Source organism: Oryx dammah, unplaced genomic scaffold, assembly GCF_014754425.2.
Source record: "Oryx dammah isolate SB20612 unplaced genomic scaffold, SCBI_Odam_1.1 HiC_scaffold_10, whole genome shotgun sequence".
Lineage (NCBI taxonomy): Eukaryota > Metazoa > Chordata > Mammalia > Artiodactyla > Bovidae > Oryx > Oryx dammah.
The window spans coordinates 36,363,357-36,431,294 of NW_024070194.1; the positions used below are offsets into that span (position 1 = coordinate 36,363,357).

The 67,938-nt window shown below is 41.5% G+C and overlaps 2 protein-coding genes and 1 long non-coding RNA gene across 4 annotated transcripts; 1 reads left to right on the forward strand and 2 right to left on the reverse strand.

The window, feature by feature from the left end:
• Positions 1–5,179: 5,179 nt before the first annotated feature.
• On the reverse strand, positions 5,180–9,526 carry PRND (prion like protein doppel). The gene is made up of 2 exons (XM_040247926.1): positions 9,464–9,526; positions 5,180–7,781 (listed from the first exon to the last, which is right to left on the reverse strand). The coding sequence occupies exon 2, from the start codon at positions 7,768–7,770 to the stop codon at positions 7,234–7,236; it is 537 nt and encodes a 178-aa protein (XP_040103860.1). The 5' UTR covers positions 7,771–7,781; positions 9,464–9,526; the 3' UTR covers positions 5,180–7,233.
• A 22,149-nt stretch (positions 9,527–31,675) lies between these two features.
• Positions 31,676–52,269, reverse strand: LOC120868932 (prion protein). Of its 2 annotated transcripts, XM_040247920.1 has the most exons (3): positions 52,162–52,269; positions 49,625–49,722; positions 31,676–35,698 (listed from the first exon to the last, which is right to left on the reverse strand). In XM_040247920.1, exon 3 carries the CDS (start codon positions 35,686–35,688, stop codon positions 34,918–34,920), a length of 771 nt encoding a protein of 256 aa, XP_040103854.1. In that variant the 5' UTR covers positions 35,689–35,698; positions 49,625–49,722; positions 52,162–52,269; the 3' UTR covers positions 31,676–34,917. The 2 variants fall into 2 exon arrangements, with proteins under 2 accessions (XP_040103854.1, XP_040103855.1); XM_040247921.1 differs by lacking the exon at positions 49,625–49,722 and having other exon boundaries at positions 52,162–52,257.
• LOC120868938 lies at positions 51,695–57,243 on the forward strand. The gene is made up of 2 exons (XR_005722347.1): positions 51,695–52,223; positions 57,129–57,243. It is a non-coding gene; the product is annotated as an uncharacterized LOC120868938 (long non-coding RNA).
• Positions 57,244–67,938: the final 10,695 nt, after the last annotated feature.

The window sequence follows — 67,938 nt, forward strand, 5'->3', positions numbered from 1 at the left end:
GTGGTGCTGGAGAAAACTCTGAGAGTCTCTTGGACAGCAAGGAGATCAAATAAGTCAATCTTAAAAGAAATCAACACTGAATATTCATTGGAAGGACTAACGCTGAAGCTAAAGCTCCAATACTTTGGCCACATGATGTGAAGAGCCAACTCATTGGAAAAGACCCTGATGCTGGGAAAGACTGAGGGCAGAAGAGGATGAGATAGTTAGAGAGCATCACCGACTCAATGGACATGAATTCAAACAAACTCCAGGAGATAGTGAGGTACAGGGAAACCTGGTGTGCTGCAGTCCATGGGGTTGCAGAGTTAGACATGTCTTAGCAACTGAAAAATAACAAAATGGTTCACAGAACTCAGAAAAACATTTTACTTGCTAGTTAACAGTTTATTACAAAACAATATGACTCAAAAACAGCCAGACGGAAGAGATGTGTAGGACAAGGGATGGGGAAGAGTGTGGAGTGTTCATGCCCCTCTAAGTGCATCACAGTCTTTACATCTCCACATGCTCACTACTGGGAAGCTCCAAACCCACCCTTTGGGGTTTTTATGGAGGATTCATTACATAGGGAATGTTGGTTAAATTACTGGCATTTGGTCATTAATTCAACCTCCAGCGCCCTCCTCTCCCCAGAAATTAGGGGTTGGGACTGAAAGCTCCAAACCTTAATTCATGGTTGTTCCCCCTGGCAACCAGTCCCCATCCTTGGGTGCTCTCCAAAAGTCACTACATTAATATAAATCCAGTAGTTGTAGAAAGGCACTTGTCATTAATATCAAGACACCTTTGTGGCTTTCAAGTGATTTTAGGAACTAGGGGAAAGGACCAAGTGTTATGAAAAAATTGTTCTAATCCCATTGGAAATTTTTCTAGTCACTTAGGAAGTTCCAATGTTTTAGGGATCTGTGAACAAGTAACCATGGATGAAGACCAAATATATATGAGAAATGTATTTGGTCATCTGAATGACCAAAATGTGACCAAATATATTCATACAAAAGAGGCAACAGGCCCCAAATGTACTAAGCGCGTGTCACTAAATTGAGATTTAATACCTAAATTGATTACAATTTCAACCTCTCCCCAGAGTGGAATCTTAAGCCAGTCAATCTGGAATTACTTGGTGAAGTGAAGTGAAAGTCGCTCAGTCATGTCTGACTCTTTGCGACCCCATGGACTATACAGTCCAAGGCATTCTCCAGGCCAGAATACTGGAGTGGATAGCTTTTTCCTTCTCCAGGGGATCTTCCCACCCCAGGGGTCAAACCCAGGTCTCCCACATTGCAGGTGGATTCTTTACCAGCTGAGTCACCAGGAAAGTCCAAGAATACTGGAGTGGGTAGCCTATCCCTTCTCCAGCGGATCTTCCTGACCCAGGAATCGAACCAGGGTCTCCTGCATTGCAGGTGGTTTCTTTACCAGCTGAGCTATCAGGGAAGCACCAGGAATTACCTAGTAAGGACTAGTAATATAATCTGCCTGTTAGGCTCCTGCTGTCCCTTAAAGGAAGGCAGCCTTGCCACAAACAGTCCATTCTTTGCTGGTTACTTCCTTTTTCCACCCCCCTTCTGTCTATAGAAGTCTTCCATGGAGAAGGAAATGGCAACCCACTCCAGTGTTCTTGCCTGGGAAATCCTACGGACCGAGGAGCTTGACAGGCTACAGTCCATAGTGTCGCAAAGAGTCAGACACAACCTAGCAACTAAACAAGTCACTGTATAAAAACTTTATATATTAAAAAATAAAAAAATGTAAAAGTCTTTCATTTTGTACAGGTCTTTGGAGCTCCTTTCTATCTGCTAGCTTGGATACTGCCTGATTCAAATTGATTTTTGCTCAAATAAACTAAAAATTTTAAACATACTTCAGTTTATCTTTTAATAATATATTTCTTATAAATCACAGCACTGCAGATGTTATAAAGCTCTATCATTTTGTTCTTGAGTGGCAAATAAACTTGAGTCAAAACAGCCAGTTAAAAAAATTAGAAACCTGAATTATGGATTTGGAATTCAAGGAGAAATTCAAGTGTTCAAGGAGAACACAACTACAGGTCCTACCTAACCAGGACCATTTCCTGGGTCCCTTCCCTCTGCTTAGTCCTTGAACATCTCTTTCCTTGGTGTTGAACCTTGTTTATTGAGCCTAGAGCCTTGTTGGATGCTGATGTCACCTCTGATGAGCCTTATGTGAGTAATTTTTCCTGTGGATAGTGTCAACTGAAAAAAAAAATGTATAACATGAAAGTTGTGAGTCAATGGCACCCTACTCCAGTACTCTTGCCTGGAAAATCCCATGGACGGAGGAGCCTGGTAGGCTGCAGTCCATGGGGTCACAAAGAGTAGGACACGACTGAGAGACTTCACTTTCACTTTTCACTTTCATGCATTGGAGAAGGAAATGGCAACCCACTCCAGTGTTCTTGCCTGGAGAATCCCAGGGACGGGGGAGCCTGGTGGGCTCCCATCTATGGGGTCGCACAGAGTCGGACACGATTGAAGCAACTTAGCAGCAGCAGCAGCAGGGCAAAATGAGGACTACAGCCTAGGAGACAGCATCTCAGAGAGCTCTGAGGAACTGCTCCAAAGACATAGTGGGGGAGGTCGGTATATACGTGAACTGGTGAATGTATGCCGTCAAGCACATGTCTTGGCAGAAGTTTGCTGCTAGTCATGAGGAGCAGATGTCACTGTTAATTATTTTAGAACTTTTCTAGATATGAGGAGATGGAAGAATTGGGGCTCATAAAATCTTCTGAAAATATCTAACTATTTGAAGGCCTGTTCCACCAGTTTCTCCCAGAGCGTAGAGTGTCTCATTCCTGATCTCCCCTCTGAACTCCTTTCAGTGTGTGTTGAAGATCAGCGACTGCAGTGGCTAGAGAGTTAATCCTTGTAGAGGTAGATGGCAAGTGACAATTTTTAGCTAACAGCAGTTCCCCTGCCCCCGCCCCAAATCTTTCACCCTCATACCTCCATCTATTCAAGGACACCAGCTGTGTTAGGTCCTCTGGTCCTGATTTGTTTCCAGCTTCCTCAAGTTCCTTTCTGGCCTTCTGCCAACTTCCCTGTACAATTTAAGGCCAAGCTTATTGGAGTTAAAACAATTTGTATTGTTTAAGAATGCAATGCTTTCCTACAAAAAGATGTGGAAATTCCAAGGGAAGATCAGGGAGGGATGTGTGGGTGTTGAGTGGATGAATGAAGATAAGAAATTCACATGGAAGCATCTTGGGGATTCAGGGACATTTAGATATTGGAGGATAACCTTTTTCTGGGTGGTCAGCTTTGGCCTGGATGCAGCTGCCAGGAAGATCCTTTTGGGAGTGGGGTGGTCAGCCTGAGGCCTCTCGCGGGTCCAGATGAAGGCTCCCATTTGCCAAGGGAAAGAGCTGAGTCTGTTTTTCTGGAGCAGGTTTTTGATGAGATTGGCTAAGAGATGTCAAAGATATATCATCTTATTTACATTTTGTCTGTTTTTCCCAGTAGCATAGGAGTTTGGCTCCCTTCTCTTCTACCTGTGAGGCTGGGTGCCCAACTGAAACAGGGACTTCTATGGGCAGTGAGGATAAGATAAGGACAAGCCCTCTGCTGTGCCTGACTGCATGACCTTCGGGCAGAAAAAGTGGACATGCAGCCAATGACCTGAGCTAGGGTTATCAGAGGCCTGCTCTTCAACTGAGCAGCACCTGAGCTTTCAGTTGGGGAAATGAAAAAGCCATCGTGCCACATCTGTGTAAGTTTTCTTGACTACTCGCCTGGCATATGTAGTCTGCCCATGTGTTATCACTACCTGCATATAGGCACATGGACCCCACTGTCAGCATTTCAAGTTGAGGCGCTGGCAGACTCCAGAGTGTGCCACATAGCAACATGTGGGTATTAATATCTTAGGGCATCCTTGTCCAGCCATATACAGCACATGAGGAAAAGATAGAGTTGAAAGGTGTGACCAAACTGAAAGTGCAAAGTTAAGGCCAGGGGTACACTTCCCAAAGTCAGTCATTTATCAGAAAGCTTGAGGTAGAGAGTAGGGGCAACTCAAGCCAAACTCATGGCCACTATCTGGGACAAACCTCATTAGGACCAGAGGGTGGGGTTTCTCAACATTGCCAGTCATATCCTAAGCCAGGTGGGGTGTGAGGGCTGCGGGAAGATGCTGATCATCTGCCCAGACAGCTCAGAGGAAAGGAGAAGCATGGGCTATTTACACTGTGTGCTTGATTTCTGCTTCTTTTGATTTTTACAACCTGGAGAACATTCTTGCTGGGATGCAGATATTTTTGTTTCTTATTTTACTGAAGATCAATAAAAAGGCTAAGACCAAACATCACACTGTGCTTCTTCTGCCAGTTAGGGAGTGTGGAGTTGTGCAAACAAACCACTCTCTGAGCAGAAGCCCCCACACATTCCAGCTTTCCAGATGTTTTGGGCCACAGACTAGGTGTAGGATGGAAACTGCTAACAGTTTTACAATTTTCAAATAGTCTTTATACTCATAAATTAGTTGGAAAGCTTTAGGTGTGTTGTATGCAAAGTAGTAAAGATGCTCAAGCACCATTTGGAGAAAAGGCAGTTGCTGTAACTTAAATGACATAGAGACTTTTAAAGTTAGCACAGTATACTGCAGGGGGTAGAATGAGAACTGCTCCAGCTATTTAGGAACATAATCTAGTCATTTCTAGAAAAATTTAAATTGCACGTAGCTTTGTTCTGGAAATGCTGCATGTATAAATCTACTCCACAGAAATAAAAGTAACAGATTGCAAAGTTGTCTGTACATTGATGTTTATTATTTGCAGTGGCAAAAAACCAAAGACAACCTGAAGGTCCATCAACAAGGAAATGATTAAATCAATCAGGGTCTAGTCCATAGACCCTATAGAATATCATGCCACATCCTAAAGGACAAGTTAACTAACTAGGTGGCTGTTGCACTAGGGTGAAGGTGATAACACAGTGAGACAAACTGCAGAAGAATAAATGTGGGTTGTATGATTACAGTATTTTTTTAATATAAATTGATTTATTTTAATTGGAGGTTAATTACTTCAATACTGTACTGGTTCTGCCATACATCAGCATGAATCTGCCACAGGTATACATGTGTTTCCCACCCTGAACCCCCCTCCCTCCCCCCTCCCCATACCACCCCTCCAGATTACAGCATTTTTAAAAAGTGATCAAACAAAAAATTATCTGAGCACAATGAAGCATGGAGGCTACATCTCAGGCAGGAAGGAGAGTGGGTTGGGGAAGGCAGCGGGAGGCAAGAACCCCTAAATCATAGAAAAATGAAAAAAGCATAGAACAAAGTTGAGCAAAAATTTAGAATATATATGATCACTTAAATTATTATTGCAAATATGTACATTTGTATATGCAAATGGTAAGGACCAGGAGGTTATAGGGCAAAATGAGAACACTGACAATCAGATGCTGGAACTGTGGGCAATGTTTGGTTTTGGATTTCTGTTGTAATTTTAGTGCCATTTTTACAATAAACATATTTTAAAAATGAATGCTTAGAAGAGACAAGAAATCAATGGTTGGTGAAATTATTCACTTTTAAAATGACTCCATCAAGAATAATTCAGAAATCCTTCACAATGTCTTATACATAGTAGGCACTTGACCAACCTTTGTTAAAGTGAAAAACTAGACTCACAAAGCCTTGACTGGATCTCATAATTCATAAACATGAGCAAGGCTATTCAAATAAATATGGAATCAATTTAAAGTTCCAATAATAAATTTGACATTTGAATCACTATATACCAATTCGCTACACACCCACTTAAATCTGGTTTCTGGAACTATTAATGAAATAAGGAAAGACACTGGCTTTCTATGTAAAAAGCTTTCAACTGTATCCTTGAGAAGAACACTGATTAGCAGTGGAAGTTCAGAACAAGAGGTACCATTATCAACACTCACATTTTAAAATACTTTGGATAAAATAATCTGACAATGCACATTTTTTCACCCATACAGACAATTGATAATACTCAGCAACTTTTATCACCAAATATGGTTCAACAACTCCTGAGGGTGGGGGCTGGGTACTCTGAGCATATCCTCAGAGAGCCTCTGGGGGCATCTTTTAGAGTATTAGATTCATTATTTTTATTTAAACTGTATTGATATTTTGTAATATAAATATAGTTTAACTAATGATAATTCTTAATTATGGCATGTATGAATTCATTAATTGATCTTCTTAAATATATATTTTATTTTTAACCTTTCTACTGAGGAATTGTGTTTTTGAAGCTGTAAGTGGTTCATGGAAATGATGGCCCCTCACCAAAGTAGCAGTAAAAGAATGACCAGAAATTGTATGGACCATCTGTATAAAGGGAATATATTTAAAGATGCTTGTATGCATGTATACCTAAAAACGTGCACACAGGGTTGGAGGAACATTAGAAAGGAAATTTATCATTTAGAAATAGTTTCTTAAATACATTAACTACTTCAGAGATGCGAGTAGCAAATACTTATACTTCTTGTGAAAAAACATCTTTGTGCCATAGATCTAGACTACTCCAGGAATCAAGCTGGTAATACTTCCTTACTAGGCAATATGGACATTTGTCTAGATTTTATTTATATTTTAGCTTAATTCCTTTATTATATCTTACTTTAATTAAACTGATTAACTTCCATGTAATAAGTTATCAAAAACGTGGCCATCAGCATCAGTCATTTCGTATTTCCGAAAGTAGAACTGTACAGAGCAGGAATCTGGGTTAGATAAGCCAGGGTTGAATTATGGCTGGTACTTTCTAACTACTTTACTATTTTACTTCTTGGAGCCTCAATTTTCTCATCTATACCAAGAGAATAACACTTATTACACCTACCTCTGAGAGTTGTCAGGAAGCATTGTGAAGTGCTTGGTATGGTCCCTGGCACATTCTTTTATCTGCTTACCACACATTTATTGCATAATATGGTGGGCCAGATGCTACACCAGAGTTGAGAATGCAATGATGAACAAGCCAACTTTAGGTAGAGCCTGGAGAGGATTGATACCCACACATTTATCAAATATAATCAAACACCTGAGTGAATACTTGGGCGTGCTATTTAAAGCGCTAAAGAATCAATCACACTGTTCTTTGGTACCTTCAGAACATGTGGGGTTTGGGGTTAGAGGAGAACTGGAATAACTTGCTTATGGTTTGCTTGCCTATTGATCTCTGTGGCTGCCAACCTGCCTGCAAGCTTATTTCACAATAAACCAAATGAAAACCAGCAGGCAGAGCATCATGGGCTGGTCCAGAGTGACCTGAAGTCCTGCTCCCCTTTCCAACCAGAAGTCACAGTGCTTGATGGAGCAGAGCTCCTTGATCAGCTGCCACAGGACCCGCTGGTAAAGCTCGTTGTCTTGTTTCTCACGGGACAGTTCCTCTTGATTTGCCACCTGGGTGGCATTAATGCAACTGGTGACAAAACTTTCCTTGGTGACATTGGCCTCGGAGCAGCCGTTGTAATGGATGCCGTCAGGAAACTGCCAATAGTTGGCCTCATAGTACCTATTGCCCTCCACTCCAAAGTCGATATCCAGCTTTCGGCCTTGCTTGATGAAGGCCCCTGGGCGGATTTCCGCAGTGCGGGCCTCCGTGACCTGGGAGGTACTTGGCAAGACCTTCCGGTTCCACTTGATTCTGTGCTTTATGCCTCTCGCCTTGACTGAGGAGAGTTGGCTAAAGAGCAGGACACAGACAATGGCCAACCAGCATCCACCCAGATGTTTCCTCATTGTGTCGGAATCTGCAACAGAAAAGCAGTTAACTTCCTCAGTGGAGTTCTGAGTCTCCCATGTCCCCTCTTGTGTGTAGGAAACTCTTTGAGAGGAATGTCATTCTTGCACCTTTTACATTTTTCCTGAAACATAACTGTTTTCCCAGGCTTGGTCTGCATACGGTTAAGTCAAAACCAAGTTTCTTGCTCTGGCCTGGAATTACACCATTCAGGATGGTGATCTTGGTTTTCTCAGACAGATCAGAAGTTGCAACAGGCAATTTGATTATTCATGGATATCTTTTCTAATCACATCCTGGGGAGAGTGGGGTCCCACCCTCCTCCCTCAACCAGCTTCTTATTGCACGTACCATGCCAGCTGCTGACATTGCCTAACTTAATTCTCACATGGGGTAGGTACGTTATTATCCTCACTTTATAATTGTATTGGGTTTCAGAAGTTAAGTAATTTTCCTGAGGCCACACAACAGCAGAGAATGGGGGGCAGATTTGAATCCAGCTCTGTGATGCTTTTCCCAGGTACCCAAGGGCCATGTCCCATTACCCTTTTGAGCTGCTGAAGGGGATGGTGCTTTTGAGTCACTGGGCATGAGGTTAAGTGAATAGCAGCTCTGATGGCCTCTCAGTTAAGTGAACAGCAGAGCCTGTGAAGAATTTCAGAGGAAATGAAATAAGAGGAAGAACAAGAGGGCTTGGGGAAGCACCAAGAGTCAGGCTGGCCCCAAGACATCTGAAAGACTGCTGATGACCTCAGGAAATATCCCTCCTCCTTAAGGCCCCCAGTCTGGTAGTTAGTCACAACTGGTTCCTGAAACTACAATAGCTATTGTGGAACTCCATCTCTTAAGGTCAAATATTCTGGACATTCAGCACCTGGACCTTTGTCCATGTGGATCAGGAATACACAGAGAGTTACAATAGCAGAGCCTGCTTAGACCGTCTTCTAGGAGATTTCCTGAGTTCACCAGTGCCAGAGCTGAAGGAGGTTGAAAAGTTTATCTTGCTTAGGCCCTAATATACCCTCCCTGCAGTATTCCTTAAAATGATTAGTACTTCTTTGTTCAAAATATTCAACTCTAGTGTGACACAGCTTCTTATGCAGAAAAATAGGCAAAATGCAACCTAACTGCATGTACATCCACACTTCTCTGGACTCCTGCAAAGAGGCCTCTGCTGACCTCTCTTTACATGCAGACATCACCTAGTCACTGTCCCAGGGTGGGCATGAGTGTGCCAGGCAGCAGCCTGAGCACCTAGCCTTCCAGCATCCCATTCATCATTGCCCACCAATCACAGTGAGCTCAGACAAGCTTTCTCCAAAGAGATCCAAGAGATCCATACCCCTTGGTAGGAGAAGCTTTAAATAAGAATAATTGCATAAATTATGCATGCATCAAATTAAAAAATAAAAGCATAGAGACCCTGAGAAATAAATTAGTCTTCAGAGGCAAAGGCTTAAAAACAAAAGAAAATCCTAACCAGCCAAACGTTAAGCTAGCATTTTATTATAGCACCAAAACATAGACAGGAACCCCAGTGATGTTTGAATCTTCTCTCAAGTGTCCCCAGATTTGGGACCCATCCCAGGAGGTGAGATTCAAGAAATCACTGCATGGTTTGCAGTGGTATTAAAAATGAACAGCCCTGGCCACAGAAATGGTTATCACACATAAACTCTCCTCCCCACATACCTTAGGATCTCTCTGATGCACCTCGGGAGCCACGGGCACACTGTCCTCTTGTGCACCTTCTGCACATACTCCTGGACCTGCCTAGCTATGTAGGAGCTGCAGGGGGAGGTGCATTCCTGCTGCTTTCCAAATATGGGAGCCTTTCCCTCCTGGCAGGACCAATCAGGGGTTCCCAAGTACTTCTTTGCCTTGAGACAGATGGACTCTTTCATTACTCTTTACTAATAAACACCAATAAACACCATGTGAAGAACTTGGTAAAGTCCAGAAAGACTTGAGAGGTGACTTTTATTTATATTATTTATTAAAAATATTTTAAACTTACTATTTCTGTTTGATTAAGGAGGATATAAATGAACAGCTAGATGAAGAGGTACACAGGGCATGTCTAGAAGGTTTCCAAGCACAAGAGTGTGGAAGCACATTCCCGTGGAGTGTGGGGTACATCACTCTTCCTGAATGTGAATTCACTGACCTGGAAGCTCTTTGAAACCCATGCCAGAATCGGGTGACAAATCAAATATTATAATGAAAGATGTTCCTCTCACCCCTATCACTCAGGAAGTTACAGGGTTTTGGAAGCTCTGTGCCAGGAACTGGGGATGAAGATCAAATATATATTTCTTACTATATCAAAATGTCACAGCTGTATAGATAAGTGGCTGTATCTGTTCAAGGAGTCTGGTTAGGGCTATTTTAAGACTGATATTTGGAGAGGTGACTTTTAGATTGAAAAGAAAAAATGTTAGAAGGAAAATGCTTTTCCTTCAATATTTATAAGAAGGTGTTTTATTTATTTAATTTTTAATTTTATTTATTTTATTTTTTAACACCAAAAACATTTTATATTGGGGTATTATGTTATTACCATATGTCCCGTAATTATTAGTTACGTTATTAACAATGTTCTGTAACTTTGAGCAGAGTTCCATGTGCTATACAATAGCCCTTTGTTGTTTATCTATTTTAAATATAGCAGTGTGTACATGACCTTCCCAAAGTCCCTAATATCCCTTCCCCCCAGCAACCATAAGTTTCTAAGTCTGTGAGTCTATAACAGGGCGCTTTAAACAAGCCTTGTTGGTTATGCATACTGTCCTTCTCCTAAAGACCAGTTTCAGAAGCCAAGAGGCCTTTGCTAGGCAGCCTCTGTGGGAAGGATCAGGTTGGGAAGTGGGTGAGAAACCCATTGAACCTCATGACCCACAGCCTGGACCTACAGGGAATGAGGAAGCTTCTTCAGAGTAGCTTCCTTGGAAAGTAGGGCTAATGTTGGGTGGAAGACAAATGAGAGCACTTGCCAGAACTTTGGGTTGCTGCTGGTGCTGCTAAGTCACTTCAGTCGTGTCCAGCTCTGTGCGACCCCATGGACTGCAGCCCACCAGGCTCTTCCGCCCATGGGATTTTCCAGGCAAGAGTACTGGGGTGGGGTGCCATTGCCTTCTCCGCTTTGGGTTGCTAGGAATGGTTAAACCAATGAATTATTCCAAAGGCCAATGAGGTGAATATTTATAGAAACCCAAGGGACAGAGACAAAGGAAGATGAAACCCACACTGTTCAAAGATGGTGTGGGTTGAGAGTGGGTTTCCTCAGAGTGCCTCTCTCCAGTGGTGCCCAAGCCTAGTGGGTATAGACCTGGAAGATCTGCCTCATGTGGTACAATGGGCTGTGCATGGTAATCAGGTGAACACACAGAAGGGACTTACTTAAGTGTTCCTGTTAAAATCATTACTGCAACACCAAATCAAAAGTGACTTCTGGAGGTGAAACCGGAATGAGATTTACCTGTAAACAGAATACCATTTTCACCCTGAATATGACCCTATCAATGGTCCCCCAAATTCACTTCAAAGCCCTTTTTTGAACCATATTAAGTGGTTTCTTCTGGAATGACCAGCAGATGATGCCAGAAGAGTTTACAAAGACATTTCACCTTGGAGGTGGGAAACCCCAAATCAAATGCTGTCCCTGCAGGGCTTCTGTGCTAGGTGGATTTTTGGCCTCCACATGGACCTTTCTTTCCTCTCTGCCTCTGCCTTTAAATTTTATTCATTTTTCCTCTCTTAAAAAAGAAACTTTCATTTTCTTTCTAGAATCATAGATATTTTGGTTTTGTGGACATATGCACACACACACACACATTATCAGTAGTGGAAAATTAGTATAAACTATTTGTGAAATGCAGAAGAGAGGAAGAAAAAGACTTAATATTTCACTATCCAGAGACAAATGCCAGTACATGTTTGTTCAACATAATAGATGCTTAGGGTAATAATTAGGTTTGGGATGTTTAGAGCTGGAAAGGACTCAGAATCCTCTAGTCCAGCTCCTTCAAACTATAATGTCATGGGGCCCAGATAGTCCCAAGGTCACCCACCCAGGAGGCTGTGTTGCCCCTGCAGGCCCATTGCCCTGTTCTGAACTCCGTGTTCTGTCCACCCTGCCTGTCCCCATTTGTCGCAACCACCTCCAGGGCCCCTCCCCTCCAGGCCTTCCCCTTCTTTCTTTTCCCTTTCAGAGGAGGACTTTGCCCAGAGGGTTGTGGGAGGTTGGTTTAGAGCTGATGAGGCTGCAGATTCCTCTTGTCAGTGAACAAAAGGCTGTTCTTGGAGGCACAGAGGAGTGTAGAGGGCTGTGAAACGTTTGAGATGATTGGAGGAGCCCTGGAAGCTACAAATGAAGCAAGAAAACTGTTAACCAGATACAGAGAGTGCAGAACTGCTCTGATCCTGCCCCACACCCAGCTGATGAACAAACAGCCAAGGAATTAGTGAGAGAACATTTGTTTCTTCAAATGAGCTGAAAGGCCAGGGCTGGGTGAATGGTGTCTTCCAGGCTTGAAAATTATAGTAAGACAACAATAGAATTTTGATCATATTTGAGAAAACTGGGAGAATGAGACTGATTCCACCGAGTTGGGTGCTCCATGACACAAAGACTGTGATGTATTTCTCTCCAACATTGTTGTCAGCCAAAATCTGGCCTTTCTCTGCCCACCAAAGCTGAATAAAAAATGTGGAGACAGAGTTTGAAGGTAATAGAAAGTTGACTTTAATTCCCAGCCAGTGGTGAGGGAAACACAGTAGGCTCATGCCTCAAGACTTTGCTCCCCACTCCATGAGGGGTCTAGGGGCTTATACAAGATGAGGGATCGCAGTCAGGAGTCAATGATGAGGAACAAAGGTGTTAGGATCTTGCCAAAAATAGTCATAGGCTGGCAGCAATAACCCAGTAATTGAGTCTGGCAGCTCTGCGGCTCTGTGGCCTTCCTTCTCATATGTAACTACATGGGTAAAGGAGTGTTATAAGGGTAAGCAAAGGATAATAAGTGCGAAATGTAATTCCTGCAGAATTAGGGGGCTGAAAACAAACTTAGTTGCAGACATGCATAGTTAGGAGCAGTTAAAATTAAAAAGAAACTAGGAATGTTCAGGTCTGCTCAATGTTCTGTTTACCTTTTTTGTTCTCAGGAAAGGGAAAGAAAAAACTCTTTCCTCTTTTTCCTTTTCACTGAAACAATACGAATAATAAAAAATTATGTGGATTTTAAAAAAAAAGCAAAACAGGGAAAGCCTGAGTTTTAGAATGCATGAAGGGATTATTATTATATCAATTCTATGTTTGTTAGATCTTGGACCTTTTTGAAAACATTCAGAAATAAATAAACTGATCATTAAGATAGAAGATGCCATGGCAAAATCACTGTATACAGAAAGGTTAATGTGTGGGAAGATTACCCACCATATCTTGGCTTCTTGAAATTTATCAAGTGTCTGTTATGTGGGAGAGCATAGAGATGAATAAGGCAGCTAAAGTAGCTCATGACCTAATGATAAAAAATGTGTTTTGGAAACAAATACTTATTAGATAGCTGTGTAGTTGTCTACACAGCCATACTCAATTTTTTCTTTTTATTGAAGTCTACTATACACACAGGGGCTTCCCTGGTAGCTTAACTGGTAAAGAATCCACCTGCAGTGCAGAAGACCCTGGTTCGATTCCTGGGTCGGAAAGATCCACTGGAGCAGGGATAGACTACCCACTCCAGTATTCTTGGGCTTCCTTGGTGACTCAGCTGGTAAAGAATCCACCTGCAGTATGGGAGACCTGGGTTTGATCCCTGGGTTGGGATGATCTCCTGGAGAAGGGAACGGCTACCCACTGCAGTGTTCTGGCCTGGAGAATTCCATGGATTATATAGTCCATGGGGTCATAAAGAGTCAGACACATCTGAGCAACTTTCACTTTCAGTTTAATACACATAGAAAGCCGAACATATCCTAAGTATACAACATTGTATATTCTTACAAACTGAATCCACCCATGTAATGAGCACCAAGATTAATGCATGACAAAGTCCAAAGCCTTTTATCTTCCCATCCGGTCACTGCCCCTTCCCTATACTGACCACTGTGCTGACTCTTTATACCACAGATTAATTTTGCCTGCTTTTGTACTTCATATAAGCAGAATTATTGCAAAGAGTTGGAGGTGACTCAGCACACATGAGGTGAAAAACATGCTCATAAGTAGGAAAATAGGAAACTACTGAAGTACTGAAAATAGGGAACTACTGAAGGGGTAACTGCATGAACTCTGTGTTTTAAGTTGATCCAGAAAGGACTGGAGTATGAAGGCAGATGGGCTTTAGGAAGCATTGCTACAAACAAAGCTAGTGCAGGTGATGGAATTCCAGCTGAGCTATTTCAAATCCTAAAAGACAATACTGTCAAAGTGCTGCACTCAATATGTCAGCAAATTTAGAAAGCTCAGCAGGCCACAGGACTGGAAAAGGTCAGTTTTCATTTCAAAGCCAAAGAAGGGCAATGCTAAAGAATGTTCAAACTACCTTACAGCTGCAGTCATTTCACATGCTAGGAAGGTTATGCTAAAAAACCTGCAAGCTAGGCTTCAGCAGTACGTGAACTGAGAACTTCAAGAAGTACAAGCTGGGCTTATAAAAGGCAGAGGAACCAGAGATCAAATTGTGGGCACTCATTGGATCATAGAGAAAGCAAGGAAATTCCAGAAAAACATCTACTTCTGCTTCACTGACCACACTAAAGACTTTGACTGTGTGGGTCACAACAAACTGTGGACAATTCTTAAAGAGATAGGAGTACTAGATTACCTTACCTGTCTTCTGATAAACCTGTATACAGGTCAAGAAGCAACAGTTAGAACAAGACATGGAACAACTGACTGGTTCCAAATTGGGAAAGGAGTACGACAAGGCAATGTATTGTCACCCTGCTTAATTAACTTCTACGCAGAGTACATCATGCGAAATACCAGGCTGGATGAAGCACAAGCTAGAATCAAGATTGCCAGGAGAAATATCAACAACCCCAGATATGCTGATGATACCACTCTAATGAAGAAAGTGAAGAGCCTCTTGATGAGGAAGAGGAGAGTGAAAAAGTGGCTTGAAACTCAACATTCAAAAAACTAAAAGCATGGCATCCGGTCCATCACTTCACGGCAAATAGAAGGGGAAAATGTGGAAGAAGTGACACATTTTATTTTCTTGGCTTCCCAAAATCCCTGCAGATAGTGACTGCAGACATGAAATTAAAAAGTGCTTGCTCTTTGGAAGAAAAGCTGTGACCAACCTAGACAGCATAGTAAAAAGCAGAGACATCACTTTACTGGCAAAGGTCTGTATAGTCAAAGCTATGGTTTTTTCAGTAGTCATGTATAGATGTGACAGTTTGACCATAAAGAAGGTTGAGTACTGAAGAATTGATGCTTTTGAATTGTGGTGCTGGAGAAGACTCATTGATCCCCACCAACTAGGGCTTATCAAACATTGCTTGGTGCTGTTGGAATCACAGACTTTATACAAATCTTACAAATCTCTCATCTGAAACACAAAAAGATTTGTATTCAATTCTATGATTCCAACAGTGTCAAGTAATGTTATAGTCCATGGGGCCACAAAAGGGTCAGATATGACTTAGCTACTAAACAACAAAACAAGCTAAGCTCTAAATGCAGCTTTCAGTGCATGGGCATGTGTTAACATGTTAATTACTGGCCTGTTAGAAATACTAGTGAAGGATTTACTAATATGAAGGCAACTAACAAAGGCTGAACAACAGAACATTTCCAAGTAGGAAAAGGAGTATGTCAAGGCTGTATATTGTTACCCTGCTTACTTAACTTATATGCAGAGTACATCATGAGAAACACTGGGCTGGAAGAAGCACAAGCTGGAATCAAGACTGCTGGGAGAAATATCAATAACCTCAGATATGCAGATGACACCACCCTTATGGCAGAAAGTGAAGAGGAACTAAAAAGCCTCTTGATGAAAGTGAAAGAGCAGAGTGAAAAAAGTTGGCTTAAAGTCCAACATTCAGAAAAGTAAGATCACGGTATCTGGTCCCATCACTTCATGGGAAATAGATGGGGAAACAGTGGAAACAGTGTCAGATTTTATTTTTGGAGGCTCCCAAATCACTGCAGACGATGACTACAGCCATGAAATTAAAAGATGCTTACTCCTGGGAAGGAAAGTTATGACCAACCTAGATAGCATATTGAAAAGCAGAAACATTACTTTGCCAAAAAAGGTCCGTCTAGTCAAGGCTATGGTTTTTCCAGTGGTCATGTGTGGATGTGAGAGTTGGACTGTGAAGAAAGCTGAGCGCAGAAGAACTGATGCTTTTGAACTGTGGTGTTGGAGAAGACTCTTGAGAGTCCCTTGGACGGCAAGGAGATCCAACCAGTCCATTCTAAAGGAGATCAGTCCTGGGTGTTCATTGGAAGGACTGATGCTAAAGCTGCAACTCCAATACTTTGGCCTCCTGATGCGAAGAGTTGACTTATTGGAAAAGACCCTGATGCTGGGAGGGATTGGGGGCAGGAGGAGAAGGGGACAACGGAGGATGAGATGGCTGGATGGCATCACCAACTCGATGGATATGAGTTTGAGTGAACTCCGGGAGTTGTTGATGGACAGGGATTCATGGGACTGCAGAGTCGGACACGACTGAGTGACTGAACTGAACTGAACTGAACTGAACAAAGGCTGAAGAGGTTGGTTCTAGAGGCTGGATCTGTGATGGCCTTCAGCCAGGAGAAAATCGAAGCACCATAAGGACAATTCATATTCGGTGGGGAAACTGGTGGTGAAGCTGAAGAGCCAAACAAATTAACCATGCAGGGAAAGGTCACCTGATGTTAGTGGCTTTATTGGGATGAGATTCACCAGCAGGTGGGAATGCTTTTCCAACACTGTGAACAAAGGCTTTTATTGAAGCACAACATGCATATGGAAAAATGTACGTTCCATAAGTGCAGAGTTCAATAAATTTTCACAAAGTAAACAACCTTATGTAGCCTGCAGAATATTCTAAACCCTTACACCCACACCCGCCCACCCATCCAACAGTATGCTGTCCTGACTTCTAATGCTCAAGCTAGTTTCACCTGCTTTTGTATTCTGCACAAATGGAAACCTGCAATAAGTGCTCTTTTATTGCTGGCTTTTTTGCTCATCATTATGTTTGTGAGATTCATCAGTGTTGTTGCCTGGAAGTGTAATTTTTCAGTTCTCATTCCTGTATGATATATGGTTATATGAGTAGATCACAGTTTATCTCTTCACCTCTTGATGGATATTTGGGTTGATTCTTGCTTGGACCTATTATAAATGCAGGTGCTTTGAAAATTCTTATGTACATCTCTTGGTGAACATAGCTCTCATTCCTGAGGCAAAACCCTCAGGGGCAGAGAGGCTTGGTCATCAGATACATGTCTTTCAGCTTTAGTTTTTACTAAAACTGCAGCTAGGCAGTTTTCCAAAGTTGTTCAACAAATTTATATACATCTGCATGAGAGGTCTCCAAGGTTCCTCATGTCTCTGCTGCATGCTGGCCCCACTGTACAGGAGACTTCTTTTAATTCTTCCCACCATTGTGGGAATGGTGCTCAATGGAGAAGTTTGCTGCATTGTTTAAATAAACAATAACAACAGCTTGGTAAATAATAGCAGAGTTAAGAACAAAGTATAAAGGTTAGGGGAGATTAGGCCTAACTTTGTCTTGCTAGTTGCAGGGGTTCTTAAATTGGCAAGGAGCAGTCTATGGATAGAATTTGGAAGATACATGAACTTGGGAAAACTATCACATCTTTATTTCCACTAACCTCTACCTGAAATGCAGACTTTCCTCCATGAAAAATGCAGGTAGCAGAAACAGTATCATTAGTTATACCTGTGACCATAACCAACTAGAATCACAGACGTTTTCAGGTCACATTACAGGAAGGGCGACCAACTGTCCCAGTTTGCTAGGGAGTGAGAAGGTTCCTAGGACATGGGATTTTTCAGTGCTAAAACGAGAAGTATGAGGCAAACCAGAACAAGTTGATCACCCTGATTCCAGGTTTAGCAAATCTCAAAATATCATCTATACTTACACTTATCACTTGAGGTCATTAGGCCTGCTAATAGATCTTATTTAGTGACTTTATAGATATTTACATTTAATCAGTGTAAAAATGTTTTGATAACTCTATTTCAGCATAATTGGTTTCCTGTATAACCTCTATATTTTATGAATTTAAAAACATTATTCTGAGTAAGGTCCATAGGCTTCATCAGACTCACAAAGAGGTCTGGCTGGGAAAGACATTTCAGCTCGGTCTTGATGTATAAACAGGAGTTTGTCAGATAGAGAGGGGGCAAGGAAGACATTCGAGGTGGAGGGAACAACATAAGAAAAGAAACAGAAGGCTTCCCTGGTGGCTCAGTGGCAAAGAGTCCACCAGCCAGTATAGGAGACACGGGGTCAATCCCGATCTTGAGGATCCTACATGCTCTGGAGCACTTAAGTCCACAACTACTTTGCCTGTGCTCTAAAGCCCGGGAGCTGCACTACTGAGACCATGTGCCTCAGCTACGGAACCCTGCTGAGCCCTAGAACTTGCGCTCTGCAACAAGAGAAGCCACTGCAAGGAGAAGCCCCTGCACTGCAACTAGAAGTATCCTCCTGCTCTCCACAATTATAGAGACAAGCCTGCACAGTCACAAATAAATTAAAATAAAAAATATTTTAAAGGAAAAGGAAGGGCAGCATCTTAGGAGTGCCTCTAAGGTACAATAAGGTAAGAATTCATGATGTGTTTGAATACAGTTTTTAACATTAGGCTTGAGGAACTGACGGTAGTTGGTTGTGATTGGTAATATTTGTAATCCACAAAACAGCCCCTTGGCTCAGTTTATATGATGCTAGGTACCAGGCAAGGGTTATCAGAGTATAGAGGAAGTGGTGATCATTTTGGTGGAGGTCTGCAGAGATAACTGCTTAGAAGGAAAACAATGAGACTAGTTTGGGGAAGGCAGTGAGGATGGGCAAGATAGTGTCTTATTTTAGGTGTGCTTATGACACCACCCTTATGGCAGAAAGTGAAGAAGAACTAAAAAGCCTCTTGATGAACGTGAAAGAGGAGAGTGAAAAAGTTGGCTTAAAGCTCAACATTCAGAAAACGAAGATCATGGCATCCGGTCCTATCACTTCATGGCAAATGGATGGAGAAACAATGGAAACAGTGAGAGACTTTATTTCTTTGGGCTCCAAAATCACTGCAGATGGTGATTGCAGCCATGAAATTAAAAGACACTTACTCCTTGGAAGGAAAGTTATGATCAACCTAGATAGCATATTAAAAAGCAGAGACATTACTTTGCCAACAAATGTCCGTCTAGTCAAGGCTATGGTTTTTCTAGTGGTCATGTATGGATGTGAGAGTTGGACTGTGAAAGAAAGCTGAGCACCGAAGAATTGATGCTTTTGAACTGTGGTGTTGGAGAAGACTCTTGAGAGTCCCTTGGACTGCAAGGAGATCCAACCAGTCCATCCTGATGGAGATCAGTCCTGGGTGTTGGAAGGACTGATGCTAAAGCTGAAACTCCAGTATTCTGGCCACCTCATGCGAAGAGCTGACTCATTGGAAAAGACTCTGATGCTGGGAGGGATTGGGAGCAGGAGGAGAAGGGGATGACAGAGGATGAGATGGCTGGATGGCATCACCAACTCGATGGACATGAGTTTGAGTGAACTCCGGGAGTTGGTGATGGACAGGGAGGCTTGGCGTGCTGTGATTCATGGGGTCGCAAAGAGTCAGACATGACTGGGCAACTGAACTGAACTGAATGGAGGACCAGACTGCCACTGAGAGGGCTGTTGGGAGGAAGGCACAGAGAGGGATAACTGACATCTTTAGTGTTCTGCTGGATTTCTTTCACAATTGTTTCTGTGCTGCAAATTTTTCCATATGACTCAGTTTTGTGGTCTGTAGGAAAGGCTAACACTGAACAATGCATTCTCCTTTCTAGCCCTGAATGGTGGTCATTGTAAGGGGAACGATTCATCCTGCAGATATGTCTCTACTAGCAGTTCACAGACCACATCCACCTCTACCATAGATGTCCTTATTTCAAAGGTTTTTCAAGGGATGGAAAAGATCTTCTCAGCCATTCACTTTAGCTGCCATATGAAAACATTAAAAATTTTTCAACTACATGAACCAATGCCCCTCTTCCATCTTTTCTGATCTCCTGACTTCAAGTGGTCAGGAGAATTGAAGAACCAAAGAACTGATGCTTTTGAACTGTGGTGTGGGAGAAGAATCTTGAAAGTCCCCTGAACTGCAAGGAGATCCAACCAGTCAATCCTAAAGGAAACCAGTCCTGAATATTCACTGGAAGGACTAATGCTGAAGCTGAAACTCCAATACCTTGTCCACCTGATGCAAAGAACTGACTCCTTGGAAAAGACCCTGGGGCTGGGAAAGATTGAAGGCAGAAGGAGAAGGGGACAACAGAGGATGAGATGGTTGGATGGCATCACCAACTCGATGGACATGAGTTTGAATAGGCTCCAGGAGTTGGTGATGGACAGGGAAGCCTGGCGAGCTGTAGTCCATGGGATCACAAAGAGTTGGACACGATTGAGCAACTTACTGAACTGAACTGACCTCAAGTGGAAGTGACATGTAGGTATGAAATGACCAACAGGGAAGGAGAATCAGATAAAAACTTGGGAGGAAAAACCAAATGAAATGAGTGCCAATAGAGGAAAAGCCAAAACATCAGATGCTTTATTCGGATGGGTTCTTAAATGATATAGCAAGGCCCCTGAACAAGGAAAGCAGGTCAAAGTGAAAAAAAAAAAAACAAACATGGAGGTACAGAAGGGTGGGTCCTTAATCATCTGTGTAACTTCTCTATTAGGTAGAAAAGAAACAACTGGGCTACCTCTGCTGGGCAGATTGAGAAGTCCAGAGAAATGCCATCTTTGAGGAAAAGGGTAAAGTTTCCACCAGGTGGATGAAAGTTGTTGCAATAGTTTGCTGGAGGAGTGACTTGTAACAGAAAAGGCAGTCATCACAAAAACTGGTACAGGAAACAACTTCCAGGTCCTCCAGTCGTTTATCAAAGATCATAGTTTTTCTTGAGGAAATTTTAGTATTTAATGTTGAGTAAAGGGGGTTGAGCTTTTGCCACATTATTTACCTGGTAACAGTTTTATTTTACCAGGTAACAATTCTGTCACCTCTTGACACCAGCATGTCCTCTAATATAACATATTGCAAGAGGGGCAAGCAGGTTTGAAATTCAACCACTTTGTGGTTAAATATTGTGGTGCTCACCTTTTTAGAGGCAGAGAATTTTGTATAACATGTTTCAGCTTTCATTGAATAGGCTTTGATTCTATGGCTAGAAAAGGCTTTGGACTCAAGGCTTTTAGGAGAAAAACAAGTGGGCTGAAATATTCTTATAACAGATTAAATTTCAAACCAATGCTCAAATCTCCCTCTACCCGTTCATCTCTTCTATTCTTAGGTAATTCTATGTTTAAATTTTTTTCATTTAAATATAATTCAAATACCATGAAACTCACCATTTCACACTGTACAATTCAGTGATATGTAGTCTACTCACAAAGTTGTTCATTGTCACTATCTCTTATTCCAGAGTATTTGTGTCATACCAGAAGAAAAGCTCACATTCATTCAAAGTCACTTCTCATTACCCCTTCTTTCCAAGTGCTGGTAATGAATAATCTACTTTCTGTCTCTATGGATTTGACTATTCTGGATATTTCATATAAATGGAATCATGCAATATTTACCCTTTCGTGTCTGACTTTTTTTCACTTTAGCATCATGTTTTCAAAGTCCGTTTATATTATAGCATAGATCAGAACTTCGTTCAGTTTTTTGTGGTTTACACTTGTCACTCTGGAGGGCATAAATGCTCCTCAATTTGATGTTATGGTTTGATAATTGCAAACTAGGAGACACTGAATAAGATAATGTCTCTGTTGTTCAAGTGCCCTTCAGGTGATTTTGTCAAAAGAAAGGTTATAGCTTTCACAGGGCATTTTCCATAACTTGGCTGGACAGAGCCAAACAACTCAACCTGGTTTATTTATTAAGTTCATCTTCTGGCAGGTTCTGAGGAATGTGGCTGCCCTAGCTGTGGGAGTCAGATGTGCAGCAGAGCCAGAGTGGGCCTCCTCCATTGGTGGCAGTGAAAAATCATTCTCCTAAAATTCTCAAAGCTGAGAATTCTGATACATTAACCGGGGGAATCTGGGCTTGACTGAGTATATCCTCATTGATCAAAGGTCCAGAGATGTTTCTTGAGGAAACATTAGCCCTGCCTGATGGCTTTAATTGAAGGTGGGAAACCTTTCCTTTGGACTTTCCTGATGGCTCAGCAATAAAGAATCTGCCTGCCAATGCTGGAGACACAGTTTTGATCCGTAGATTGGGAAGATCCCCTGGAGAAGGAAATGGCAGCCACTCCAGTATTCTTACCTGGAAAATCCCATGGACAGAGTATCCTGGCGGGCTATAGTCCGTGGGGCTGCAAAGAGACACAGCTTAGCAACTAAATGATAATAGCAATAACCCTCTTGGGCTAGTCTGGTCCACAACAATAGGCTCAGTGTTTGCCTGATACCATGGAAACAGCTAACTTTGCACGATGTTTTGTCACCTCCTGGAAGGCAGTATGGAGAAGGCAATGGCACCCCACTCCAGTACTCTTGCCTGGAGAATCCCATGGATGGAGGAATCTGGTGGGTTGCAGTCCATGGGGTCATTAAGAGTCGGACATGACTGAGCGACTTCACTTTCACTTTTCACTTTCATGCATTGGAGAAGGAAATGGCATCCCACTCCAGTGTTCTTGCCTGGAGAATCCCAGGGACAGGGGAGCCTGGTGGGCTGCCATCTATGGGGTCACACAGAGGCAGACATTACTGAAGTGACTTAGCAGCAGCAGCAGGAAGGCAGTATAGAGAAAAGATTCTTCAGATTGGTTGGAGAGAAAAGACATAGTTGGAGGGAAAAGGCCTCCTTGGAGGGCTGGAATAAAAGGAGATTCAGAGACATGCAGGGGGATGGGGGAAACATGGCTGGACAAAGAAGAGAGTGTCTCCTTTTTTACTGAGTTCCTGGTCTAGACAATGGGAAGACCACCTGGGTGGACCTGGAATCTGTGGGGTTCTCCCTGCACATTGAAGCTGGGGCCTTGGGAAGATGAGCTGGGCCTAAATGAAACCTGAGTGGGAGCATTCCGTATGTGGGCAGATACCATGAGCAGGGTGACGGGCGAGCCTAGCATTCAGAATTTGGCAGCATGAGGGGATAGAATCTTGCCAACTTTCTATAGTACCCCTTAAATTATAGCTAACACTCAGTTTTATGTCAATTAACTCATAATCAGTGTAACTCTAAGCCAGGTGTGTTTGCTGTGTATTTGACTGTGTGGATCACAATAAACTGTGGAAAATTCTTCAAGAGATGGGAATACCAGACCACCTGACCTGCCTCTTGAGAAATCTGTATGCAGGTCAGGAAGCAACAGTTAGAACAGGACATGGAACAACAGACTGGTTCCAAATAGGAAAAGGAGTATGTCAAGGCTGTATATTGTCACCCTGCTTATTTAACTTATATGCAGAGTACATCATGAGAAATGCTAGGCTGGAAGAAACACAAGCTGGAATCAAGATTGCCGGGAGAAATATCAATAACCTCATATATGCAGATGACACCACCCTTATGGCAGAAAGTGAAGAGGAACTAAAAAGCCTCTTGATGAAAGTGAAAGAGGAGAGTGAAAAAGTTGGCTTAAAGCTCAACATTCAGAAAACGAAGATCATGGCATCCGGTCCCATCACTTCATGGGAAATAGGTGGGGAAACAGTGGAAACAGTGTCAGACTTTATTTTGGGGGGCTCCAAAATCATTGCAGAGGGTGACTGCAACCAAGAAATTAAAAGATGCTTGCTCCTTGGAAGAAAAGTTATGCCCAACCTAGAGAGCATATTCAAAACCAGAGACATTACTTTGCCGACTAAGTTCCGTCTAGTCAAGGCTATGGTTTTTCCAGTGGTCATGTGTGGATGTGAGAGTTGGACTGTGAAGAAGGCTGAGCGCTGAAGAATTGGTTTTTGAACTGTGGTGTTGGAGAAGACTCTTGAGAGTCCCTTGGACTACAAGGAGATCCAACCAGTCCATCCTGAAGGAGATCAGCCCTGGGATTTCTTTGGAAGGACTGATGCTAAAGCTGAAACTCCAGTACTTTGGCCACCTCATGTGAAGAGCTGACTCATTGGAAAAGACTCTGATGCTGGGATGGATTTGGGGCAGTAGGAGAAAGGGATGACAGAGGATGAGATGGCTGGATGGCATCACGGACTCGATGGACGTGAATCTGAGTGAATTCCAGGAGTTGGTGATGGACAGGGAGGCCTGGCATGCTGCGATTCATGGGGTCGCAAAGAGTCGGACACAAGTTAGCGACTGAACTGAACTGAACTGTGTGTGGGATGAACATTATCTGGCTTAGAGTTTTAGCTCTTCATAAATATGAGCCAAACTAAACAAATTTGTTTGGTTATGAAGCTCTTTGTGTGAGCTATGGGGGCATGGTGGCTGGGTTTCAGGGTCTGTATTCAGAATGGAAGCATTTCTGTTTGCTCTGCAATAGGCACTATGATATAGGTACCCTTGGCAATCCTAAGAATTGGTGGGCAGTGGCTCAGTCTATTGAAGGAATAGTGTGATCCTGATAAAGGAATAGGACGTGACTGTGAGGCTGCCATTAAGGTTGTCTTAGTCCTGGGACTGCCTTTGAGCTCTCTTGAGAATTACACTAACATACTGCTATGACATTTCTTGATAGGTGTTGAAGTCATAGTCCTTAATACCTCAAAAAATGACTGTATTTGGAGTTAGGGCCTTTAAAGAGTTAAAGTTAGATTAAAATGAAGCCACTAGGGTGAGCCCTAATCCAATTTGAGGAGTGATGACTTCACTTTCACTTTTCACTTTCATGCACTGGAGAAGAAAATGGCAACCCACTCCAGGGTTCTTGCCTGGAGAATCCCAGGGACAGGGGAGCCTGGTGGGCTGCCATCTATGGGGTCGCACAGAGGCAGACACAACTGAGGTGACTTAGCAGCAGCAGTAGCAGTCCTCACCTCAAATCCAGTTTGAGGAGCGGGTTACCATTCCATTCTCCAGGGGATCTTCCTGACCCAGGGATCAAACCCTCGTCTCCTGCATTGCATGGTTATTCTTTACCGGCTGAGCCACAAGGGAAGCCCAGTGCTTATAAAAGGGCTTCCCCACTGGCTCAGCGGTAAAGAATCCATCTGCAATGCAGGAGATACAGGACACGTGGGCTCAATCCCTGGGTCAGGAAGATTGCCTAGAGGAGGAAATAGCAACCCACAGTATTCTTGCCTGGAAAACCCCATGGACAGAGGAGCCTGGAGGGCTATAGTCCATAGGGTCTCAAAGAGTCGTACATGATAGAGCATCAGCTGGTCCTTATAAAAAGAGATTAGGACACAGAGACACAAAGAAGAAAGACTGTGGGAAGACCTAGGGAGGCCATCTACAAGCCAAAGAAACCAACCCTGATGATACCTTAATCTCAGACGTCCAGTCTCCAGAAGAGTGAGAAAGTAAATATCTGTTGTTTAAGCCACTCAATCTGTGGCACTTTTTTTTTTTTTTTTTATGGCAACCCCAGCAAACTAATCAAGATGGTATATTCAACAAGAAAGGCAATGAAACAAGGTCCTGTAAGGTTTGCTTAAATGATTAGGTTGAGTAAGGGTGCTAAAGAATAGAGTTACTGAAAACTTTTATCTTTACTCGATATAAAGATTAAGATAATGATCTTGCTTTTGTTTGTTTATTGTTTGTTTTTAGAGAAGGAAGGAGGAAAGGGGCAGATTTGCCAGGACAGTTAGGGAGAAAGAAGCCCCCAGTCCCAATCATCCTGGTGGCCTCCAGCCTAGGGGCTCTGGCACGAGGTGACATGTATGTGTTCTAGAGGTTAGGGAACTATGGTTTTATTAGAGAGGGCCACTAATCTATGGGCCCTGGCTACAGGCCACTTCTGAAATAATATGAGAGAAGTGTGTAGGGGACAGTGAGTGATGGAGGAATCAAATAGGGTAGGAGGCATTTTAGGCTGAATTTGCTTTTAGGATTTCTGACCCTTCCTTCAGGTTCCCCTTGGATTCAACTGAGTCCCCTCAAGCTGGAGCCCTGCAGAAAACCAGGGCGGGGGGGGGCCTTGACAGAGGCCATGAGTTGTGCACAGTGCCTGAGGCGTGGGACCTTTGAGCCAAACCCTTAAATATAAACACAAACCAAGGCAAAGAGTTTCCACAATGTGCTTCAGTGAACATACTATTTGTGTGCGCTTCCCTGGTGCCTCAGGCAGTGAAGAATCTGCCTGCAACATGAGAGAGCAGGGTTTGATCCCTGGGTCCAGAAGATCCCCAGGTCCAGAAGATCCCCTGGAGGAGGGTATGGCAACCCACTCCAGTATTCTTGCCTGGAGAATTCCATGGACAGAGGAGCCTGGCAGCTATAGTCCATAAGTTTGCAAAGGGTCAGACAGGACTGAGCAACTAACATTTTTACTCACTATTTGTATGACCTTGAAAAACTGACAGAATGTCTCTGGATTTGATATTTCCCATGGGCAGCTAACTAATTCGGCTTGTTTCTGAGATAATACACAAGCGGACTTCACTGCTGCCAGCAGGAGGTTGATTCTTTTAACTCAGGCCAGGTAAGAGGAATGTGCTCTCAAAGCAGGAGAGGCAAAACATAGGGCTAAATCAAGAGAAGGTAAAGACTCTCTACTGGCTACTCCCCACCTCCCCCCAGCTCCTGAGACTTCAATCCTTCTTCAAAGTCTTGGCCAGGGTTAGAAGAGATGACTTAGGCTTCTAGGTCCTTGTTTCTTGGTGTGGTCCTGGGACCACTGGGACCACACATCACCCGGGAGCTTATAGAAATGACAAATCTCCAAGCTTACATCAAACATATGGCCTCAGAACTGCATTTTGACAGGGTTCTCAGGTGATTTGTGTGCACATCTGAATTTGAGAAGTGTTCCTTTTGTGGCCTGGGTACTATTCCAAGTTTAGCTGAATCTCTCACTAGTGGTGGGCCTCAGGACTCACCAGTCCTTCCAGTGTTTCAGGCAGCAGGTATTAACTACTTTCTTACATCTCCTTTGCTTTTTACCCCTAGAGCTCTCAGCTCTCCCCTCCCCAGGGAGCGTTCCCATCGGGTCTTTAGTCTCCTAACCGCTCTATTTTTCAGGGCCAGGTTGCCTTCTATTTCATGTACATCTTCCTGTAGAGCAGTGGAGCTCCATTTGCAATCTCCACATCAACAGCAGCATTGCCAGGGAGTGTGTTAGAAATGTAAATTCTCTGGTCCTACCCTGCACTCTGGAATCAGAAACTCTGGGGTGGGATGCAGCAACTTGTGTTGAACAAGCCTTCAGGTGGTGCTGATAGAGGCTCCAGTGTGAAATCCTGAGGAAGGTGTTCCAGTGAAGTTTTACAGAACCAGCATGGCACCATCTGGGAACCTGTGAGAAATGCAGAATCTTGGGCCCCAGTTAGGCGCACATTCAAGTTTGAGGAGCACTGCTCCAGGGAAAGAACAGAACACCAGCTCTCCAGGAAAGGAAAATTGTAGCAAGGAAGAGTTGAAGCTCATAGGCTAGGTGTGTGTAGCAGAAGGTGTGGCTTCTTGGAGAACAGGGGTAGGCCTCACAGGAGTGGGGCAAAGGATGGGTTTAGCTCCTCCAATTAATGCAGGAGACACTAAATCCTCCAGGAGTTTCAAAGAGCCAGAGAGGAACTGACCATTCTCAAGTGGAAATGAACTATGTAGGTCAGTTGCTTAGACCAATGGAAGATCAGGGCCTGAGCCTAGGGAAGCTCAGGTTCTGGTCATATTAAGGCTTCCCACTAGAGTGAGAAGCAATACAGACCCAAAATTCCTTCCAAAGGTAGAGGACACTTCTTTGGCTTTAATTCCAGAGAGACAGGAAGGGAAAGAAAGTTTGACACCTGACACTTCTCCAGGAAAACCTTCTGTGAGAGTTAGACTCAGTTATTTAAAATTGGCATTTAAATTTTTTAGTGAAAATCCTTTAACACAAGGAATCCAGATTGGAAAAGAAGTAGTAAAACTCTCACTGTTTGCAGATGATGTGCTCCTCTACATAGGAAACTCTAAAGAGGCCACCTGAAAATTACTAGAGCTAATCAATGAATATAGTAAAGTCACAGGATATAAAATTAATACATAGAAATCCCTTACATTCCTATACACTAACAATGAAAAATCAGAAAGAGAAATTACGGAAACAATCCCATTCACCATTGCAACAACAACAAAAATACCTAGGAATAAATTTACCAAAAGAGACAAAAAAACCTGTATGCAGAAAACTATAAGACACTTGAGAAAGAAATCAAAGACAACACAAACAGATGCAGAGATATACCATGTTCTTGGATTGGAAGAATCAGTATAGTGAAAATGAGTATATGACCCAAAGAAACCTATAGATTCAATGTAATCCCTGCTGCTAAGTTGCTTCAGGCTCCCCCGTCCCTGGGATTCTCCAGACAAGAACACTGGAGTGGGTTGCCATTTCCTTCTCCAGGGCATGAAAGTGAAAAGTGAAAGTGAAGCCACTCAGTCATATCTGACTCAGCGACCCCATGGACTGCAGCCTACCAGGCTCCCCCATCCATGGGATTTTCCAGGCAAGAGTACTGGAGTGGGGTGCCATTGCCTTCTCCATATGTAATCCTTATCAAACTAATAATGGTATTTTTCACAGAACTAGTACAAATACTCTCACAATTTGTATGGAAACACAGAAGACCCTAAATAGCCAAAGCAATCTTGAGAAAGAAGAATGGAACTGGAGGAATCAACCTTCCTGACTTCAGACTATACTGCAAAGCTATGGTCATCAAGACAGTATGGTACTGTCACAGAAATGAAAGTACAGACCAATGGAACAATATAGAAAGCCTGGAGATAAATCCATGTACCTATGAGGACCTTATCTTTGACAAAAGAGGCAAAAATATACAATGGAGAAAAGATAGCCTCTTCAATAATTGATACCGGGAAAACTGGTCAGCTACTTGTAAAAGAATGAAATTAGAACACTTCCTAACACCACACACAAAGATAAACTCAAATGGATGAAAGACCTAAATTTAAGATCAGAAACTATAAGACTCTTAGAGGAAAACATAGGCAGAACAGTATCTGACATAAGCCACATCAAGATCCTCTTTGACCCACTTCCTAGAATAATGGAAATAAAAACAAAAATAAATAAGGGGGACCTAACTAAACTTAAAAGTTTTTTTCACAATGAAGGAAACCATAAGCAAGGTGAAAAGACAACTCTCAGAATGGGAGAAGTTAATAGCAAGTGAAACAACTGAAAGGAATTAATCTCCAAAATATATAAGCAGTTCATGCAGCTCAATAACAAAAAACAACCAAATTTTTAAAATGGGCAGAAGACTCAAACAGACATTTCTCCAATGATGACAGATGACTAATAATCACATGAAAAGATACTCAACATCACTCATTATTAGAGAAATGCAAACAAAACTACAATAAGATATCATCTCATACTGGTCAGAATGGCCATCATCAGAAAGTTTACAAAAAATAAATGCTGGAGAGGATGTGGAGAAAAGGGAACCCTCTGACACTGTTGGTCAAAATGCAAACTGATACAGCCACCATAGAGAACAGTATGGAGCTTCCTTAAAAAACTAGAAATAAAGTTACCATGAGTGAGTGAAAGTTGCTCAGTCGTGTGCAACTCTTTGTAACCCCATGGACTATACACCCCGTGGAATTCTCCAGGCCAGAATACTGGAGTGGATAGCCGTTCCTTTCTCCAGGGGGTCTTCCCAGCCCAGGGATCAAACCCAGGTCTCCCACATTGCAGGTGGATTCTTTATCAGCAGAGCCACAAGGGAAGCCCAAAGTTACCATATGACCCAGCAATCTCACTACTGGGCTTATACCCTGAGGAAACCAGAACTGAAAAAGATGTATATACCTCAATGTTTATTGCAGCACAATTTACAATACCTAGGACATGGAAACAACCTAGATGTCCAACATAGACGAATGGATAATGAAGTTGTGGTACATATACACAATGGAATATTACTCAGCTATAAAAAGGAACACATTTGAGTCTGTTCTAGTGAGGTGGATGAACCTAGAGCCTATTCTATAGAGTGAAATAAGTTAGAAAGAGAAAGACAAATATCATACATTAACACATATATATGGAATCTAGAAAGATAGCACTGATGGTCCTACTTGCAGGGCAGCAAAGGAAACACATACATTTTGGACACAGTAAGGGAAGGAGAGTGTGAGATGATATGAGAGAATAGCACTGAAACATATACCATATGTAAAAGAGAGCCAGTGGGAGTTCAATGTATGATGCAGGTAAACCAAAGCTAGTGCTCTGTGACAACCTAGAGGGTTGGGGAGGGAGGTGGGGGGGGGTTCAAGAGGGAAGGGGCCATATGTATGCATGCATGCTAAGTCACTTCAGTTGTGTCCGACTCTTTGCAACCCTATGGACTGTGGCCTGCCAGGATCCTCTGTCCATGGAGATTCTCCAGGCAAGAATACTGGAGTGGGTTGCCATGCCCTCCTCCAGGGCATCTTCCTGACTCAGGGATTGAACCCACATCTCTTATGTCTCCTGCATTGGCAGGTGAGTTCTTTACCACTAGTGCCACTTGGAAAGCCCTATGCCAATTCACGTTGATGTATGGCAGAAACCATCACAATATTGTAAAGTAATTATCCCCTATTTTAAAAAATATATAAAATATAAAAAAAATTCTTTAGCACAACTCAAAGGAATTGGAAGCAACAGGAAGAAAACATGGTAGCCTGAGAAAGATACAGATGTGTATCATTCACTTCAGCTCTGTAAATACCTTGCTTTGTATAACTGACATCTTTTCAGTGGGGTATTCTTGGGAGATTATGATTGGCAGATAATGGTTTATTTTTAAATAATCTTGCATATGGCCAAAAGGACAGCATGAAAATAGTCCTAGCACATCTTAGTTAAAGATTAACTTTGAGTAATGCTTTTGAGGGTTTTATGTCATTTTTAAATTAGTTTTGTGAATTATGATTATGGGATATCAAATGTTGATTTTTAATCTTTTCATTTTTAATGCAAAGTTGATCCTCTGTTCAGATACTGAAGGACACTGGCATTTGCTAAAGTATTAATAAATATTATGATTTCAACCACTATCATTTTTTCATTATTACTTCCACCTGTTAGTGAACTACAGTTGCAGAAGAAAACCTCTGTGAAGGAAAACTGGGAGCTGGCACCTCATACTTGGGAAGGAGGAAACATATGAAGAACCACTTGAAAGCCTGTAACAAAGGAAAGTAGCCATATTGACCATACAGTGTTTCAAGGGTGGGTACAGGCATAAGGTAGACACTTTGTTAAGTCTCATCTTAATCAAGAAAATCCTGTATTTCAAAATCCTGGACAGAAAAAATCTTCCAGAATGCAAGGACTGTTTTCCTCTGCTATAGTAGTGACTTTGACAGGTATTCATGGAAAAATGTGAAAAGGTAGCAGAGAACAGCTGGCATGTGACTGGGAGTAAGGCTGAGGCAGGATCAGGAGTAGCCCTCCTGCTGCAACTGGCAGTATGAGGACTGAATGTGCCACTTTTCTCATATTAACCCCCAAAATGAAGCTGCCAACGTGGTGTGCACACTGGTGAACACAGCCAGACACTCCGTGGAAGATACTCCTTTTAGCTCCTGTTTAATTTTAGTCAGGTATTAAATATTTATAAATTTTTAACACAAAACAAGTACATGCAAAGTTACAAATATAGAAAATATAAGCACATGCGTATTTCAAATATCACTCTGGATTCTTATACAAAACTATTCAGTGCACACTGTAAGGCTAAGGACAACACAGAAGAGTTTCCTTTAAGTATTCAGTATTGGGTTGGCCAAAACGTGCCTTTGGTGTTTAAATAAAAATAAAAGACACATTTTTCATTTTTACCAAGAACTTTACCAAACAACATAGTCACTCTTTTGTTCCACTACCTTCTGCCATTTTTCAGGCAACTTCATAATTCTGTGTTCACAAAACTTTTTATCTTTTTGAGCAAAGAACTTTTCCAGATACACTTTACAATCTTCCAGGGAATGGAAATTTTTTCCATTATGATAATTTTGTAGACTGAAATAAATGGAAAAAATCCAAAGATGCAACGTCTGAATATAACAGATGAATCAGAACCTCCCAGCCATGCTGGGTCATCAAAGAAATATGTAGTCTTGCGTTATCCTGATGGAAGATTATGTTTTCTATTGACTAATTCTGGGTGCTTCTCATTGAGTGCTGCTTTCAGTTGGTCTAATTAGGAGCAGTGTTTTCCAGAAGAATCCATAATAGAGGATTACTTTCCAATCCCACCATACACACATCTTCTTTAGATGAAGACTGGCCTTTGGTGGTGGTGGTTCATTTTGCTCACCCCACAATTTCTTCCATTCTACGTTATTGTATAGTATCCACTGTTCATCAAAATCTGTTTTTAAAAACAAAGTGTTTTCATTCATTTCAGTAGAAAACTGCATGCGCAAATATGGTCAAGGTTGTTTTTTTTTTTTTTTTTTGCTTAACTTATGTGGAACTCAAACATCAAAGTGATTAACATAACTGAGATGGTGCAAATGGTTTTCAAGGTTCTATTTGGATATTTTGAGTATGTCAGCTATCTCCCGCGTGGTATAACATTGATTGTTCTCAATAGCTCAATTTGATCACTATCAACTTCAACTGGTATACCCAACTGTGGAGCATCATCCAGTAAGAAATCTCCAGCACAAAACTTCACAAACTACTTTGACAAGCTTGATCAGTTGCAGCACCTTCTCCATACACTGCACAAATACATTTTTGCATTTTGGTTATCTTTCTTGAAATAATACAGCATGATATGCTGAAAATTTTGCTTCTTTTCTTCCATCTTCAATAGTAAAATAGTTATACAAAAATTCACCAATTTTGATTTTTTTTTTCAAATGCATGCTGATACAAGAGCTGTCACATACAATCTAACAAAATTGTTTCGAATGAAGATACAGACAAGTGCTACTAGAGCCATCTTACAGAAAAAAAACCCTAATGAACCTTTTAGCTGACCCAGCATTTATTGTTGTTATTGTTCAGTAGCTCAAGTCTTGTCTCACTCTTTGCAACCCCATGCTTGGACTGCACCCTGCCAGGCTCCTCTGTCCATTGGATTTTCCTGGCAAGAATACTGGAGTGGGTTGCCATTTCCTCCTCTAGGGGATTTACCTGACCTAGGGATTAAACCCACATCTCCTTAGTACCTTACAAAAAGTACCTTACAAAAACAGGTAATGCATTAGGTAGTTCAGATGTTAATTGCTCTAACAGAAATTCTTAAGTTTGTCATATGCAATATATGTTTTTACATAGGATACCACAAAGTGCAAGCCAGTAAAAACAGTGCAGAATAATAGTGTCTATCTGCTAGGTGACAATATTGAACAATTCAGGAAATAATTTTACCTTCTTAAATAATGGTAATGGAATTTCTTTTTCCACTCTGAATGGATCAGATTTCTATCATCTCTAAGATATTTCTTTAAATGCCTCCCTTTTGACTCAAAAGCCAATTTTACAGAAACCAAGGACCTAATTTTGTTTTTTGACAATTATAAGACAGCAATAAAGAAATGCACATATTTCATGTACACTATTCTCTTCATCACATAACCTGTATATGCTGTTATACTCTTACCAGTCCAACACTAGCACTGGTTCAGGAAAAGATTCAATCTAATGAATATGGAGTTTTTATATCTGCATTCTCTATGTTAAAATCTGGGTTCACCTCAATTCAGTCACTCAGTCGTGTCCGACTCTGCGACACCATGGACTACAGGACGCCAGGTGTCCCTGTCCATCGCCAACTCCTGGAGTTTACTTAAGCTCATGTCCATTGAGTCCACGATGCCATCTAGCCATCTCATCCTCTGTCGTCCCCTTCTCCTCCTGCCTTCAGTTCTTCCCATCAGGTGGTCAAAGTATTGGAGTTTCAGCTTCAGCATCAGTCCTTCCAATGAATATTCAGGACTGATCTCCTTGTAGTCCAAGGGACTCTCAACAGTTTTCTCCAACACTATAGTTCAAAAGCATCAACTCTTCAGCACTCAGCTTTCTTTACAGTCCAACTCTCACATCCCTAAGCAATGTCAAAATCATCTTGGGTTCCAGATAAACAACAGATTTGCTCTCAGTGTCTAGAAGGTAGTTTAATTAACGTACCTTAATTATCTATACTTTATGTTACTAAAGAAAGGAATATCACTTGAAGGTGCTTTAAACACACAAAATGGGAGGCTGCCACCAAGGGCACCTCTCCCACAGGTTGGAATTTTTTAGTCTCAGAAGCCTTTCGTATTACGTTCATTCCTTATGAAAATGTCCTCTGCCCATAAGTCAAAGGTTGCATGAATATCCATTCTTGATGCAATAGCTGGCTGTGTTACCTGCAAATGTAACCTGCAAAGTGCATAATATGCTTTATAGTTCTCTGCAGACACAGGACACATGCTCTCAACAGGGTGGACCCTGGGTCTATGAACTAAGGATTTCCAGTTTTGTTTTTTTGAATGAATATTATGTGGCCTCCTTCCAGACTTGGCAGAAATGCTATTCCCAAAGGGAAATGTAGTCAGGTGTTCTTGAAACAAATGAGAAAATTGCTACAAAATCACTGTTAAGATGGGGTATTAGCATACTGAGTAATGGGACTTGAATAAACAGCATCTCATGTCTGCTCGTCATTTCCCAGTGCTGTAAGCGCCAAGGGTATTAGCATACAGGTAACAAGAGAGAAGCAAGAAATGAGACACCACCACTACAGGGCTGCAGGTAGATACTCCCTCCCCCAACCTGGTAAAGATTAAGAAGATAATGAAAACAGGAAGGTTGCCCCTATCCTACTATGAGAAAAATGAGGAAAGAGATGAGGAGGATCACAGGAGGGGAAGAGAAGAGGATCACACTTGCCCCTCTTTGGTAATAAGCCTGGGATTCTCTCTGGTACTGGGTGATGCACATTTGCTCCACCACTCGCTCCATGATCTTGATGTCAGTTTCGGTGAAGTTCTCCCCCTTGGTGGTGGTGGTGACTGTGTGTTGCTTGACTGTGATGTTGACACAGTCATGCACAAAGTTGTTCTGGTTACTATACTGATCCACTGGTCTGTAGTACACTTGGTTGGGGTAACGGTACATGTTTTCACGGTAGTAACGGTCCTCATAGTCATTGCCAAAATGTATAAGAGGCCTGCTCATGGCGCTTCCCAGCATGTAGCCTCCAAGGCCCCCTACCACTGCTCCAGCTGCAGCAGCTCCTGCCACATGCTTCATGTTGGTTTTTGGCTTACTGGGCTTGTTCCACTGACTGTGGGTACCACCTTGACCCCAGCCTCCACCACCATGTGGCTGTCCCCAGCCACCACCATGGGGCTGACCCCAGCCACCTCCATGAGGTTGGCCCCAGCCACCTCCATGGGGCTGACCCCAGCCACCCCCTCCCTGAGGTGGATAGCGGTTGCCTCCAGGACTGCCCTGTCCCGGGTATCGGCTTCCCCCAGTGTTCCATCCTCCACCAGGTTTTGGTCGCTTCTTGCAGAGGCCCACGTCACTCCACATGGCCACAAAGAGAACCAGGATCCAACTGCCTATGTGGCTTTTCACCATGATGACTTCTCTGCAAAATAAAGAGGGTGTCAGCATCATATACCCATGTAAAAATCACTTAAAGTCTGCAGCATAATGAATGACTGCATAGCAGTGGCATCAGCTATAAACATTCTAGGTCATAAATGTTCTTCACATTCCATACATCTCATGAAAGTAATTATAGGTAAAGTATTAACACAACTCTTTCTCCTCTAAGGACAAAGTTGACCTTAAAATAATTCCTGGATCATTTCCTAGTAACTTGATAAATACAGAATGCCAGCAACATTGCTTATGATAAAAATAACCTCTGATTGGTACACTATATCATAAATTGGAAGAAACTATAAATATCTGGTAGGTTTACCAAGCTTTGAACTTCTTTAAAGTAGTGATTCTTGCAACTGGGCTTGTTCTTGTGAAGACCCTAGAAGCTCTGCCTATTGGGTTGTTATAAGGGATATTAGTTCCTGGAACCTTGTGAACCCTGGCATGGACCCTATGGAAGTGATTCTAATTTCCAGTTGGGAAGACCCCAAGGTAGGTGCTGAGATCACTAAATAATTTTCTGAATAGCTGGTTCATGTCCTCTTTCCTCATGTGGGAATGTGAACAGGGAATGAGTCTCTTTGTTTGCTGCTATCTTCTGAGCGGGCCAGGGCAGAGCCTGGCACAGGGAAGGTACACAATAGATATCTGTTAAATGAAGGAATTAACATCTTCTGAACATATAAATGCCAACAAGAATTTTCTCAAAGGAATTCTCAATACAATAATTTTTGGAAACAGGAAATGGGCAAGATTTTGCAAACGTACCTATAAAGTAATTTTTCTTTCTATAGACAGACAATGGGGCTATTCAAAATGGGGTAAGAAAGGCTGTGTTCATAATATTTGCAGTCACTCACTCACTGAATGGGTCTTAGTTCAGCATTTAATGGTTCATGAGTGACTTATTTTCTCTTAATTTTTGGTACAAAAAACACATATCTTACATATAATGCAAGCACAGTTTGGGAACAAAGTACCCTGCATGATAACCTATGAACCATTGTGAATGTACATTCATCAGATTATAGATGAATGAACTGAAGATTCAGATCTTTCAGAATGAAGATCTCACTTACCCTGGGTGGTTCCAGGGACAGAGATTAAAGACGCACAGTAGAAAGATCATTAAGCACTTTCTACTGTACCCCACATCAAACCACATGTTCCAAAATACCATTTGCCACAAAACCAAAAATGGCATATGTTGTAATGCTGACATTAGTCATCCTCAGCACTGGGACATCTTCAAATAAAAGTGGCACCAAATATTATAAAATTATTTTTCATGACCTTCAGAACTAAAGACTAACTTGGATAATATTCAGAGGAAGGATGACTAAACAATGAATTAACATCCCATTTATGTTTTTACTATCATTTTTGAAATGCCTGGGTATAAATAAAAATACATTTGAAAGTTATGAGGCTGGTTAAACTGCTCAGAATATGTCTACTAGAATTTTGGAGTCTGTTTTGGGTAAGGGCCAGAGGGACAGGGTCCTGGGATATGCCAAAGGGCTTCATTCTTGCACCCGGTCTTTTGCAGGCCTGCTTCCCTGATCTACTCTCCATTTGCGCATTGGGTTCAGCTCTTAGCTTCCATGCTGCTCACAATTCTGCTCAAACACCTCAGGGAACTGAACATGAGAACTTTCTGGAAGGCTTGGTGTTTGATATGGAAGATGGAAGACTAGAAGAATTGAGGTGGCACCCAGATTTCTGGATTGGACAGAAGACGGAAGGTGGAGCAAGACCATAGGAAGACAAATGAAGAGTGTCGCTTTGACAATGCCATTATCAAGCTACACATGGGACAAGAGATACCAGTGAGTCTGGTAAGCTTGGTGAGTCTGGAGCTGACGAACGACCATGGACTGGAGATACAGGCAACAGGACATAAGGCCATGGGCATATGTTGCTGATCACTACTTTAAAACTGAATATTAGAATAAAGCTGGATAATCATAAACTATATTAAGACAAAATCATTTTAAAATCAGTTGAGAACACAAAAGCAACAACATTTAATTATGAAAATCATAAAAAATTTTTTTGAAATAGAGAATCATTTCTAAGAATAAGAAGAACTCAAAACTTAATGAGACCTTAATTTTCTTTCTGTTTGTGATAAAATAAGGAAGATCTTGTATTATTTAATCTAAAATCTCTCACTGTACAAATTATGCTACAAAGATTAGCAAATTTAAGAAACATATCTGTGATTATAGTAAAATTGCTAGGAATGCACAGTAGGTTTCTGAATGCCTGGCTGTGTTATGACACTTCATATAAGATGTTATCAGAGAATAGTCAGGTTGCTGCCTAATCCTCTAGCACATCAAGATATTAAGTATTTGATAACAGTCAATACCTATCTTTATTTTGGGGGCTCCAAAATCACTGCAGATGGTGACTGCAGTCATGAAATTAAAAGACGCTTACTCCTTGGAAGCAAAGTTATGACCAACCTAGATTTTGAACTGTTATTATGTTGGAGAAGACTCTTGAGAGTTTCTTGGACTGCAGGGAGATCCAACCAGTCCATCCTAAAGGAGATCAGTCCTGAATATTCATTGGAAGGACTGATGCTGAAGCTGAAACTCCAATACTTTGGCCACCTGATGCAAAGAAATCATGGGAAAAGACCCTAATGCTGGGAAAGATTGAGGGCAGGAGAAGGGGATGACAGAGGATGAGATGACTGGATGGCATCACTGACTCAATGGACATGAGTTTGAGTAAACTCTGGGAATTGGTGATGGACAGGGAAGCCTGGCATGCTGCAGTCCATGGGGGTTGCAAAGAGTGGGACACAACAGAGCGACTGAACTGAACTAAATACCTATCACTAAGAAAAATACTCTTAGCAGACTAGGAATAGGAGGAAACCTGCTTAATTAATAAAGATTATATAACAGAAATGGTTATATAATGGTTATATAATTAATAGATAATTTCTGAATGCAGTCCCTTTATGATCAGAAACAAAACAAGAACGTCCCCTGTCACAGGACTGGAGATCCTTCCAGTGCCATTACTGTTATTTTAGTTGCTAAGTTGTGTCCGACTCTTTTGTGACCCCATGGACTGTAGCTCTCCAGGCTTCTCTGTCCATTAGATTTCCCAGGCAAGAACACTGGAGTAGGTGGCCATTTCCTTCTCCAAGGGATCTTCCTGACCCAGGAATCAAACCTGGATTTCCTCATTGATAGGTGGATTCTTTAACACTGAGCTACTTGGGAAGCCCTTTTCCAATGCCATATGCAAGGACAAAGACTGGTACAATAACTGTAAGAGCTCCAGCTCTCATTATTTGGAATTAATGTGATCATATACATAGAAAATTCCACACACTTGGCAGAGGTAACAGGAGACTCAACTAGAGTTCAGCAAGGCTATGGATTGGTTTATAAAAATCAACAGCATTTCTCTATACCAGCAATAACTGACTAGAAAAAAATTAATAGATAAGATAGTAATAATTTCAACCCATACTGTAAAGTGGGCTTTCCTGATAGCTCAGTTGGTAAAGAAACCACCTACAATGCAGGAAACCCCAGTTTGATTCCTGGGTCAGGAAGATCCACTGGAGAAGGGATAAGCTACCCACTCCAGTATTCTTGGGCTTCCCTTGTGGCTCACCTGGTAAAGAATTTGCCTGCAATATGGGAGACCTGGCTTTGATCCCTGGGTTGGGAAGATGCCCTGGTGGAAGGAAAGCCCACCCGTTCCAGTATTCTGGCCTAGAGAATTCCATGGGCTGTATGGTCCATGGGGTCACAAAAAGTCAGATACAACTTTCACTTTCATACTGTAAAGTATCTAGGATTGACTTAACTCAAAAGAAAGTAAGACTAGGGGAAAAAGAAATTGAACACTACTAAAGAACAAAGAAGATGATCTGTAAACATGGAAAGGTCTTGGTTGGAACCACCTAGTATTATAAAGATGTCAATTTCCTACAAATGAACTTATGAATAATAATGACAATCAAAATTCTAGCTGGATTTTTTTTTTGAGGAATAAAGGATGAAGAAATGTCCACAAATAACAAACTCAACCTTAAAAAGGAAATGAGGTGAGAACCTACTGTTCCGTTCAGTTCAGTTGCTCAGTCGTGTCCGACTCTTTGTGACCCCATGAATCGCAGCATGCCAGGCCTCCCTGTCCATCAACAACTCCCGGAGTTCACTCAGACTCACGTCCATCGAGTCCGTGATGCCATCCAGCCATCTCATCCTCTGTCGTCCCCTTCTCCTCCTGCCCCTAATCCCTCCGAGCATCAGAGTCTTTTCCAATGAGTCAACTCTTCGCATGAGGTGGCCAAAGTACTGGAATTTCAGCTTTAGCATCATTCCTTCCAAAGAAATCCCAGGGTTGATCTCCTTCAGAATGGACTGGTTGGATCTCCTTGCAGTCCAAGGGACTCCCAAGAGTCTTCTCCAACACCACAGTTCAAAACCCTACTATTATCAAACATTAAGTCCTAGTATAAAGTCATAGTAATAAATATGGTAACAACCTAGAAATGAACATATAGATCAAAGGAAGCAGAATAACAAGTTCAGAGATAAAGCCACATACCTTGACTTTAGTACAAACTGGATAAATGATAAATTAACAAAACAAATCAATGAGAAAGGAAAATTTATTTAGCAGAGACTTCTGGGAAACTGAAGGAAAATAAAACTTGGACCTTAATGTCATATGCAAAAGCAGGCTCTAAATGGATTAGAGACCTAACTGTGAAAGTTAAAAGTTTTATGAATTAAAAAACTGTGTGGGGATTCCTAGAGATGTTTTGCAAGACTGATGGCCCAAGACTCATTGCCTCTCCCTCTCTAGTCTGCCTTTTTACTTTATTTCCTCACTTCCCCTCATTTCTGTTCTGTAAAGAACCTGGCATCCAGAACCCAAGAAGATGGTTATTTTAAGATGTTAGTCTGCCATCTTCTCGGTCAGCCAGCTTACTGAATAAAGTCACATTCTTTCCTTCAACATCTCATCTCTGATTCATTGGCCTGTTGTTCACTCAGTAGAGCAAGTCTGGATTTGGTAACAAATTTGACTTGCTGCTTGTGTTTAGCCAGCTCCGTTAGGGAATGTTAGGGTAAGGCTCTAGCAGCTGCTGGGACCATTTGTGCTGAGGATCTCTCCTTCAAGATTCCCTGAAGTGGCATCAGTGGCCCCAGGGCCTGGCAGTTGAAGCAAAGAATCAACAAACTTCTACAAGTCGACAGACCCAATTTCATAGCATTAGTTTTCTTCATTCGATAGCTGGCTCATTTGTTTGTCATTTTGTGTGCCCTTTTCTATTACGAGTTGACAAATTTGATTTTGTAGGGTAAGTTGCTCTGGTGTGCACACTGAGAACATATTCCCCTCTAAATTTGGGCTTTTCCTTTACAGGACAAGCCAGTTTGGTTGGGGTACTCTGTTGGACATGGGAAGTGTTGTTGGGCTCTACCTGAGTTGGAACCAGTTTATTGGGGAACTAGTTCTTTTGGGGGTAAGCCTACCCTAGTTGTGTGCTTGTTTTGTGCTATGTCATTTCAGTCATGTCCTACTCTTTGTGACCTCATGAACTGTAGCCTGTCAGTCTCCTCTGACCATGGGATTCTCCAGGCAAGAATAATAGAGTATACTGGAGTATAAGAATACTGGAGTATATCAAGGGCATGGCAGTATTCTTGCCTGGGGAATCCCATGGACAGAGGAGCCTGGTGGGACACAGTCCAAAGAGTTGCAAAGAGTCAGACACAACTGAAGCGGCTTAGCACGCATGCCTCCAGAGGAAGGGCACAAAACAAGCACACAGTTAGTTCATTTGTTTTGTAGGGTAAATTTATTTACCTGAGCTAGAAACTGGTTCATCTATGTATTGGTACTGGAATTTGTGTCATTTATGTTGGAATTCGCCTATTTTTGTGTGTGTTTTGGTGCTATGAAACTTATAAAAATGGGAAATATTTCATCTATCCTGAAGAAAAGCTTTCGGGGACATATATTAGATATGCTAAGATCAGAAGAGCAATGGGCCTGAATGGCTCGCAATTACACACTCTTGCAATTAGAAGTGTTTTGCAAAGGAGAGGAACACTCTGATAATAAATGAAGAGGCTTGGGGACTCCCTTGGACTTGAGGCATCTGATTCTAATTTCCCTACAGGAGCCCTGGGTAACTTTGACAGTGGAGAGCTTCAGCTTCAGCTTGGGGAGCACCCCCTGTGAAGGAAAACTCCATTTATAAAGCATTTTGGACAAAGGTCACAGGTCTAATGAAACTGGGAAGTCATGTTAATGTGACTCTCTAGCTGGCTAGATTTTGTTTTATTCTGGATACTTGGTAACACACAGACATCTGATACTAATCGCTTGAGCTATTAAGAAGTACTTCCTTTAAGGTCTTCACCCTCCTCACACTCACTCATTCCTTTCTCCTCAAACCCTTTGCAAACAGACTAATAGCTATGGAACTCTAGCTAGGGTTATTCTCTGGAGTGTTCTGAAGGCCTAATAGCCTACTTTGCCCCAGTAGCTGCCTCCAAGCAGGTCAGGGCTCTCCTTGCCTCTTCCTCCCTTAGGCTGAGTACCAGGCCAATTAATATTGTGAGGGCATGGGTCAGGCACTTAAAAGCCATTAAGGTGCCTGTCACTTGAAGTCTCTTGTGACAGGATAAGTGGGTAACAGAATGGACCAGACTATTATAGCATCTGACTCTGAAGGAGGAAACAAACAGAACAGGCTCCATCTTGAAAGCAGGACCCATGTTGGGCTGGACTGCGGACTTTGAGCTATATGCCCAGTATCTATGGAAATGACATACTAACTGGAAAACCAGAACCCCCCCAGATGGAAGAGTCCCAGGGCTCATATCTAGACTCTCAGGAGCCTAAAAGAATACCCTAATTATCTGTGTAACTGAATAGAATCATAAATTCTATTATGCTTATTGGGGTATGACCACAGGCCTCTCGATAATTGTCCACTGTTAACTACCTAGGCTTAAGGCATATGAATCACAGGTTAACTTTGATTGTATTTTTCTTTTCTTTTGTTCAGACTAGTTTCAAGGAATTTGGGGAGGTGGGTTTGAGCACGTACACTTAGGATATATAAGGTTTTCACAAAAACTGGTCGGGGTCCTTGGCTAAGAGGAGACTCTGCATTGGCCCCGTCAGTGTAATAAACTGTACTCCACTATCTGCATTGTCCTTCTGAGTGAGTTTGTTTCCCGGAACTTGTGGCTACAACAATTCCAGCAAGACAACTTCCGTGCACTGTGAAGCACACATTGGTTCAAACAAAATAGTGACCCATTCCCCCTGGTCACGATCTTCCTGGTAGGACTATGAGACGGATTCCTCAGCCTGTCTTTCTTATCTTCACCTCTTTCCCCCCTCAGTCTGGACTGATTTACAGGAGCCTAAATTGTTGCCTCCGTGTCTTCCCAAGAGCTAAGCTAAATGAGGAAAGGTAAAACTTTCCAACATAGGTAAATGGGTATGTCAATCCCTCAGTATCATACAAAAAAAAAACAAAACTGTTTTACAAACGTAGTCTTTACAGTACCAGAAGTGTGGTTCCAAAAATAATCCAAATCCCATCAAAACTTTTCCTACTCCCCAGACCTTCCCTGGTTATCTTAAGAGGCCTGTAAGTATTAAAGGGGAAACAAAGTCATTTTAGGAAAAACTTGCCTGTATCTCTGAGATGCAAATGTCTTTGAGACGCAAATGTCTTCTCAGGAACCCTCATTATGCTGTCTTTTTAAAATGCAAATTTTAGAGAAGGTAAAGTAATTTAGAAGTTGGGTTGGCCAAGATAATTAGAATTCCTAAGTGCTTTTTCTGCAAATATTTAGCTATCTAGCCAAGTGAGCTTGACTTATTCCATCTATGACAAACCCAATTTTAATTCAACCTCATATGTAAACTGATGGTTTTTTACATTGCCTGACTCAGGACTGCAATCTTGAAATAAGAACTGAGGCCTCTCTGTATATATCTTTGTCTTTGGATAACATTGCTGCAGTTGATTTGTAAAAGAGCTCTATTTAATTGGTTTAAATAAAAGTAAGTGCTTACAAACCAAACAATTCTAAATACAATTAAGCTCAATGAGCTCCAGGTTCATGTGAACTGGAAAATATTTAATATTAAATTATATTTGGTATCTATGGTTGTTGATACAATTTGTCAGCAAGGAAAGGGACTTGATGTGAAGAAACTTTTAAGGAAAGAAATGCAAATGAAGATAAGAGCTTTGAGTAAACTTTCAGAAATAATTATATTTTAGGATATCTCCAGATATTCAACAACTTGAAAGTTAAAACTGTGCTAAAATAAATTAAGTGATGGAAAGTTTGTGAAACATGGACCCTGAAAAAGTAGTTTTGTACATGATCAGGACTAAGTTTAAAACAAATTTAATTGAATAAATGAATCTTGAAAGTAACCTGGTACAAAATAAATTTGGCTTTCTTCTCCTTTGATAACAGATTATAAGTATTTCTACCTTTTAAATAATCTGTTCTATATTTGCCTTTGAAATCGTTTATTGTCATTTTGGCTAAGTAAATATTGTTTCACAGTGACCTATGATCCTGTTATGTTTTAAAACATTTTTTCTTAATGCTCTTTTGACAAGACTTCCCAAATCAAATTACAATAAAGTTCCTTTGATCTTTAGCTAACTTTGGGGTGCTTCAAAGGGCCCCTGAGACACACCAAAGGGAGATATTAAACTAATTAGATTCACTTGGTATGTTAAACTACATGTCAAGTGTTATCCAATGAATAATAAATCTTAAATTATATGATAAATGATACTGATATTCTAGAGATTATATGGAGTTCTTAAAAATGTGATATGTCCTGGTAGAATATTATCAGTCATAATTCTAGTTCTATTACCTGAAACTGTTGTATGTCACAGCAGTAACCAGGTTACTTTGTCAATTGCATCATAATCAGATTTAAAGTGCCTTCTTAAGTCTTTTGTCATTATGGTTTCACTCTGTTGCCTCTGTAAAAATGCCTCCTCTTTAAGATTTATAAAAGGGACTTTCGGATAAATCCAAGTTTCTGACTTTTAGACCATAATGCTGAACTAGTAATACATTGAAGAATGCTAATGGGAAACCTGATGGCTTCATAAAGCTGTTAACAAAAAGGATTAGTTACATAGGACTGAGTGAACTGATAAATTGTTATAATTTTTATGGTTTCTATCTAAAAATAACTGGCTTAAATCTGTGTTTTCCAGGTGTAAGGAAAACTTCCTTAACCTCTGACTTACAGTAATTTGGTAAATTATATCCTTTGTAAGCAAAGGTAAAACTTAAATATTTTTCTATCTGGTTGATCCTCCCAGTAGCATATGCTTGTCTCAAAGATTAAGCTATGCCATGGCCAGTACAATGAAACTGAAGATAGCTCATTAAATCAGTTATGGCTCCTTTGGTCACTAGATTATTGCAACTGGACTACAACTAGTTATACTAATCATTGCTTTACTTTATTCTTCATTTTTAAATTGTGTTTTGTATCTCCCTGTTGCACTATGTCATTATCAGTGTTACTAGCTGCATTACTTATATCCTGACTAATTTATAAGATAGTTGTCTCTTGCAGTAACCAATGTATAATCAGGCCTCTAACAAAACTTCTATGGCTAAACATCTTGAGAAAATAGATCACATTTATAACATAAAATAATTATAATAGTGTGATTCTAGGTATGGGAAGAAGCAACAATGGAAAATGTCTCCTGGATGACAATTAGACAGAATCCAGAGAATCTTTAATTATTCATGGGGGTCTAATCCAAAATTTAGCACCTGGAGTGGTACATCAAGAAGTTTTGCCTGATCTGGGATGAACCTCACAGCACCATGAAGCAAAGTTTGACCATGAAATGTCTCCCAAATATTAGTCAAATTCCTGACCAAGAAGGGAAGACCTGAGAAATGGAATCAACAACTGAAGCCCTCTAATGTGAGCTGGTGAACCCCAAGTCAACTCAGGAAGGAAAAAACTCAGGAAGGAGAATACCTGCCATCTAGCAGTCATCAGATTACACCACTCCCTATGGTGAACCTTGAGGAAACTTGAGAATACAGGATCACAGGCCCCAGACAGCTGAATTACATATCAAGGAAATAATCTTAATGAGCCCTGACTCTTGCATCTTCCCATACACAGAAAAGTGCAAAATTTCTTTTTTTTTTTTTTTTTTTTTTTCAAAATTTCTTAACTTGAGAAACCCTCCTGGGTCTGAAGTTCAATATTTCTAAGCCGACAAGTATAAAGTAGACACTTTCCAAGGAGGAACAAAAAGAAAACAGATCTCAATATTTGGAACACTGGTACCAAAGGCAGACACTCCAAGAAAGATTCATCTGACAAACGGAAAGATCACTGTCCCCTTTTCCTACAAGATTGTCAAATGGACCTTGACAGTGGGGAACTGTTGCAGAGAAGAACCAATTCTGACTCCATGTTGGAACTGTTTCTTTGACATGCTTTTTGTTGCTGCTGTTATTATAATCATATATAATGGCCTGCCTCAGAAAACCCAGTCCCTCTGCCTAACTGTTGGACTGAAGTGCCTTTGTTCAGCTCACAGGGAGATAATCTGACATTTCCCACCTGTGAATGGTTGCAGGAAATAAGAGATTAACACATCCCTTCCACAGGCTGGCCATTTCTGGAGATGTCTTGCAAGACATGGGTCTTTTTTACTTGACTTCCACACTGCTTCTCCCATTTTATTCTGCCTTTATTTCCTCATCTTCCTGCCATCTCTGTTCTATAAAAGAACCTGGCGTCTAGACACTGATATTTGTTTTCAGACATTAGTCTGCCATTTTCTCAGGCAGCCAGCTTTCCAAGTAGTCATATTCCTTGCCTCATTAAAAAAAAAAAAAATCTGTGTGGGAGGGATTACCTTTCTATCCAATTATAAAAACTGACAGTGAATCAATCATTAAATAAATTTTTATGGAACAGCTAGTATGTACCAGTTTTTAAATAGAAAACTTGGCCTTATATCATAAAAGAAATGGAGAAAAAAGTTACTGTACAAGAACTATTGATTACTTGAACAAATATTTATTATATGTCTTCTAATATTACTGTTCTGTGGCTGAAGACACAGTGCTAAGATATTTAGTTTGTGGGTTTGAGGACTACAGGGAGATAAGCGTCTGGAGCTTGAAACAGTGCAAAGCCATTAAAGTGGCTTAGGAGAATCACATCACAGATTTTTTTTTTCTTTTTTTTAAAAGTTCCCCCTTACTGTTGTGTAAAGAGAAAATTTTGAGGGATAAGAAAGGAAATGGTGAGACCATTTAGAAAATGATTAAAGGAAGATGGTGGTGTAATCTGGGACTGTGACAAAGCAGCAAGGAGCTGTGAAAAATGGGATGTATTTTGTAGAAAAAAACAATTAAGCTGATAGAGTGGATGAGAGAGTGAGAGTTGACCAGGTTTGTGGCTTTTGGAACTAGGTAGATGGTGGTGACGCTACCTAATGAAAATGAGAAAACTGATGGAGGGCCAGGCTTTTGAGAAAAAAATAAAGTTATAGTTTGTATATATTAACTTTACTACATCTATGAGCCATTCAAGTGAGTATCAATTTCGTAACTGTTATGAGTCTGAAACTCTTACTCAGTAGAGATAAACATTTGGGCAGTTCACCTGAGACTAGCATTAAGAGCCACAGGGAGTGAAGGGCTCACACTCTTAGCTACCCAACCTTCAGCAATATGGGTGCCAAAATCCAAAAGAAAATACCACCAACTTGATTTTGATATTTTTGTGAAAGAATACATTGTGACCAATAAGGATTATTTTAGGAATACAAATGGCTCAAAATCATGAAATCAATTAACCTATTAGTAGGTTAAAAAAAAAGATTCTCTGATGTTGCAAAGTTTTCAATTAAAATCAAAGTTTTCACTTAAATTCAGGAATCAGTGCTTTCCTGACTTTTTAAGTTTAAGATGTTGAAAAAATTTCTATAGAACTAGAAGTAATACACAGCCCACACCCTGTCTTAACATAAAGAGGAAAAGCATTCTCATGAATGAGATTAACAAGACAAGAATGTAAGTGATTGCTGCTATTTTAGACCGCTATGGAGAAAGCCAGGTATGATTTTCTATCTGGAAAATACAGGACAATCATCCAAAAATGCCTTCAAATAAATGAATGAGCTTATTTATTAGGGTGCCAGTTTTTGAACTCAACATATAGAAAAGAGTGAATACTCAAATTAGTTGTAATTACTTAGAAGATTTAGTGTGAAAAAAAAATTCCACTCATTAATGGCAACAAAAAATTCAAACTAAGACTTAACCTAATAATAAATAGTAAAACTTAGACCAAAAAAGCTGGAAGACTGGAAAAAAAAGAAAGACAGGTGTATGGTTGGGAAAATCAGGATTGAAGATTTTGAAAGATACCAATTCAACTCCAATTAATCATTAAGTCAATACAATTTCAGTCCTAATTCAAAGAGGATTTTAAAGAATATAATGATACTCAAAGTTAAGAAGACTGAAGAAATTACTGAAATCTAGGGTACACTTGGCCTGCCAAGTATCAGAATGGATTGGAAAACTATAATAAATATGATCAAGTGGCATTAGTGAATAAGCACAATGGCAGAGCGATGGAACGAGAGAGAAGGAACAACAACAACAAAATCCATATATTGTCCCATTCATCTTATTCCCTTTTATACCTGGGGATTGAGAATCAGAGCAGGTAGGAACTTATGTCCAGTGGTCATGTGCCAGGGGCCAAATTTTTGATACTCAAAATATGTTATACCCTTGAGACTTATTTAAATTGGAAACTGGCACTAAACAGTCCCTCTACCCATCCTTGCCCTGGGGAAATTTCCAATTTTTCATAAGCTAAGTGGAACTCATTTGTCATATTTTCATCTTTTGAGGTCACTGCCCTTATAAAGAGTCTAATGCAAGCTATACAAAAATTTACAAAGCATTTTGAGGTGGAGGTTTTTCCAGTGACACTGAGGCCTAACCCTGGACTGAATAGGGCAAATGGTCCCCAGTCTGGTCCATCCTCAGAGTGATGTGAAGAGCTTTAAGAAAAGCAACACAGCTAGAGTCTACATCAGGCCAACAGCCTGGGAGTATCTAGTGGCAGGATTTAGTAATCTATAATAAGGCTTCCAGGGAACTGCACTCCTAGCCAATCTTCTGAGCTTGTTCTCGGGAAGAAAACATTTAACATAATGTTTTGCATAAAAGGGAACACCTCCCTTGACGTGATCACACAATATTAGAACAGCAATAAGCAGAATATGATTAGGAGAAAAAGGATGAACAAACTGAGAAAAAATTCTCCCAACTGTAAGAACTGCTAAACATGCTATTCACTCAAAGATTATTTTGCTGTAGCCATCACAGCTTTAGACACAGTCAGGTTTTGAATGTTTCATATGTAGCAGTTCACAGTTGATAAACTGGTTGCCTTGAAGATCTAAAAAGGGAGAATGGAATAGGTAAGTTAAAACTACAGCTTAGAAAAACTGTTACCTCCTAAAACCTTTTGTCTGTTGATAGTTACCTTCAGTGTTGATTTGGTGCAGGAATGTTAGGTTATTGCTTTTATTATACTATTTTTTAAATGGCCGCTTCTTACATAACTCAGAATGATTCTAGAGAAAGCTATGTCCCTTTCCCTGCAAAATCAAGATGATTTTACAAGAAAGAGTGATATAATAGGTGTGGGTTACATATATAGATCCCAGTGGCCTCCAGAGCAAGGATTTGTGATCCCAGACTTTCAGTCCCTTATCTTCTTGAAACAGTTGGGCACTTTCAACCATCACAAGACCAAAGAGATTCCGCAGGGTACCTACATCTGCTGTGATTCAGCTCAAGTTGGATTTGTGTCTCTGGGAAGACAGATGCTTCGGCTTGGTTGAAACTGTTCAGTTTTCAAAGATATTCAGAAGTCCTTAAAAAAAAAGAAAAAACTATAATTGATAAATCTAAGAATGGATTATTTAACAGAATAACAGTATATAAATTATTGAACCACTAATGAATCTACTCAAGGAAAAAAATATGATAGTATTTTTAAAAAAGAGATGATGCTGACTAAAAAAAAGCAGCAAACATTGACACTGAACTCTCCTCCCATACACAGAAAACTGTGGGTCCATTTTTTATTCAGATTTTCCGCATATGCATCCATGTCTGAGTAATCTTACTCTGACCTGTCAGTTTTTTCCTATATATCACAGAGAGGCTCTAAAATTATGACTCGCGCTGGTTACACAATGTTCCTTTCAGTTAAAGTGCTGTGATTTTCTTAGCTGCTGCCCTGCTATTTTCTTAATACATTTAGGTTGTCTCTGGACTGGATCTAATTTTAGATCATTCTGAGTTCTGTGGGTGAATGCAGCTTTTCTTCTTCTTTCCTTGTTTCTTCCATTGCAGGTAAGTTCCCAGGAGTGGGGTTTCAGGGTCATGGCTTAAAGGATCACCGGACCATTTTTGACAAATTTCATACAAAGTCACAAATGTCCCTCAGTGCAGTGTGACTAGGGAAAGAATAAACATATACATGCTACAGGTCAGTTTTACACAGTTAATCTTGGCAAACTCCTAAAGTAGGTATCATTTCCTCTATTTTAGGAATGGACAAAAGGAGGATGAGGAAATTAGGTCCCAAATTGTAAAATTAGTTGCAGAGCCATATTTCTAACTCCAAAGCCTTGCCACCTCACATAAAGGAATATGCAAATTTCTAGGTAACCTTCCAGTAGTGGTTGCGGTTACTGTTGTTTTTACTAGTAGTTGTAAATGATAATTTTTGCTTTGATTTGTATTTTATTTCATAAATGATTCTTCATTTCACCATTTATCTTTTTATAATCTTGATATTTTTCTTTCACAAGTATGAAAAATTTGCGTCATATACAAATCACATCCTAACTCTTTCTTTCTTTTCTGGTTCTTTTTCATTGTTAGAACGCCTCAGTGTTTCCGTAGGAAAACTGTTCCTTTTCATAGGTTAATTTTCAAATCTGAGAGAGCTGTTCATTTTCCAGAGGTCTGACATTTTATTCAATTTTCTGTTCCTATTTTTCTCTGACAACTTGTGAAAAATTTTAATCCTATTCTATGCGGAATCTTTTGCAAGGAAAGGTAACACTTCAAAGGTTCAGCATTCGGGAAACTGCTTAATAAACCGTGATTGCTCTTAAGTACAAGAAAATAACCCGGCCATGTGATGAGGATAGCCATGATCAGGGAGATGAAATTGCTTTGTTGTTAAGAATCTGGAGACGAGGAAAGTGAAAAACAAGATGGTGAGGGCGGTGGGCTTATGATTTTAAAAAATCTATTTGCTACATATGGTACCAAAAGAAAAGAGGGGGAAAAAAAAAAAACAAAAAAGAACAGCAAAAAACGGACTTCTCCTCGTTGTGTAATAATCAAACGTCTGAGAAAAACAACAACAGCAAAAAACAAACGTGAAGGTGCCACCCTTACTGGCAGAGGAGGGTGGTTCTCCAAGAGGCGCCTGATCCACTCCCCTCAGTCTCCTGAGGGCCGAGCTCCCTCCTTCCGGAGGATCAGTCGAGACAGCGAAAATTTCGCTTTGCTTTTGGGTCCACCACATCAGGAATCCAGGAAACACTGCTCCCGGTACCTGGATTTCTCTGGAGAGAGGGCCGGGTCGCCCATGACTCCCCGCGCCGAGGCTGAAGCCCAGGCCACGCACGCCGCCCGAGCCGATCCCCAGGGGGCTGCCAGAGACCCACCCGCTGCGGCTACCCAGGTACCTCCCAGCCGCGTGATGGCAGGCAGGGCCGCCTCTCGGGAGGAGTTCGGCAGCAGCGGCTGGGGGCCCACGGACGCTCCGGCACTCCTCACCGCCGAGGTCGGGCCCCGTTGGGCGCCCGCTTCCTCCCCACCCCCCTCCCCCAATTCCGCGTCTCCGCTGGGCTTCGGGAGGGCCCAGATCCCGGGGCCTCCCCCTTGTTGTTCTGATCTCCCCAGCGGTTCCTCGGACCTGCGGCCCCTCTACCGGTGCCATCCGCCCATCCCACTCCCGCAGTGGACGAGCGTGGGAGGGGGCTAGATTCCTACACACCACCCACATACCTCGGGAGGGGGACCAGCCAGCCGCGGACCCCGCCCACATTCCGAGTAAACGGAGCTCTCCTAACCAGGAGGGCAAAACCGAGCGGCGGCGGGCAAAAACCAACGAGCACGCTAAACGGGCCCGACGTTCCCCGCGCCCGCCGGAAGCCCCCAGTCCTCCTCACGGTCAAGGTCTGCCTCCCACCCAATCCGATCCGGCTGAGTGCCCTAGGGCCTCGGCCGCAAGGCCCGGGGTTGGGCGGCCTCCGCTGGGAGCTTAAAGGACTACGTGGCTATTTACCTGCCTCTGCGAGAGAAGACGCTCTCAGCTCTGCGGCTGTCAGCGACTGGCAACTAGGGCGGGTGAGTTGCCGGGCAGAGGAGGAGGTGCAGGGGCGGGGAGGCGACGGCGCGCGCACGCTCAGGCGCACCCGCTGCCGGCGCCCGGGGTTTACCGGCAGACCCAGGAATCTAAGTCCCTGGGAAAAACGAGTTGAGACTAGCATAAACGCTAGCATCAACTAATACCGCCTCCCCGGCTCATCACTCCCTGAAATTGCTTGTTGACGATAAAAATCATCTTTAGAGGGAAAATCGGCCAAAGCCCCAGCTTCTCGTTACGTAATGGAGAAAATGAAAGATTAGGGAATGAGAAAGCAATTTCTGGAACTCTGGTAACCAGAAATTTCTAAAAAGGACAAAAATTCTACTACCCTGGATTGAGCCCAATGTTTGTGAATTTTCAGATTAAAATTTGAGGCCTAGAAAGGATATTAGCCATCACCTGCCGTCATTTACTCAGCTCCTGCTCATTATCTACAAAATAAATGATTTAGATTATGATATTCATAAGTGAGGGAAATGCACTCCATTTAACAAGTCCATTCTGCACATTACCTGAGATTTCTTGCATAAAACATGGTGTGTTCTTGATCGTTATTACTGCCAAAATTTTATGTAGGGGTTTGTCTCATGTGAAGGATGGTAAGTGATAGAAGACATATGTTAGGATTAGAGGGATCATATACATCATTACCCAAATTTGGGCACTTTTGAGAGTACCAATATTAATTATGCCGGGGCAATGGGTATAAACCTGGGAAAAATGAGATATCTCGTCCCCTTGTTATGGGCAAGAGGCTCCACTAAGCTTGCAAGGAAAGAGGTTTAAAAATATTGAGACACCCATTAGGTTAAACATCTCAGGGTGGATCTCTCAAATAGGATGAGGACAAGTGAGGGAGGGGAGAGGCCAGTCTCCTGGTAATGTATATATAAATGTGGATGGGGGCCTGAAAGTTCTGCTGGGAAGGAGAAATGAGAGGTCTATAAAACATGACGATGGGATGAAGATGATTCAGTAGCAGAGATGGATTGTGGCCAGTTAGAAATGAGTATTAGGCAGCAATGCCAGGGCTGTTTTCTATCCAGTCAGTCTTACATAATGATTAAGTTGACACTACTTTTAGATCCTTACCTTCTTTCCTCAGAGATTGTTTATTGTGAGGTACACTGGGGGCAGTGAAGCATCTCTTTGAGTCTTGAGCTGGGTGGAGCTGGGGGTGAGTGACCAGATCAGGCTGGGCAAGGGATTGACTTTCCCCTGCCAGGAGGGGCAATGTACAGCTCGTTTAGAAGATGCCAAAACTCAGCCTTTTTTCCTCAAAAGAATCCAATGTCAACTAGCTGAATGCTTTCCTTCCCTCCCCCAACCAAGAAAATGCTCAAAAGGCAATATAGTTTGTGAGGGTTTGAGGGAACCAAATTGACATTGCCTTTGGTCCTATTCTGGATATTGTTGCCATGTAGCAACTACTCCGAAACTTAATGGTTTAAAGAAACCACCATTTTATTATGCCCATGAATTGTATAGGCCAAAGAGTTGGACAGGCACAATGGGGACTTGACTCTGCCCCATGACGTCTGAGGCTGCTGTTGGGAAGACTCAGTGTCTGAGGCTGATGTGATAGCTAGGAATTGGAATCAGTTCAGTCACTTGCATGGCTGGCACCTGGGCTGGGAAGACTTGAAAATCAGGTGTACTGATTGAAGTGCCTTCACATGACTTCCCCATGTGGCCTGGCTTCCTCCCAGCATAGTAGTCTCAAGTTTGATGAGCTTCTTACCTGGCTTAAGAAGTCCCAAGAGGACCCAAGTGTGAGACGGTCAGTAAACAACATGGAAGCTACATTGCCACTTCTCACATAGTCTCAAAAGTCACATAACATCACTTTCACTATATGCTATTGACCAAAGTAGCCATATGCCCATCCAGATTCAAGGGCAGGGATCATGGACCCCATCTCTCAATGGGAAGAGTATCAGAATTTGTGGCCATTTTGGAAAACTGCCGCTATGGGGTTGTAGATTCTTAGGGGCTTTCATTGGCCTCATGAACAGCATCACATTGGTCAGCCCACAGGAGAAAGCTTTTGCAAATGGCCCTACATCATTCCTCATCTCAGTCTCTACCATCACCACAACTACTCTATCCCATTATATATAAGGAAGGCCACTTTCTGAACTGAATGACAAGCATGTTTGAGGGTTTGTCCTCTGGGGCCTGGCTGTGCTGAGGTTATGGCACCATGAAGACATTCGTTGAAAGTCTCCCTTCGTATCTCCCATGTCCTGGCTTAACTGAAGTTACCTGTCAACATCACACAGATCCTCCTCAGCAAACGTGGAGAAGCTAAAGAAGTCAGACTCTATGTTTCTCTTATTTTCAAAAGAAGAAATATTTTGTTCATCAAATAATTTATAGAGAACCTAGTGTGAATTAGATAGTTATAGTTTCTGACATTAGACAACAAAGGGAATACAGGAAGCCACATAGAAAGTGACCAGGTCATGCAGGGCCTAACAGCCAGTGACCAGGTCTTTAGATTTTAATTAAATGTGATAGGAAGCCCTTGAAGATTTAAGCAGGCTGGTGACATGACCTGATTTCAAAGACCATTCTGATTGTTGTGTGGGGCCTGAGGGGCAATGGTGGGGCTTGGTGGTAGAGGAGGTATTCTGAAATGGTGAGAAATGGAGGAAGACCAAGTTTTAGAGGCAACAAGTTTTAGAGAAGTTTCTTCCATTTGGGGTATGAATTTTAATGTAACCTCCAGATTGGGAAGGTTGGTGCTAAGGATGTGCATTTAGAAATTGTCAGGAAGAATCTGCCTGCATTACAGGAGACCCGGGTTTGATCCCTTGGTCGGCAAGATCCCCTGGAAAAGGAAATGGCAACCAGTATTCTTGCCTGGGAAACCTCATGGACAGAGGAGCCTGGGGTTGCAAAGAGTTGGACATGACTGAGGTGACTAAACCACCACCAGTATTTAGATGATTTTCAAAGTTGTGGGCTTGGATGATAACATCAAGGGAGAAAGTGTAGCCAGAGGAAAGAAGAGGAATCAGGACTGAATGGTAAGAAACAGACAGTTTTAGATCACGGTTCCTAGCTTTCAGTGTGCCTCACCTGGGGTCTGGATAAAACACAGATTCCTGGGCCCACCCTCAGTTCAATTCAGTTCAGTCGCTCAGTCGTGTCTGCCTCTGCAACCCCATGGACTGCAACACGCCAGGCCTCCCTGTCCATCACCAACTCCCAGAGTTTGCCCACTGAGTTGGTGATGCCATCCAACCATCTCATCCTCAGTTGTCCCCTTCTCCTCCTGCCCTCAATCTTTCCCAGCATCAGGGTCTTTTCCAATGAGTCAGCTCTTTGCATCAGGTGCCCAAAGTATTGGAGTTTCAGCTGCAACATCAGTCCTTCCAATGAATACCTAGGACTGATCTCCTTTAGGATGGACTGGTTGGGCCCACCTTAGGGATTCTGATTTAGTAATTCTGAGATGAAGTCCAAGAACCTGCATTTCTCCTGGGTTCCTAGATGCTGCTGATCTGCTGAGCCACGCTTTGAATTAGAGAAAGAGAAGATAGCAAGAGAGATTGAAAAGTGACAACCAGTGAAGTAGGAGGATATCAAGAGTGCAAGAGAGGAGGTGCCTTTCAAGAAGGCAGGGGTCAGCTTTAGAGAGACCAAATAGAGTGGAGGTGGGAAAGAACTCACTGGATTTGATGACGGAGGTCGTTACTGGGGCCTTGATGGGATTAGTTTCAAGAGAGTGATTAAGAACAGAGTAAATTGATGAAGAAATGGAAGGTGAGGGAGTAGAGACAATTCTTTTGAGAAGTTTTGTCCTGGGAGGAGCAGAGAAATAGGCATTAGCTGGAGGAGAGTATGGGTGTAATGGAAGTATTTTAAACTTTCTCTAATAGTGAGGGTCCTCTTTAGGATGGGCCCATTCATTGGGGGTATTCATGTCCTCAAAGACCTCCTTCCTCCCCCTTTCTCCCCTCTGACTTCCTCAGTTCAGCAATTTAAGGTATTGCATCAGAAATTACATTTTTTCTAAGGATGAATGATTGTGAATTTAAAGAGAAACCATCATGCTGCAGATGTATTACAGGCAGCTATATCTCTCCACTCTTAAAACACATAAAATGATTCCTTAGTGGCTAGACTCCAGGGTCTGGGGTTCAGATTGTGTGAAAAAGCCCAGACTATGTTTCTGACAACCTCTCTCCCTGAGTACCCCCTGGGCTCCAGTCCTGCTAGGCCAGTTGCCCCTTCTTTAATTGCCTTGGCTGAGGCTCTGCTCAAGCAGTTTCCTCAGCCCCGAATTCCTTCACACCCCTCTCTTCTGTGAAGCTGTCCATATTTCCCCAACAAAACTCAACCATCTTCCTCCTGCTCCAGCAGCAACTGGCTTGTATCATCCAGCGCCATTTTAAGCTACTCTGCCCATATTTAACTAGATTATAAATTTCTTGGGAGTAGAGCCTCAAAGGAAATGGCAACCCACTCCAGTACTCTTGCCTGGAGAATCCCAGGGACGGGGGAGCCTGGTGGGCTGCCGTCTATGGGGTCGCACAGAGTCAGACACGACTGAAGCGACTTAGCAGCAGCAGCAGAGCCTCAGGACCTTGCAAATGAGAGTCTACTAGAAGAATCAGTTAAACAATGTCCTGAGTGTGGTTACCTATCCCATGTTCTCATCTTGTTCTTGTGCTTGTTTTCCCCTTGGTTCCCACAGAATTTTTCCTTTTCTCTTTCTGTCTAGCCATATGTGAAGTTCCCAGCTAGGAAAAGAATGTTTAGTGTCACCCCGAACCTTTGCGACACTTGGGCTCTTCACTTAATTTCTTCCTGGTCCCAGATTTTTGAAACAAACAGTCTGATTTTTGTCATCATTTCTTTGTTTCTCAACCCAGGTTTGGCTTCTGATTTGCTCTGTTCGGGACTCAGGAGACTTTGTGTTTCCACTGGCACTTCCTGCACTATTGGTAATCTTTCTTATCACTGGTTAAAATGATTCTAACACTCAAACCCAATGTGTGTGTGTGTGTGTGTGTTTGTAGGAGTGGTGATGGTTTCCCTGCCACCAGCAATTTTCCAACATTACTGCATGTCCAACTCAATTCTGACACTATCTACCCAGAGATAGTATCAGATCCTACAGGTTAAGGGTTTAGTCTCATAAGATAGCCCCTTTTCCTGACTCAGATGCCAGTTGTAAGTCCAGGCTGTCATCTGTGCTTCTGACTGATCTGCTATAGACTGGAGATTCTAATCACTCCTTCCTTTCCTGTGATTAACTTGCTAGAGTGGCTCATCAGTTCAGTTCAGTTCAGTCACTCAGTCGTGTCCAACTCTTTGTGACCCCATGAATCGCAGCATGCCAGGCCTTCCTGTCCATCACCAACTCCCGGAGTCCACCCAAATCCATGTCCATTGAGTCGGTGATGCCATCCAACCATCTCAACCTCTGTCATCCCCTTCTCATCCTGCCCTCAATCTTTCCCAGCATCAGGGTCTTTTCCAATGAGTCAGCTCTTTGCATCAGGTGGCCAAAGTACTGGAGTTTCAGCTTCAACATCAGTCCTTCCAATGAACACCCAGGACTGATCTCCTTTAGGAGGGACTGGGTGGATCTCCTTGCAGTCCAAGGGACTCTCAAGAGTCTTCTCCAACACCACAGTTCAAAAGCATCAATTCTTCGGTACTCAGCTTTCTTTATAGTCCAACTCTCACATCCATACATGACTACTGGAAAAACCATAGCCTTGACTAGACGGACCTTTGTTGACAAAGTAATGTCTCTGCTTTTTAATATGCTGTCTATAGAACTCACAAAAACACATTTCTGTTGAACTGCAAGAAACCTGTAGTTGGAATTTTTATTGGAATGGCATTGTATTTAGAAATAAATATGTGCAAGATTGACATCTTTATGTACTATGGACTGAATGTTTGTGTCCCTCCCAAATTTACACATTGAACCCTTATCCTCAGTATGAAGATGGGACCTTTGGGAATGATCAGATCGTGAGAGTAGAACCCTCATGGATGGGCTTAGTGTTGATTTCAGTTGCAAGCAGCAGTAAGCAACCCCTTGCAGCAAGCAGCAGAGAGCGGTAGCAGGGAGCAAGATCTTAGTTCCCAGATCAGAAGTCCTAACCATTAGACCACAGAGGCCAGTTGGCTAGAGCCTGGATCCATAGTCCATGCCTGTCTTGTCAAGAAAGAATTCAGGTGAGGAGGCAGAAGGTAAAGAGAAAAGTAAAAATTTTATTGGAAAAATACATGTGAAAAGATGCACAGGGAAGCTCAGAGGAAGACTTGTGCCTTTGGGAAGTTTCAATCCTTTATAAAGGGTCAGTTTTCCAGGTCTTTTTCTTCCTTCAGGCTAATCATCTTGTTTTGTCCTCCTGGCTAATTTGTCTCAGGACCCTCCCCTTAGGTGTGCATGCACCCCTCAGCCAAAATGAACTGACTTGAAAGCGTTTGGGAGGAGAAACTCGTTATAGCCTGGCATTTCCTCTGACTTTTGACTCCCAAGTAGCCCTTCTGTGCATGTGTAGTGTCTCCCTTGTCCCAAGAAGGAGGGGAGCAGAGAACCTTTAATCCTTTACTCAAATAGGATTTTGCCCCTCTTTGTTCTTGCCACGACTATTGTCTTAAGGTATTTACAAGAGACAAAATCTGGCTACTTACTCTATTTCTATTGTTACTTCCATTTTGGAGAGCAAACAGAAGGCCGGTTTTAAGTGCCTTACCTGGAGCCCACCTATCCTTGTCCAGGAAATCCGAAGAGAAGGCTAGTTGTAAGTGGCCAGCCTGAAGCTCACTTTTTTCTGCCCCATAAAATGCAAACAGGAGGCCAGTTATAAATGTCTAAACTGGAGCCATCTATCTCCTGTATCAGTGTCATTATGAGAAAACACATGAGAGATAATTGCTGTCTCAGCCAAATGAGAACACAGCAAGAAGGCAGCTGTCTGCAAACCAGGAAGAGAGGCCTCACCAGGAACTGGATTAACCAATGCCTTGATCTTATTCTTCCTAGCTTCCAGAAAAGCAAAATGGGAAGTAGGAAACATGAGACAAGGAAGGGAGCAAAGTCAGGAAAAGTGGGCCAATTATCATGCTAGGTGAGTGGGGCTTGATCCCACAGGGACCATCTGTGAAATAACGGGAATACACCTCAGGTCATCCAGCTGCAAGAAGGGGAAACTGAGGCATCGATCCACCAACTCACATCTCCCATTGTCTCATCTTTTGATACATCCAAACGAAGACACAGTTAATGTACCTATTAAAAAGATAAGCACTGCATTCCCCTCAAACATTGCACAAGTAGAATTCGAAGCATGATAAATACTGAGAAATAAGTTTCTGTTCTTTAAGCCACTCAGCCTGTCATAGCAGGTTGAGCTGACTAAGACATAGTTTGCATATCCAGGAAAATAACATGAATCAGCTTACTTAGATAAGTCAATAGACTTAGAACAGATGCTGTTGACACCTCATCTTATATTTCCTTGGCCTACTTGCGTTCACCTCTTGCAGGCTTCCAGAACACTGACACCTTCCCACCTCAAGGCCTGCATCTCTTGTCTCTGCCTCAGGTCTTTCTCTGGTTATGTCTCAACTTGCCCTGTCTCTGACAGGAGCACCCACAAAGCGTGGAGAGTCAGGGCTCCTGGGGCAGTTCTCCATAATGGTCTTCATAGAACTGTTCAACTTCAGTTTCTTCAGCATTACTGGTTGGAGCATAGACTTGGATTACTGTGATAATGTTTGCCTTGGAAACAAACAGAGGTCATTCTGTCATTTTTGAGATTGCACCCAAGAACTGCATTTTGGCCTCTTTTGTTGACTATTAGGGCTACTCCATTTCTTCCAAGGGATTCTTGCCCACAGTAAGTAGATATAATGGTCATCTGAATTAAATTCACCCATTACCGTCCATTTTATTTCACTGACCCCTAAAATAATTGATGTTCATTCTTGCCATCTTCTTTTTGACCACTTCCAATTTACTTTGATTCATGGACCTAAAATTCCAGGTTCCTAGGCAACATTGTTCCTTTTTTAAAAATTTTATTTATTTTAATTGGAGGCTAATTACTTTACAATATTGTATTGGTTTTGCTATATATCAACATGAACCTGCCACGGGTGTATACGTGTTCCCAATCCTCTTTACAGCATTGGACTTTACTTCCATCACCAGTCACATCAACAGCTGAGTGTTGTTTCTGCTTTGGTTATGTATCTTCATTCTTTCTGGAGTTACTTCTCCACCCTTCTCCAGTAGCATATTGGGCAACCAGAGACCTGGGGAGTTCATCTTTCAGTGTCATATCTTTTTGCCTTTTTATACTGTTCATGGAAAATACTATACACAGAAAATACTAAAGACACTTCCAGAAAACTACAAGAGCTAATCAGTGAATTTAGTAAAGTTTCAGGATATAGAATTAATACACAGATTTCTCATGTATTCCTATACACTAAAAATGAAACATCTGAAAAAATTAAGGTAATGATTCTATTTACCATCACATTAAAAAAATAAAAAACACCTAGCAATAAAATTACCTAATGAGGCAAAAGACTTATACTCAGAAAACTATAAGATACTGATGAAAGAAATCAAAGATGATACAGGCAGAGAAATATAACGTTTTTGAATTGGAAGAATCAATGCCATCAAAATGACTATCCTACCCAAAGCAGTCTACAGATTCAATGAAATCCCTATCAAATAACTAATAACATTTTTCTCAAAACTAGAACAAAATTATTTACAATTTGTATTGAAACACAAAAGACCCCAAATAGCCAAATCAATCTTGATAGAAAAAAAAGGAGCTGAAGGAATCATGCTTCCTGACTTGAAACTATGCTACAAAGCTAGAGTCATGAAAACTATATGATACTGGCAAAAAAACCCAGACATATAGGTCAGTGACACAGGGTAGGAACCCAGGAATATACCCACATACTTATGGCCAATTAATCTATGACAAAGAAGGCAAGAATATATAATGGAGAAAGATAGTATCTTCAATATGTGGTGCTGGGAAAACTGGACAACTATATGTAAAGGAATAAAATTAGAATATTCTCTAATAACATATATAAAAAGAAAGTCAAAATGGATCAAAGACCTAAGTATAAACCTTTATATTATAAAACTATTATAGTAAAATATAGGTAGAACATAAACTGTAGCAATATCTCTATTTAGATATATCTCCTTGAATAATGAAAATAAAAACAAAAACGTTCCTTGGAGAAAGTTCTGCAGCCCACTCCAGTATTCTTGCTCTGAGAATCCCATGAACAGGGAAGACTGCTGGGATACAGGCCATAGTGTCATCAGGAGTCAGACATGACTGAAGTGACCTAGTACACATACATGTATGGTATCATGTCATCTACAAACAGTGATAGTTCTACTTACTCGCTTTCTATGTGGATTCTTTTAATTTATTTTTCTTCTCTGATTGCCATGAATATAACTTCCCAAACTATGCTGAATAAAAATAGTTAGAATGGACATCATTGTCTTATTCCTGATCTTAGAGGAAATGCCTTTAAATTTTCACCATTGAGAATGATGCTTGCTGTGTGTTTATTTTATGTGATCCTTATCATGTTAAGGTAGGTTTCTGCTATGTCCACTTATTGGAGCATATTTTTTTATGGTAAGTGGGGATTGACTTTTGACAAAAAGCTGTTTTTTCTCACCTATTGAGATAATCACGTTGCATTCATTTTTCAAATTTGTTACTGTGGTGTATCACAATGACTGATTTGTAGATATTGAAAAATTCTTGTATCCCTAAGATAAATCCCACTTGACCATGGTGTCTGGTGCTTTTTAAATTTTTTTATTGTTGGATTTGGTTTGCTAGTATTTTATGGAGGTTTCTGTGTCTATGTTCATCAATGTTACTGGACTGTAATTACATTTGATATTGTGGTATCTTTTCTGATTTTGATATCAAGGTGATGGTGGTCTTTAGATTGAGTTTTGAAGTGTTCCTTCCACTGCAACTTTTTGGAATAGTTTCAGAAATGTATGTGTTAACTCTTCTCTAAATTGGTTGAATTCACCTGTGAATCCGTCTTGTCCTGGATTTTTATTTTGGGGGGAGTTTTAAAATTGCTGATTCTATTTCATTACTGGTCACTGGTCTCTCCATACTTTGTATTTCTTGCTGGTTTAGTGTTGGGAGATTGTACATTTCTAAGAATTTGTCCATTTCTTCTTGGCTTTCCATTTTATTGGTCTATAGTTAATTGCACTAGTCTCTTACATTACACTGTGTTTCTGTCTTATCTGTTGCACCTTCTCCTTTTTCACTTCTGATTGGACCCTCATTCCATTTCATTCATTTCATTGGACCCTCCTCCAACTTTTTTTTTTTTGATGAGTCTGGCTTATAGTTTGTCAATTTTGTTTACCCTATGAAAGAACTGGCTTGTAGCCTTTAATTTCTAGGAGTTTAAGCAAAATAAGTTTAGTGCTTTAGTGCACAGAAAGTGTTTTTTTTTTATTTGCCACATAACATTTACTAGATGGTTTAATGTTTATATATTTCTTCTCACTGTAGCCCTCTGTTCTACATTTTTATATGTTTAACTCATAGGAACTGACGTAAATAATTAATAGTACATAACCTTCTATAAACTTTATCAGATTTACCATTTCCTTTATATAAATATTTTTCATATATATTCCTTTAATGTGTATCAGAAATATGTAGCGTGTCCCTGTGTGATGCACATATGTTGTATCCCATCATGCCTACTGTGGTATCAGGCACCTGATAAGTACTTGGATGACTGAACAGTTTGTGTAGTTGGCTGGGTTCACATATTACTGACTTATACACAAGGAAGAAATATAATAGGGAATGCTAAGGTAAATTTTTGAACTTTTCCAGTGTTACCATACACAGAAAGCAGAGGAGATCATAAAAAGAAAATTTGGCAGGCATTTCTTTTAACAAAATTATTCTACAGTAAAATAATTATATCCCCTTATGAACTTTGAAAATTATTTTTTAAATCATCAATATCCTTTAAATATAAAGAAACATAGATGAATATTTTAGAAATAAAAGGCACTCCTCTACATATGTGAAATATATCAATGAGTAAAAAAGACAAATGACACTTAGAATCTAGCTGAGGGGAATAAATAGAATGCATTAAAAATAAGGTAATTCTAAGAGCTTCCTGCCTCTTCATGGATCACAGACTTCTTGTGGCAATGGGTCTTATATAAATCAATGAAGCTATTAACCATACCTTGCAGAGCCACCCAAAATGGACAGATCATTTGAAGTGTTTTGGCAAAATGTGACCCACTGATAGAGGAAACTGAAAACCACTCCAGTATTCTTTCTGCTTGCTGCTGCTGCTGCTAAGTTGCTTCAGTCATGTCCAACTCTGTGCAACCCCATAAATGGCAGCCCACCAGGCTCCCCTGTCCCTGGGATTCTCAAGGCAAGAACACTGGAGTGGGTTGCCATTTCCTTCTCTAATGCATGAAAGTGAAAAGTGAAAGTGAAGTCGCTCAGTCGTGTCCAACTCTTAGTGACCCCATGGACTGTAGCCCACCAGGCTCCCCCATCCATGAGATTTTCCAGGCAAGAGTACTGGAGTGCGGTGCCATTGCCTTCTCCAATTCGTGCTGCCAGAACCCTATAAACATTATGAAAAGGCAAAAACATGTGAGACTGGAAGATGGGCCTCTCAGGTCAGAAAGTGTCCATTATGCCACTGAAGAAGAGCAGAGGGCAATTACTAATAGCTCCAGAAAGAATGAAACAGCTGTGCCAAAGGATAACAACATTAAAATGCAACCACTAAATTTAAAAAAGTGTTATTCCATGGAAGGAAAACTATGATGAACCTAGACAGCACATTAAAAATCAGAGATATCACTTTGCCATCAAAGGTCTGTATAGCCAAAGCTATAGTTTGGCTGGGAGAAAAATCAATAACCTCATATATGCAGGTGACACCACCCTTATGGCAAAAAGCAAAGAGGAACTAAGGAGCCTCTTGATGAAGGTAAAAGAGGAGAGAGAAAAGGCTGGCTAGAAACTTAATATTCAAAAAACAAAGATCATGGCAGCCAGCCCCATCATTTCATGGCAACTATATCAAGAAACAATGGAAATAGTGACAGACTTCAGTTTCTTGGGCTCTGAAATCACTGCACTATGTAACTGCAGCCATAAAATTAAAAGACACCTGCTCCTTGAAAGAAAATATATGACCAAACTAGACAGCATATTAAAAAGCAGAGACACACTTTGCTGATAAAGCTACATATAGTCAAAGTTATGGTTTTTCCAGTAGTCAAGTATGGATGTGAGAGTTGAGCTATAAAGAAAGCTGAGTGTCAAGGAATGGATGCTTTTGAACTGTGGTATTGGAGAAGACTCTTGAGAGTCCCTTGGACTGCAAGATCAAACTAGTCAATCCTAAAGGAAATCAACCCTGAATATTCATTAGAAAGTCTGATGCTGAAGATCTAGCTCCAGTGCTTTGGCAACCTGATGCGAAGAACTGACTTATTGGAAGAGACCCTGATGCTGGGAAAGACTGAAGCTAGAGGAGAAGGGGATGACAGAGGATGAGATGGTTGGATGGCATCACTGACTCGACAGACATGAGGTTGTGCAAGCTCTAAGAGTTGGTTATAGACAGGGAAGCCTGGCTTGATGCTGTCCATGGGGTTGCAAAGAGTTGACCATGACTGAGCGACTGAACTGAATTGAATAATTAGTGATATTCAGTATCTTTACATATCTTTAGTGGCCATCTGTATTTCTTCTTTTGAGGAATGTTTATTTAGATCATCAGTCCATTTTTGGCATTGCCTTTCTTTGGGATTGGAATGAAAACTGACCTTTTCCAGTCCTGTGGCCACTGCTGAGTTTTCCAAACTTGCTGACATATTGAGTCCAGCACTTTCACAGCATCATCTTTTAGGATTTGAAATAGCTCAACTGGAATTCCATCACCTCCACTAGTGCTCTACCCCGGGTCCAGCCCCGGTGGATCCAGGGAATTTGAAGTGGGGACAGAGTCAGCGTCTGGGAAAGGACTATTTAATTAGAAATATAAAGAGATTAGGAAAGAATAGTGCAGTAGGAAATTTAGAGGAGGAAAGAGGCTGTATTCGTTGGTTTACATAGAAAGCCAATAAAGCCCCGAGACAAGGGACTTGAACTGTCTACATAGGGCCACAGGCGCCCGCTTGAATAGTGGAGGGTGCCCTGCCTTGGGCTCCCTCTCACGTGGGTCTTAGAAGCCCGAGCAAATAAGTAGACACGGCTAGCCTCTATGTCCCAGATGGGAATCAGCCAGAAAATAGAGTAAGAAAGAAAAGAAGACATGGGGGAACCAGTCTTTCCAGGAACTGGCCCATCCTTTATTGTCCAGAAAAGCTTTTTACACAGAGATCAATGGATAATACAAAATTATGCAGTGTCACCAGCCCTGGCTCTTATCAAGACCAGGCTTTCTCTCTGCATACCTAGCTGTAATACACAAGTCTTAAGTGATTTACATCATCTTCTGGCCAGGAGGCCTATTAGCATTTTATGGTCCTTTTCTGATAAAGGTCTGTCAACCAGAAAACTTATTTGCCTTAAAAGTGTTGTTCTTTCCAAAGTCTGGTGCCACTATCAGAAAGCACTAATTAAGGTTACATTCTTATATAGCAAGGACACAACAATTTATAACAAGGAAAGAGGAGTACAGTGATTTATAACAAAGAGAAAGTTCACTAACTCAAAAGTCTAGCGTTGCTAACATCAAAACTACTATATTCCTTTTTCTATATCCCAATTACATTGATTAATATCCTCCAGGTGCCTAAAAGATAAAGAATATGGAGGCCTGGCAGCAGTCATTGACTCAACAGTGAAACCCATCACCAATATAATTCTTAGCTTTTTTAGAAAAGGCTCTATATCTTTAAGGTGCTTTAAGCTTTGTGCCTCTCGCGGTTGGGGGGCTGTAAAAATCACAAGTTGTAAAAGTCTCTAACTGTCAGACAAGTTAGAGAGCCATCAGAGGGGTTTGAGCTGAGACACTCCTTTTATATGCTAGAGACTGTTAACTGGAGCTCTAAGTTAATTCTTTCCAGAGAAAGGTTGTCGGGGATAGCCCCCTGTTATGTCAGAAGAGTGAAAAGCACAGTACAAGGAAACAGGCAGACTCTGGTTTTGGGAGTAGATGCTCGAAAAAATCCAGCGAGGCTCCCTTAAGGCCGGACTCACCTTTGCCTGTCGGACCCCTTAACCTCATGACCTTTGCCACGGGCAAGACTCCTTGTGCTGGCTCCTGGCACACTAGCTTTGTTGGTAGTAATGCTTCCTAAGGCCCACTTGACTTCACATTCCAGGATGTTTGGCTCTAGGTGAGTGATCACACTATCGTGATTATTTGGGTCATGAAGATCTTTTTTGTACAGTTCTTCTGTGTATTCTTGCCACCTCTCTTTAATATCTTCTGCTTCTGTTAGGTCCATACCATTTCTGTCCTTTATCGAGCCCATCTTTGCATGAAATGTTCCCTTGGTATCTCTAATTTTCTTGAAGAGATCTCTAGTCTTTCCCATTCTATTGTTTTCCTCTATTTCTTTGCATTGATCACTGAGGAAGGCTTTCTTATCCTTGCTATTCTTCACTGGGCTGGAAGAAGCACAAGCTGGAATCAAGACTGCCGGGAGAAAAATCAGTAACCTCATATATGCAGATGACACCACCCTTATGGTAGAAAGTGAAGAAGAACTAAAGAGCCTCTTGAGGAAAGTGAAAGAGAAAAGTGAAAAGTTTGGCTTAAAGCTCAACATTCAGAAAACAAAGATCATGGCATCCGGGCCTATCACTTCATGGCAAATGGATGGAGAAACAATGGAAACAGTGAGCGACTTTATTTCTTTGGGCTCCAAAATCACTGCAGATGGTGATTGCAGCCATGAAGTTAAAAGACACTTACTCCTTGGAAGTAAAGTTATGACCAACCTAGATAGCATATTAAAAAGCAGAGACATTACTTTGTCAACAAAGGTCCATCTAGTCAAGGCTATTGTTTTTCCAGTAGTCATGTATGGATGTGAGAGTTGGACTGTGAAGAAAGCTGAGCACCGAAGAATTGATGCTTTTGAACTGTGGTGTTAGAGAAGACTCTTGAGAGTCCCTTGGACTGCAAGGAGATCCAACCAGTCCATCCTAAAGCAGATCAGTCCTGGGTGTTCATTGGAAGGACTGATGTTGAAGGTGAAACTCCAATACTTTGGCTACCTGATGCAAAAAGCTGACTCATTTGAAAAGACCCTAATGCTGGGAAAGATTGAGGGCAGGAGGAGAAGGGGATGACAGAGGATGAGATGGCTGGATGGCATCACTGACTCAATGGACGTGAGTTTGGGTAAACTCCAGGAGTTGGTGATGGACAGGGAAGTCTGGAGTGCTGCGGTTCATGGGGTTGCAGAGTTGGACACTACTGAGCGACTGAACTGAATTGAACTGAATAGTCTGTGTTTTTTTGTTTTTTGTTTTTATTTTTTTTTCTGTTCTCTCTTTTTTTTTAATTTATTTATTTTTTATTTTACTTTACAATTCTGTATTGGTTTTGCCATACATTGACATGAATCCACCATGGGTGTACATGCATTCGCAAACCTGAACCGGGGGGGGG

Coding starts and splice junctions, on each gene's coding strand:
- PRND (XM_040247926.1), bottom strand. CDS start 7,770: ATGAGGAAACATCTGGGTGGATGCTGGTTGGCCATTGTCTGTGTCCTG.
- LOC120868932 (XM_040247920.1), bottom strand. CDS start 35,688: ATGGTGAAAAGCCACATAGGCAGTTGGATCCTGGTTCTCTTTGTGGCC.